The sequence below is a fragment of the Tasmannia lanceolata genome, unplaced genomic scaffold, assembly GCF_043159265.1.
Source record: "Tasmannia lanceolata isolate RefF3 unplaced genomic scaffold, GAP_Taslan_0.1 ptg000015l, whole genome shotgun sequence".
Classification (NCBI taxonomy): domain Eukaryota; kingdom Viridiplantae; phylum Streptophyta; class Magnoliopsida; order Canellales; family Winteraceae; genus Tasmannia; species Tasmannia lanceolata.
This window is the reverse complement of record NW_027518692.1, coordinates 1611208-1683296: the sequence shown is the minus strand read 5'-3', so window position 1 is coordinate 1683296 and position 72089 is coordinate 1611208. Positions and strand designations below refer to the sequence as shown.

Genomic DNA, 72089 nt, shown 5'->3' with positions numbered 1-72089 from the left:
ATCGCTCTGAGATGATTGCTCTTGCACTTTTCCTATTGAATTCGATGGCTTTACATCATCACTAGTGAAACCAGTGACAGGGGCCATTGACTAGAGATATGGAAGTTGTTTCCAATCCATGCCCCTTGTATAACATGTGACATTCACTTCCTTCATTCTTTCTTGAACCTTCTATCTAGGTCTTTCTCTTGGCATTAATGGTAGTGCTTACTGGACCATCTCTTTATCCTCGAAATGGGTTTACCAATTCTTCACACTCTTCAGAGGGTAATGTATTTCCAATAGGCATTTACTGAATTAAAGTTTCAGTGCCCATGCTTATCATTTCAATTTTCTCTTTTAGAGGCTGGGCTCGGCGCTCCTCCTCTTGTTTGAGCATAGGCTGCAACTCAAGAGGAGTTTCGTCGGCGTCTTTCTCATTCGAGAAGGGAGTATTATTCTCATTGTTTATTAAAGTAAGAAGCACACATTAGAATGTATAGAGAAAGCAAATTTCATTGAATTGAAAATGACTACATATGATAAGACTTATCCTGAACAGACTCAGGATTCACATTCTTGACTCAAAAATAAAAGTAAGAAAAGACTCAACTGGACTAGGAATTTAATCAAACTTTTAGAAGACTGCACTCGATAACTGGACTCGACATCATGACTGGACTTAATTAAAATAACAAAAAGACTAAGACTGCTGCAACTGTCTGGCTTTGGAGGCTCGGCGAGGGCTGGCTCATAACTAGACATGTTCCTTTTGTTAACCCTAGGTCTTCTAAGCATCGAGATCATCCGGCGACAGGGGATCAAGGAATCCTTCTAGCAACACTACGTTTAGATCTCCTCTGGCATCTGAATCACTGTCACTACTACTGAGCTCGATTATGTGATTTGGTTTGGATGGTCCTCCACGATCATGCTCATGAGTCAGAGACTCGAGTGGTTCCTTAGAGCTTTGACTGGCCGAGCTCCATATAACAAAGCTTTGCTCTTTATCAGCTTGGTGCTTGGAGTCCTGAGGTTGGAAATAATTTGTCTGCATTTGTTGCTTCATTTGATGAATCTCCTGTGTGAAGGTGTCTACTTGTTTAGAGCAATCAATCTTTCATAATCCATAGCCGTGGAATTTTGAGAACGCCCATGTGCCATGGAGAAGCTAGGGCTTTTAGCTTTAGAGGTAATATCAGCTGAGCCAAAATTGAGCCCTGCTAAAGCGATTCTCTTCTTTAAGCTCTTGCAATTGTTTGAGGATAAGAGCCAAGGTATCAGCAGTGGTATTGGACTGGTTATTTCTCGAGCTTTCGGCCATAGGAACTGACGCAGGAAGTGGTGCAAAATATTGATTAACAACGGAAGATTGTGGAGAACCAGGCCTCAATTGTAATAATGAATTGATTCGAACCCGAGAAATGATGGGCATGCCTATGACAGCTTCTGGAAAGGAAACAAGGAACATAAGATGTAAGCTTGACATTCAATGAGTGTTTCTTCTCAATGACTGAAAAATATGATAGAGTAAACATGTAATGAAGATGAATCCTTAAAGAACCAAAACATAACAAAATGACACAAGTGAGCAGGGGAATGCCCCTAGTTTAAGGATTATAAGAATGACTCTGAGGAGCTTAACAAAATACTTGAAAGAGGTTGCCCCTAAAGTAAGAAGCGACTAGGGATAGAAGTATGATTAGATCATTTCAAAAGGAGGGTTGGGATTAAATAATCATAGGATCGAGACACACTCTTCCCGTCAATTAATATAAAGAATGAAGATCTGATCGAATAAGAGAAAGACAATAGGCTCACGATCAAAGGTTTAGATGAGATTGAATAGGATTGCTTTCAACGGATAGATCAAGAATAGACTAATCCTATGATCTTGGGAAAGATGGGATTTATATTATAATCCCAAAGGGAAAGCTTTTAATTTTCTTATATTTTAACAAGTACTACCTGAAGGCATCAATCCTAATCCTAATCTAGCGGATTGGAGAGAGGATCTCGACTCATGACTTTGTTTGTGTTCCTAATAACCGATCGTAGCCATTGGAAGATGGACTACGGCCTAATCTAGACACAGATGGGTGGGATATCTTAAGCTAGGCTCACACACGTGATGTACGTGTGTTCGTATACTATATGCATGTGTGGGTTAATCTAGGGGTAAAGCCAAGAGTTCCCTTAGCGGGAATCCGTGTTCGATATATTGTACCAGTGTCCGGCGTATCAGTAAGTGAACCAACGAATCTGTTTACGCACCATAAAGGTACTAGGCTAAGGGTGTAATGCTTCTCTAGCACAGAGGCACCAGGTGATGAAATCCCAGTCAACCATGCTAGATAACACTCCGGATTCCTAAAAGGACATGTGTGCATGTGAGCTGCAGGGGTATAGATGCAAGTGATGTAAGTGTGTGCAATAAGTTTGCGCAATCTATGATGCCTTCAGGTTTTGTTAGATTAAATTTGAGTATGATGTGATGAGAAAATAAGGCAAGACAAACGAACTAATCTAGCAAACATATAAGATAGAGTTTTCATGAGCCAATTAAAATAGATTCAAATGAGTTATCCTTTGAAATTTTAATGAAGTTAGGTGGTCCCCAGCAGAGTCGCCAGTCTGTGGGAATCGATCTCGCGAGAGGGTCGCGAGGGCGCGAGACGCCATACTCTATCTTGGTTTCTCGTACCCACGCGATTAGCGTGTGCCTTTTTTATTATTAATTACCCAACTAAGCCAGCAACAACCAAGCCATTGGGTGCAAACAAATGTGCAACCCAGTACCCATAAGGGAAGGGGTAAGCCGCCGAGCCTAGCAATGTGTGATTTGATTCATCCTTTCCATGAACTTGGGATCACTAAAAGAATCCGAATTTCTCACAAAGGAGAATGACATAGTCGCCACCAAGATGTGGGATCTAGGATCCATAAATAACCATAAATCTATACTCGTTACCTGGTTACGAGAATGAAAGGTATGTGGAGTTACCACCACATGCACCATCCTCGCCGATAATTCGGTCTTCGATTCCAAAAGTTAACTCTCTTGAATTTCTTTTAAATGGCTCATTTATCTATTAAAGTGTGAACTACGTGACATGCATCCTAAAATCTAATTTTAATGTAATTCCTAAATGTGTATCTTGATTTTTCTTAATTTGTTTGAATTCAATCTAAGTGAAAGTTCTCATAAAATTCTAATTTCATGGAAAGTTCTAAGTGATTCAATTACTTTTAATTTAAGGATTAATATACAAAACTCCACCACTTATGTGTGGAGCCGACTCGGGCTTGGTATGCCACTCAAGTATCCAAGTTGCCTACGTATCCCAGCCTCACTGGAATCAGAGTCGATCGTAGTTCGGTGCACCTGAACTAAGCTACTTATGCCTAACTCATCTAGGACACCGATCTAGACTGGACTGACTGTTTTAACAGTTTAAGAAAAATTATTTAATTCAAGTTGAAGATTTTATTATCCTAGGACTTCATCTAAGATGTTATATGGTCCTATCTAAGTGCAAGTCGTCATTTAGACTAATGCAGGTTAACCTACATCTTAGGTAACTAGGTTTGTCCTTGGGAGAAATTGGGTGACTAGTGTAACTAGATCTATGGCACGGTTGCTATACATAGCAAACGGCCATGATGAGGCTGGACTCCTAACTCTAGGACTCTCTAAAACCTAGGACACAACGTGACTTAAGTGTTCCTAAGGGGCCCTAAAAGGTTCCTACGATAGGAGAGCGCAATCCAACGGCTCCTAAGACTTTGATTAAGTTAATTCAATTTGTTGATATTGGTGATTTTTAGATTGACTGATTTTTTATTTTCAAGAATTTTTTATTCCTAAATATCTAAGGGATACCGAAGGTTCTATGGTTTGCTAGTTTCGACCTCGAATCTCAACCATGGATGGGAATCGTGCTCTCAACCCTTGTATAATTTAGCACATAAGTTATAGTATCTTATTGTCTGACATGTTTCTCAGGATTTTCGTGGACAGTGGACCTCGGAGCCAATATCATACTATAATTTACACACTCTAATTATGCACGAATAATCGCAATTAGTATACGATTGTGGTTGCGATCTAGGCAGTTAGACTATCACGGTATAGCAAATTTACATGGGAGATCTATGAACCCTAAGGTTTCTATTTCAAACAAGTTGGGGATTAATTTCATGATGTAAAGTTAAGATTTGTTGGAGGTTTTTATTGACTTTTGGGTTGATTTGCTATTAAATTATGATTTATTAACATTAAGACCAGATTGCTAGGATTACACAGAAACCCTAAGAAATCGAACTCCAAATCAATAGAAACTTTTCCAGTAACAAGATCTAGATGATTGTTGCTTGCTGAAAAAATTTCATGAATTTTCATTAAGATTTGATATCAATCTTCGATTTTTTTAAAATTCAAATAAGTTCATAGGTTAACACAATAACTTATAGTATATCAATTTCAAATTAATCCAAAATTCACATAATAGAGATATAGATGATTATAGCTTACTGGAAATTTTCATGAATTGCCATTAAGATTTGATATCAATCTTCGATTTCTCAAAATTCAAATCAGTTCGTAGATTAACACAGTAACTTATAGCATAACAATTTCAAATTAATCCGAACTTTCACAGAATAAAGATATAGATGATTATAGCTTACCGAAAATTTTTCATGAATTATCATTAAGGTTTAATATCAATTTCTGATTTGTCAAAATTCAAATCAGATTATAGATTAACACAACTTATAGCATATCAATTTCAAATCGACTCAAACTCTTACAGTTTAAAGATAATCATGAGATTAGACGACTGTATGACTTTCATTGATTTTTATTACGATTTGAGGCCAATTGAAATTCACACAAAAATCGGATGAAACCAAAGAATTACTTAAAAATCAAAACTAATGGTATCCTAAAATCAAATAAAAAATTTCAGTAGATATATAATAGATTATAAAATTTTCTATCAAAATTTTAAAACTTAAAAATTAAATCTCCTAAATAAAATCGATTTTAAATAGAAAAGAGGAATTTGTTTCCTAAGAATTGAAACTCGTTTATTAAAATAAATTACAAAACCATATTAAAACTTTGCAAAACTAATTAAAAAAATTTCCATAACATTCCAATAACTTAGGTTTGTAAAGAAAATTTTTGAAAATTTACTAATTTAATACGAAAAAGAATTACAGCACGTAAACTGAAGAATCCATTAGAAAACAGTAAAGAAAATATTTTTTTCAAAATTTTATTCCATGAAAATTTCAATTTATAATTAAACATGAGTTCTGGAAAGTTTCATCAATTTTTAAAATTTTTTGATATTTATTAAAAATAACCCAAAATTAAAATAAATTAAAACCGGATTTAAAAAATCAAAAAATTCCAAAAGTTTTGTGGTGAACTGGAAATCTAAAAATCGGTTTGGAACCAATTTTCATGAAATTTGGACTTGATTTGACCCCTTTTCCATTTTATTCTTCAAGAAATAACCTTTTGCCGGGTTATCTTTCGAAAAATAAAACAGAAATCAAAGCTGTCAAACCGTGGTCTAAGATTTCAATTTCCAGTAGTTTTAAAATTTTTATTAACCTAAGAATTTATTTTTTGAAAAAGATTATGTTTTCAAACACTTGCTTTGAAAATTGAATTTAAACTCATATTGAAGAATAAAGAAAGAAAATTAATATTTATATGGAGGAAAACTAATTTTTTGTTGAAATTTTGGATTTTGAAAGCCTTAAATCTATACTATTACATACTGGAATTTCAAAAGAAAACTAATTGATTTGATATTTCAAAAATAAAACCCTAGCATGCTTGTTCTAATTCACAAAGAAGAGAGATCCTTACCGTTGATCGCGATCCTTATCTCTAAGGTTGGTGATCCGAGATATACACTTTGTCCAACCCTTTTATACGCTCAAAAAGATCCAAAGAACACTCCAATAATCCTTGATTATATGATGCCTTGGAGAAGAAGAAGAAGTTCAAGAACCCCTTTTGTGAATAACACTTGAGAGAGAGATGAACACACTTGAAGAGAGGAATGAATTCCAATGAGGAAGAGAGAGAGAGGGATGAATTTTCTAGAGCCAGGCAAAAGGTTGTGCTTGCTTTGTTTTTAGGGTTAGATTGGATTTGAAAGTTTCCAATGTGAGGGCTCATACCTTTAATTAGTTTCTAATTCTCACATATGGCTTGCTTTTTTCTTACCTTCTAAATTGTATTTACTTCTAATATTGATTTCTTGCAAGCCAAGCAATGCTAAATTACACAATGGAGATCATTTAAGATCAATCTAGAAGCCTTCACACACAGGAAACTAGCTTTTATGAATGATTTTCGTCCGACGTTTGAGCACATTTTTTACCTATTTAGAGGCTGATTTAGGAAAAGTCTAGAAAGTTGTAGATCTTTTCGAAACGGTCGAAACAAGTATAATAGTAAATTTTTTAGACGAAAAGTTAAAAAGATATGGCAGTTTTAGTAATTTGACCATACAAGCCCTTTCTAATTATAACTCTTCCTTTCTTTATTATTTTTTTAAAACAAATATGATGTCACCAACCACCTCATCTCATGTTGGATGTTTTTGCATGTGGCCTCCTCATGTGGGGCGCCCACTTATGTGGCCGACCCACATGGGTGGGTCCACATGGACCCCCTTGTGGGTTTTAGCCCAATAGGCCTTATGACATGTATTGTGGGTTTTTTTCAATGAAAATTCAATAAAATCCTTTAAATTCAAAAATTTTATTGATAAACCCAACTCATATGATATTTATAGTGCACCCTAACACGTGATCGAACTATTTTTTTTTGGGAAAACAACTTTTCGGACCAAAATGCCCCTATTTGACCATTACTCATCCAAATGTGACCAAAATACCCTCAAATTGGTTCACCCCTAAAGGAAAAAAATAAAAAAATGGAAAGTCTTTGTGGTCAAACTTCAAAAATAGAAAATTTTAAAGTTGGGTCCTTTCGGTGAGCAATATCAAACATGATCATTTGGTATCTTCTGAAAATACCCAAAATGCCCTCAACACTCATAATTTCCAAATTAAGCGAAACCCCTGAGAAATTCTAAATTTAGCAGGTTTTCCAAAATTCAGGAAATCATTCATAATTTCTCAGACACCTTTCGGGGATCAAAAGAATTACACAGGAAAAGACCAAATTACCCCGAGGTGTAAGAATTTGGCGAGACTAGGGAAAATCCTAAGAAATTCCAAAAATAGCAGATTTCCGAAGATTTATGAACGAACTCAAGATTTCTTAGACACAACTTATGGACCAAATATGACATGTTGGAAATGTCTAAAATACCCCCAAAGTGCAAGATTAAGAGAAAACCTTGAGAGATATAAATTTAGCAGGTTTTCCAAATCTTACGAAATTACTCCTAATTCATCAGCCGTATCCTCAAGATGGTTTTGGATATATGAGAAATGATTGAGATATCCATAAGATGATGAAAATGTGAAAGCCCCTTGAGTTGCTAAAAATAACAGCTTTTTAAAAACTTGTAAAATCACTCAAGATTTCTCAAATATAAGTCGGGGATCAGACGAGACACATCGGGAATGACCAAAATACCCCTGTAGTGTAAAAATGGGCAAAATGAGGGAAACTCTAAAAATTCTAAAAATAGCAGGTTTTTTCACGTGCTTGGAAACTTGAATTTTCATCTTCTAGATACCATTAGAACACCCTAGAAACCTTTAGGATCGCAAATCAACTTCAGAATTCCTTCAACGAGGTGAAATCTACCCTAAAATGCACAGATGCCTAATCCTAGGTGGAATACGGACTCGAAACTTGACAAACTACCGAATCTTTTACTTTTTTAAAGTGTAGCAAAATGGGGGTGTCTACAAATACGCACAAGTAGAACGATATTGAGATATTCATAAATGGGTAATAGCATCTCTGAGAGGGAAGCCACAACTTGAAGAATGATGGCATGGCATTTGCCCAAAGAATAACATTCCAAAAGGTACAATTCCTACAAGCAATGGCAGATTCGTGATCGGCCCCGGCATTGACTGGCTTGTGGCTAACAACTTGTTAGTCAAAGCGGCCAACTCCAATTCCTGCTCTGTCTTGAGAAACCTTTGAGCTGTATTGGTGACTTATCTTAACAACGACTTTGATGAGCACGAGCGACACAATAGTATTCCAGATGGAACCAATTATTAGATCACAATGATTTAACTAGAAAAATATATTAAAAGGAATAATTTCAATTATTATCAAAGAAATAATCATATTTGAGGTTACATAATAAAAAAAATAAAAACCATAAGAATTATATCGAACAACCTAAAGGCTGAAAATACAGATCGAAAGGGGGTGCCAACATATAAAATTCACAAGTTTCAGTAAAATAGATTGTAAAGTTTAAATCTCTTGGTGGATTCGAACCACCTTCCTCTTGGGAACATTGTGGTCAGACCTCATTTCCGAAGGACTTTACCATTTAAGCTAAAGATCCACCTCATGTCCGAATATGAGCAATCCAATCCATTCATATGTTGGGCCCTAATGTGAATAGGCTGTGCCCCAAAAATCATCTACGTATGATCCTAATGAACTACACCACATCAAAATCTCCATTGATAGGATGGCCAGGAACATCCTATGGAGAGCATTTTATTGATGCGGCCTATTTACACTGGGCCCTAACAACTGATGGTTTAGATAATTGAGCAAGGTGGATGCACTTTTTTTTAGGAAAAAAATTTTAGCTGGATCTACGTACGGACATCACATAATGTGTATTTATTAAAAAATTCATTTTTCCCTACCTTGTTTGAAAATCCAAACCGTTAATTTCTCGGGCCCCAATGTAAATAGGCATTTTCATAAAAACAATCCCCATGAAATGATCCCAACACTTCGATCTATAGAGGTTTATATATGGTGTGGTACGTCTACATATCGGAGAGTTCGGATCATACCACGGAGAAGATTTTATGAGCAGGGCCAATTTCTATTGAGGCCCAACAAATGAATGGTTTGGATGTTTTAATAATGTGGGCCCAAGTGATTTTGTTTTTAAAATACACATTATACTGTGTTTGTGCATTGTTGTAGGCCCACTTGGATCAAAGATCTAAACCATTCAATTGTTGGGCCTCAACAACTGATGGTTTAGGTCTTTGAACAAGGTGGGCCCACTCTAGCTTTAAAAAACATATTTTACCTACATACAGACACCACATAACATTTATTCATTAGAAAATTCACTGGGGTGCATCTTGTTCAACAATCCAAACCGTTCATTTGTTGGGCCCTATTGCATATAGGCATTTCCATAAAAATAAACCCCATAACTCTCCGAACAGTAGGAGAGAGATGAGCAATGCCTATTTATATTGCGGCCCAAAAAATAAACGGTTAAGATCTATTAATAAGGTGGGCCCAAGTGCGTATGTTAAACTATTTATATTGCGGCCCAAAAAATAAACGGTTAAGATCTATTAATAAGGTGGGCCCAAGTGCGTATGTTAAAAAAAATACACTGTATATTATTGCCTTTGTAAGTCAGTGTGTATTTAAAAAAAAAAAAAAAAACTAGGCCCATTGTTATGCTTTTAACAGTGCATTCAATGTGTAGAGAGAGAGAGAGAGAGATGCTGGAAAAAAAAGAGACGCTGCACAAAAAGCAAAGAGAGAGTGAGTTTATCAGCGTCTTATCAATAGCACTTGTTAGTCTTTGTTGAAATGACAGATATGCCCGCCGGGACACCATGGGAATTTATACGCAAGGGTGGAAGAAAAAAACCCATGGTTTTCCCTTTATATAGAGAGAGTGAGTTTATCAGCGCCCTATCAATAGCACTTGTTAGTTTTTGTTGAAATGACAGAAATTCCCCCGGGACACGATGGGAATTTATACAAAGGGTGGAAGAAAAACAACCCACGGTTTTCCCTTTATATATAAGTAGTTAGATTAGATTAGATTGGATTAGGTGTGGGAATATCACTCTTCCGGTTTCTATCAAGTTTTCTTTTTCTACTGTTATTTTCCTAACCAACTGAGTCAATCAGGAGAACGAGCTGAGTCCGACTCTTCACCGAAATCCAAATCCAAAAGCTTATAAAAGCTCTACTAATTCTCATTGATGTGACCAGCTGAGTGAATCAGGCGAACGAGTTGAGTCCGATTTGTCGTCGGACTCCAAGAACTTATAAAACCCTCGCTAATTCCAATTTTGTATCCGCTCATATAAAAACTAGCAAAAAACCCCGTGCGATGCACGGGCCGACAAAGAATTGTACAGACCACATAATAGGTTGATCTAAACCGTCCATGTGATGGAACACAACATAAAAAGGTTGTGTCCATAAAATAATTTCCATAGGCTGATCCTAGCCCGCCAATCTATAGAGGTTTTCATAATTGTTGTTCCTCTTAAGGTGCCCAGAATTCGTCAATATTTTTACAGGTGTCCTGCATTCGTAATATCAAACTTTCCCTAATTTGACCCGCACATAGTGAACAAGGAAAAATAGTTTTTTCGTCATCGTTAGGGGTGCAACTTGGGTCTCAACCCGACCCAACCCGACTGGGTTCAACCCGACCCAACCCGATTTGCAATTTCCTCAACCCGACCAAACCCGATTTTCAATTCAGGTTGGATTGGGTCAGGTTGACCCGATTTGATATAGTACCAGTTGTTGACCGCCTCAACTCAAGCCGGGTTGTTTTGGATTTTGATAACCAATAGTGAGTCACCAATAATCGGTTTTTAACTCACAATCGATTCTCAAAATCCAAACCAAACATGGACTAACAATTAACAAAGGGAAATGTTATCAGCACTACTATATTTTGATGATCACACTCCTCACTTTATTAAAGTACGGTATGGCCCGCACCATAGGATTATCCAAACCGTTCATTGTGAATTATGGAGACTATTTCAATATTGAAAAAGAAAAACACATATACAGAACTTCTTCAGATGGAACCCAAATTCGGGTTTCGGGTCGTGTCGGGTTGCCCGACAGCCTGACCCGACCTTATTTCCAATTCGGGTTGATTTTTCCCGACCCAACCCAACTCGATTTGCGAAAAAGCTTAACCTGACCGAACCCAAATTCGGGTTGAATCCGATCCGTGTGGGAACATCCAAGGAACAACGATGGTTTCAAATTATATATAGTACTAATGTCCTCACAACCATCTTTTATAATGGCACTACTCACCGTATTTTGATGATCGCACTCCTCACTTTATTAAAATGTACGGTATGGCCGGTACCATAGGATGATCCAAACCGTCCATTAGATGGGCCACTGCCTACATAGGTTGTGCCCCTAAAATAATTTTCATAGGTTGATCCGAACCCTCCGATCTATAGAGGGTTATAGGTTGATCCAAACCGTCCATGTGATGGAACACAACATCAATCGCTTGTGCCCGTAAAATCATATCCATAGGTTGATCCTAGCCCTTCAATCGATATAAGCTGATCCTAGCCCTCCAATCGATAGAGGTTTCCATAATTGTTGTTCCTCTTCAGGTGCCCGGAATCCGTCAATATTTTGCAAGTGTCCTTCATGAGTAATATAAAGTAGTTCTTTCGTCATTGTCATATGTCTTTACCTCTTCTTGGTAGTTTTTTCTGTAATTGTCATAGACAGGTACCCGTGTCTGTATTTTTTGGATGTAGATTACAATTTTACCCTCAAATAATTTCTCATAGAGATAGATATTAGATATCAGCAAAGGGGTTAACAGTAAAAGAGTAATGCTGACGTGTAAATCGCAGATAAAAAGAAAAGAAATTTCTTTTTCCTCCCGCTATATTGTAGTTTCTTTTTCCCCCAGCTATATTGTAGTAGACTAGTTGCAATCCAGTGCAATTGCACGGGGTAGCCCCAAAAAAAAAAGCTTTAGAACTTTCTTAATTTCTAAAAAAAGCTTTTAGAAAGCTTTAGAGAAATCATGCTTTTGATAAAATCCAATATGATCTTGATAAAATCCAGATTAGTTTTAATCAACCCTTGATTTTAGGGGATTTCTCCATTCCTTGATTTTAGGCTTTTTGTCAATTCCAATATTAGATGCGTTTTACATTCCGGATGCCACATCCCCTTATCACGTTGTTACATTCCTTTATTGTAGGCGTTTTGTCAATTCTAAGATAAGGAGCGTTTTAAAATCCGGGTGCCACATCCCCTTAACACGTTTTCCAATTTTGTTAATTAAAGTTACGTGTGTTAAGAGGAAAACGTGTGAAAACGTTAATTCAAGTTTCGTGGGTCCCACTGCATTCGTGTGAAAATGTTAGTTCAAGTTTCATGGGTCCCACTGCATTCATAATGTAAAAACGTAAAAAGCTAAATGCGGTACGCAGGGGGTGCTTTATATATACTAGTAAAGACCCGCCGTGCGATGCATGTCAAAACAAAGAACACTAAATGAGAGAAAACATGGAGATAAAGAAAATGGAAAAAAAAAAACTAAAGCTTGAAGCTAACACAAAATAAAGATCCAATTCACTTCTTGTCCCCCTCAAATTTCAAGGATTTGATTGGTCTCGGGAGACTGCAATTAGTCACTTGGACTTTGAGCCCTGCGGGTACAACAAACTAAAAAACATTGAACCCCTTTTTTTTTTTTAAAGAGTATTTTTTTAAAAGAAAAGAAAATAAAGAATAATCATTCATGGAAGATATAAATGGAAAAGTAAATTACTCATAAGATGCGCTAAAAACGTTTTAAAAAATGAATTCAATTTGTAAAAAAGAGGCTAGAATGATGGTAAAAGTGATGATTTAAAACAAATGATGATGTAATTGTATGAGAAGAAGAAAAACAGAAAATCCTCATTATCGATTGTGCGGTGATAAAGAGAAATTGAAAAATCTACTGATAGTTTATGAAAGAAACATTAAGTATTTAGATGAACTATAATTACCACATTCGAATGCTTCTATATCAAGCATAATTAAGAGTAGGAGTTGAGCAGATTTATGTTGAAAGAAAGGATCCAATAGGTCATAAAACATTAGAAAAAGATGGAAAAGGACCCGAAGAAGAATCATGTAATATGAAGAACTTAATAGAGAAGCAACATAGGTATATAGAAATTTTCTTATTCAATGAAGAACTTAATAGAGGAGCAACAAAGGTATATAGAAATTTCCTTATTCAATTAAGTCCTCTGTTTAAATAACAGTTTAGGTTAAGAGATTGGTCACAAAATGAGGGAGAATATAAATTAGTAACTGGAATGGTTGTAGTGAAATTCCAGAGTCACCATGTAAAATAAAGTTGCTACGGCTCGACTTTGAGTCATCAAAAACTGAGGATAGATTCATTGTTTCAGCCTTCTAAAAGATATCACCATTGATTGCCAAATGGACAAACAACCGTAACCATATTAAAAGACATGGTATATAAGTAGCTGAAACTGCAAATTGTTTTCTAGTATTGCCTACCAATTTTCATCTTGACCACTGAAAACTCTCTTCACCCATTTCTTAGCGTTACATCTCCATGGCTGCTAAGAGTGACCGCAAAGGGTCAAACAAAAAGTACTATGCAGTATGCACGCATGAAACAAACATGCTTCACAATCTACCATATGGAGAATGGGGTGGAATATTATTAAAGAACCTAAAAATTACAATCAAGAATCAATTGCCAAAGCAAAGAACACACTCTATAGTTTTATGAAGATTAAAACTCGTGTTCGTCAAAAGCTTCGAAATAAAAATGCCATTACATAGCAAATCAACACTTTCATCTACAAATATAAATATGAAACAATTATCAAAACACCCATCCATTGTAATAAAAAGGAAAAATACCCATCCATTGTAAAAAAAAGAACCCCAGCAAGGTAGTATGATTGAGGAATGTTATGTACTCCAACAGTCCATCCTAACACTAATGAGATGCAACTTCTTGCGTAGAAGTGAGCGGGATCAAACCTCCAACATGTAGATTGTCAGACACACAACGGGATCAAACCTCCAACATGTAGATTGTCACACACACAGACACACAACGGGATCAAACCTCCAACATGTAGATTGTCACACACACAGCTCTTCTAAGTTGCTCAATTACGACGACCTGTGGATGACAAATGAAAGAATTACCATTTCATTCTTTTAGGTAATTTAATTCCTCAATTTTTGAAACAATGATATGTACCAATCTCAAATAGTTTACATATGCAGGTGTATCTAGTGAATAAAAGGAAGAAGAGAGATTACCCTGATAAATAAAGTAGCATAAGATGCTAACACTGTAAGCTATATACCATGCTTGAGAGGAATAAATAAAACAAAGAAGAGACAGTTGTTAGCTGTTAGCCCATTCAGGAGAGGACCCAGATAAATACAATTGCAGTAAAGGACATAAGGGGCTACACCCATGTCTAAAAGAGTGTTAGCAAAGCGGCCATAAGGGGTTATACATTGTTGGGAATACCAAAAAATCATGAAAACCTTAACATTAAAGACGACGCAATTTCGGCAGCTATATCTGCTGAAACAAATTAAATTTAGAGATTTATGGTTGTGGCATTCATTTGATGGCAAAATCATGCAGGGAAAGAAAAATGGGACCTAAATATCCAAATTTAAGAGAAAACCCCTGCAAACATGACTCAGATGCCACACTAGACCATTCACATCATAAGAAAGAAAATATTTGACCCATAGTGAAAAATTACAGATTCCCACACTAGACCATACACAACACCTTCTGGGAAAATACTCACTAATTTTGTTCCCCCTTTTGCTCTCTTCAACAAAAGAGTATACCTACAAAAAATTGAAACCCGTCTCAAATAATTAAAAAGAAAACCTATAAATAAAAGGAAATTCATGAAGTTACCACATGGCCAAATTTCATGTATGTAGAGATGATTTGATTCATTTGCTTAAAAATCAGTTCAATAGCAAGAATCACTTGAAACTTAAGTGAAAGAATGAGTCTTAATAGGAAATACATGCAACTATAGAATCCTCTCTCATTTGATACAGAATAGGCAGAGCACTTGAAAGTTGGGAAAGGCCTCACTAAGAAATCCATGCAACTATAACAAACAATCACTTATGCATAAAAAAAGAAAGCATTACCAACCATAGAATCCTCATTCCTTTGATGGTATCATCTCTCCAGTCCTTTCTCCATCTCCCCAATGAATTTAGAAGCACCAAGAAATACACTAAGATTGCATGCTATTCTTTTATTCCTTTTCCCAAATATTAATGTCAACTTGAAGTTTTTTGTGATCGCTGTGAACATTATACACTGCAAATTTGAGCAACCAGAAATGGCCATGATGAGTCATCTCTTCCAAAATCTGATGAAGTTTGACAAAAATACTGAACCATAAGTGATTGGATGCATGGAGTGATTTGACTTACCTGCAAATTACTCTACCAAAAGCAGAGCCGTAGCAGCAAAGCCAAGACCAGGCTATCATGGTATGAGTCTATGAAATATTACCATGGAAAGCATCTTAAGTTGCAGTAAAAGCTTGGGAGGTAGTGTCCTAGTCTTACCAACCCATGTAAAAATTTTGGAACCACAAAGCACCAGAAATACACAAACTTCTTATCTCGTATTGAGACACCCAAAAAACCATTTTGTCCATTTCTACCAATGGAGGTCTGTAGAAACAGGGAAAAAAGTTTCTTAGACATTGAATTACCATCTCTACCAATGAACTAAAAGGAATGAATTAACGGAGGATAGATGTTTTCAAAACGTCATTAGAGTTGAGAATTACCGATAAATGAAGAGCAAAAAAAATAAAAATAAAAATATTTTTGTGCGAAGGAGAAAGTGCCAAAGCCTGATATAAAAAATGAAATGAAAAGAAAATATATAGCTTTATTACCTGATGCAAAATCCATGGGCAAAAAAGAGAGCAAGAGGTTGTTGCTTACATCTTACACTCATGTCACTGTGATCCTTCCCCGATCTCATCCTGCATTGGAGGAAATTCCGAAGTAGGTATAGGGCTTCTATTCTTTCCTGATACAACCAAGTCAAATATGGGGATTTTAAATTACTTAAAAAGCACCCCAAATATCTTCTGTAGAGGAAATTTGAGTGAGATTTGGGGATGCTACAGAATTCCTTCATTCCACTCAATATTCGATCATTAGAAAAACCCACCGTTCCATCTTCGTCTGCAAGAGAGTGCCCACGAATCGAACTGCTCCATAGCTACCTACAGAAAAAACACCAACTAAAAACCCTAAAATAAAAAACTCATAGCAGTCCATCTACAGAAAAAACCCCCAAAAAAAACTAAAAATAATACCCTTTACCAATCAGTTCGTGACTCGTTACTATCGTCGGCCAAGCGACCTTGCGATCCACTTCCAGCCAGATTAGTCAGAGATCGATACTGGCCAGCGCCTCATTCTGATACTGGCCATGCTGTAAATCAGAGACAAAAGGAGAAAGAATCCGTTTCTCTCGCCCTATAAGTAGGCGAGAATGAGGAGCGTTGCGCAAGACCTTTACCAATCAGTTCGTGACTCGTTACTATCGTCGGCCAAGCGACCTTGCGATCCACTTCCAGCCAGATTAGTCAGAGATCGATACTGGCCAGCGCCTCTTTCTGATACTGGCCATGCTGTAAATCAGAGACAAAAGGAGAAAGAATCCGTTTCTCTCGCCCTATTAAGTAGGCGAGAATGAGGAGCGTTGCGCAAGACCTTTACCAATCAGTTCGTGACTCGTTACTATCGTCGGCCAAGCGACCTTGCGATCCACTTCCAGCCAGATTAGTCAGAGATCGATACTGGCCATGCTGTAAATCAGAGACAGAAGGAGAAAGAATTCGTTTCTCTCGCCCTATTAAGTAGGCGAGAATGAGGAGCGTTGCGCAAGACCTTTGAAGCGTTTCTCTCCCTATGTTGTAAATCCCCTAAATGCGATTCTAGAGACCTTTGTAATATACGGGATGGAGAGGATGGTGTTGGAATTTTAGGGCATATGAGAAAGAAGATCACATGAGCAGAGAGAGATGTCGTGGGAATTTAAGGACATAGGAGGTATTTTTCACTCAGATGTTTGGAATTTTAGGGCATAAGAGGTATTTATGTGTTTGGGGGCGATGTGTAATTCTCATATAATTTTCAAAAAAATCAAAAAATTCACTTCTTTTCCTCCAAGCTTACAGTAGTAGATAGTACTAGTAAGAAACCCCGTGCATCGGCAACAAAGAACTTGAAAGTTGTAATTAATAATTTAAAAATACAGCAGATTAATCAAGATGGTGAAACCATAAAAAAAAATCAGGGTGGTGAAACTGAGTCTCTCATCTATCATTGAAATGCAGCAGATTAAGCTTCATGGAGAAGACAGACTACTTCTTACTGTTTCCATATCCATTAACATCCGTGAACTTCTTCCTCCTCCAGTCTTCTTCGATGATTTATAGTGAAAGCCGTATCTGAACTCCTTCAAAATAAAGATCGAACGGAGTGATGATCATAAGCATGTTGCTGCCATTGATAGGAGCTGGACAGTGAAGGCCAATGGGTATCAAACAACCAGTTATGATAATCTGTCTACTATCAAAGATAGTGTCCCATTCTATCAAAGATAGTGTCCCATTCTCTCATTTTTAATTGAATCAGATTCCCTGCCTTCGGTCAGATTTCTGGTGGAAGTGTGTCTGGGTTTCACATCCTCGCATAGAGATCCTTACTCTACTCTAGCGATGGTGTCCATATAGCTATCTGTGGTAATATAAATTTTCTTTTAAGGAGCACATTCACACAATTAATTGGGTGAAAACAAAGACATACGACATCAGAATTCAAACCAAGAGAGCTTCTCATAATAGTAGTGATGCAAGGCAATTCTGTGATGTCAAAGGATAATTATGGATTGATAAACCAAAATAAAAAATTCACACGTACAACAAAAGACTAGAAAAAATGAGAAACTTGAAGTGTTAAAAAAAAAGACACCCCCCTCTTACAGGGAGATGAGCAGCAACTTAGACAATGTCGATTACAAAAATTTTTTTTAACAAATTTGGCAAAGAGGAACAAACTTCAGATGGAGAAAAGAAAAAACACCGACCACCAAAATAATTCCCAGAAGAGAAATAACTTTAGTAAGGGAAGACCTAAAACCCAACCCACATCACACATCAGAAATTTCTTGGAAAAAGTAAACTACAAACGGAAGAACCCCCTCGACAGGTAATTCGGCCAAAAATCAATGACCAGGATGTTCATATAAATGAATAAAATAATTAAAATTTGGAGTATTTTACAATAGAGGCCCTACCAATTTCTCTTGAACCAGCAAATTTCAGAGATAAGAAAATGGGAAAACAAAGAATCACCATTTGCAGCTCACCTCTCTGCGGCCAAAACTCTCCTTTGCCTGTAGGTATTGACGAACAATTTGAGACATTAGTTCCAAGCAACTCAGAAAGAGCAAAATTGTAGCCATCCTAAAAGTTAGGAATATCATCAGTATACTTTGTATGGCTGAAAAAGCTTTCCAGGTTCGAAAACATAGTTTCAGTCCTGTAGCATGAATATTATCAGGTTAAGATTGAACAAATCAGCTTCGTGACCAAATCCATTAGCTACCTAGATTATCTATTGTAGGTAAAACATCAACATATTAAAGATAAAACAACTAAAAAACTAAGAGAAATTCAAAATGACAAAAGAACTAAAAGAGAAGTACTGATACACTGTCACAAACCCTAGAAATGCTTAAACAAATAGATAAAACAAAGAGAAGTGGAACAAAAAGAAAACCTTAAATATATCGAGACGAAAGAAGAAAGGAGGGCAGTGGAACAAAACCTTTCACCATCTATATCCCATTCATTTCACTTTTCAGTAGCTTTAGCTCCCAATTCTGAACACATCTGAAAAGAAGTGAAAGCCCATCGAACACACCATTAAAACCTAAATCTATGGTAAACAACATATAAAATTAAAAAACATGAAAAATTCAACATTTCCAATAGTTAGACACACAAGCATTTAAACCTAAAATCCAAAACCCAAACAAAAACCCACTATGCAAAATGGAAGTAACCCACAAAACACTGAGGCTAGCTAGAACTCACAGAACACTCATCAATTGCATTACCTTTGGTTGGATTGTAGCCCGCACTAAAAAAAGGCAATAACCTACAATCCAAAACTACAATAGTTGGATTGTAGCTCACAGAGCACTCATCAATTGCATTATCTTGGTTGTTCTAGGAAGGCTAGCTAGAACTCAACTTATCCAAATGACTTTACACCTGCTTTATTGAGATGCCTGACCCAAATGTCAGAGGAACTTAGTATTTCAGAGAAAATAATTGACTGAAAGCCTAGGACGCTACACAGCCAGAAGCCAGCAGGATATCATAGTATTTCTTAGAGGTTTGCCCTCTACCATCTCGATGAAGAAAGATAGTTTGCCCAAACATATTCAGATTTTCACCCATTGGTTTTTCATTAAAATGACAGATTTGACCTGTTGCTTACGTCAATCTTCATCAACCCAAAATCACGACTATCATCCATTAGAACACAACAAACAGGTATATCAACAAACATGTATATTACATGAACTTTGTTCAGAAGCACATAAGTTGGTTTCTTCACGGATACAGATTACTCTGCCAAAATTTTTATCTTAGTCTTTCTGATGAGCTGGAAGCAGATAACTGATTTCTCTGCCAAAAAGATGGATACAATATTTGAGATGATCGAGATATAAGAAGAATGGTTTGCAAGATATAAAGAAGGATGACTCCAAATGTGCAAGACATTTGGAACGCTTATATAAGAAGAATGGTTTGTAAGATATAGAGAAGGATCACTCCCAAGTCCAGGACATTTGAAATGCTTCTCTACAAAGGAGAAGGAAAAAATGAACATGAATTATTTAAATTATTCACAAACATTGGTAGGCTAAATTGCCCTCATTTTCAAATTCAGCCTCCATTAGGAATAAGAAATTCTCCAATTGCTATAAGAATCTACCTCATTGAGGCAAGAATAGGAAATGCATGTAACAAAAATGACATCTGACCATGTCAGATTATTAATAAGATGCAAATTCAAGTCAAGTTTCAACTTTCAACAATATGAGTTCAATCCAAGAACATCATCAACTGAATACATCTAAATACATCACGACTAACAAAAAAAGGAGGTTTAATGTGTTGAAAGCATTGCAAGTTGACCTATCAAATTTAATGCAACCTTTATAAAAATTCTCACTATTTTTTTACTACTTGCTATGTCTTCAGGAGATCTGATTTCTGAGAAAGTCTGAGCAATCACTGCACATATTCATGAAAGAAAGAAAATGTCACATTTGACCATACACACAAAAAAATTAAAAAAAAATGAAACAAACTTCACATTTGATTCAAGCAATAGGAAATTAGTAAAAAAATGTCCCATTTCATAAGCAACAACCAGAAATGAAAGATGCACAACATAAGGTGAAAAGAATTGAGTTCTAAGTAGAGAGAAACAGTGTGGCCGAGATTTTAATTATGTGGGAAGAGGTGCTGCAAAGTAGTCTATAGAAAATGAAAAAACAAAATTCAATGTAAAAAAGAAACATGCAAAATCCAACTACTCGGTATGTACTAATAATATGTACCAGTAGCAGATTGATTAAAGTCGAATTTAGAGTTTGAACATGTTGAGAGAAGAAGCATGGGAGTTGTTTGAGTATTTAGCAAGAGGCGGGGGGGTTTAGCTTAAGAGAGCCTGCAAGTTAAATTTCTCTTTTAGACCAAAGATCCTTGATTGGAAGGCCTTTTCTCTATTAACATAACATTCCTTTATATGTCAGTAGACCTATTGCCAAAAAAAGCTTGGAAAAATGGGTTATGTGGGTGAAAAAAAATAGTATTATGATGACGAATCAACTGAGATCATGTTTGATAGCTAATACAAATAGTGAAAGAAACTGGATAATAGAGAATTCAAATCCCAGTCAACCAACTGAAAACAACTGTGAAATAAAAATCAACTTGAGTATCTTTTGGTCATTTGATGGAAGCATATCCGGCAGAAGATGGGAAAAAACCATAGGAAGAAGGTGATTACCTTCAACAGGTAATCCTTGCACACTTTTAAGCAGAATATTGGAATTTATTTTCGTAAATGATGAGAGAATTAAAGAGCAAAATTAGCACATTGAAATTACATTTTCAGGATACAATGCCACGTCATTCAAGACATTCAATGCGAACATATGTAAAAAAGTGATAAAAGCAAATGCAATTTTTTAAGTATAAGACATCTTAAAATGATTCAGTAGCAGACATCTCTCTTTCTCTCTCTCTCTCTCTTGAATGATTCAGTAGCAGACATCTTAAAATGTTCAAAACCTGTACACAACCTATTTTTATGATTAAAACTTTATATGAACTGACTCATAAGGATATAATCCGAATTGCATAAAAGCTCAAGATCTGAATAATTTGAACAGCCTAAAAATTGAAAAATATCATAAAATTTAGAAAACATTTTCCTAACAAAGAGATGGCCATACATGAAGTCTAAATTTCATAGTTAATTGTCAAATTAAAAGAAACTAAATCCATTTGGTAGGTTTTGTGTGAAGAATAGTTGCCCCAATTAACACTTCATTTAGCAATTTCTTCCATCTCCACCTATAGAGCCGTTTCCAAATCTACAATGACAATGACACATTGATTTGTGGTCATAGAAAAGCTATATAAAGCAAAGTTCAGACTAACACATCTCCTAACTTCTTTGTATACTGAATTTTCTTAATTTTCAAGATCACTTGACTCAGAAAACACCCATATATTAACATTAATGAAGTGATTATTTGAAGATTATGAATAACAACTGTAATATGGGAAGTGGCAACTACAATGAAAGAAGTGTCCAATTTAAATTTGTATTCACATAAAAGAATGGATGTAGAAGGGAAAATGGGTTCCTTGAAATATATTCAATCGTGCAAAAGTGAAGAAGAAAAAATAGCCGCTTTGATAAAAAAAAATATAAACAGAAAGAAGCAAACAAAAGGCTTACATCTTAAGTACAAACTATATATATTTGCGTAATATCTTGCTGTTGGTGGCAGACCATCAAAAGTGATCTTGCCTGGACGGCTTTGGGGAGATGCTTCGGGGAAGTCTCGACCAATGACGAATACGACTCAACATCGGTAATATCTCATTCAAGCATTCCATCAAACACCTGGTGTGCATCAATAAAATCATACTCAGATATAAAAAAAGAAAAGAAAAGGAAATAGGTGAAAGCAATCGATGAAACCTCGAAGTAACACTAATGTATTTGTACAACACAAATACCAAAATCCAAGCAATAAAAGATCGATTCAAATCATCATAAAAGATTAAGCATTAAAACCTAAGGGGGTAAATCCAAAAAAAGGAATAATGTGAAGCATGATTTGGAAAGCCATTAAAAAATGTACAGAACAATGAAGAACCGAAAACCAGTTAATAAAATGTCAAACATAAAAACTTAAACAATGAGTAGTTACCAAATATTCATCAACGTCATACAATTTCTGTTAGGATAAAAAACTCTTATAACCTTCTGATAAAGTTTCTTTAGTTCTCCTGCAAATTATCTAAGTAAAACACCAACAGGAAAAAATCATATAAGAGAAAGGAGAAAAACCCAAATCAGATGCTTTAGAAATATAGAAGAAATCAGAGGATTTTCTCTGTTTCATCTTAAAATAACATCCATATCTAGTGCAGAATAGCTCTATGAGCTTAGGAATAAAGAACCCCCTTTTGAGATTAGGAAGAGTTGCTGCTGAAATTGCAGGCCGACTGTCCTTTTATACCACCCAGCTTCTTGTTGAAATTGTACAATTTCCGGCCCTCATTTCGTGAAGAACAGAGTATATATGTGAGGAATTTGCTGCAGAAAGGGGAAAAAATCAAAATCAACACATGAAAAATTAGAAAAACCTTTCATTAATGGCATAAGATGAGCCAAGTATTTGTCTCCTAGATCAATAGGCGCCTGAATTATTAAGAAAAAAAACCATTGGAAGTGATGTGAAAAGAACTCTAGGTTCGTTTGCTAGGGTTTGCTATGATAAACAGAGGAGATATATGTATTAGAGAGAGAGGAGCGGACACGTATTAGAAGGAGAGAGAGTAACAGGGAGGCATAAAAATATCTTCGGACGATCTAGAGAGAGGAGAGGACACATATTAGAAGGAGAGAGTAACATGAAACTTGATTTAAAACCTTATGGATATGAATACTCGAAGGGCAGGACGGTAAAAGCAGATGAGAGAGAACGAAGGAGAAAATTCGAGAGATAAAAAAAAAGGGCACTGATAAATAATTTTGGGAGTCGATTTATCACTCCCCAAAAAAATTCCCTTTTTCCATCTTCCTATATCGACTATTGTTGTAGATTCCAATATTGTAGTAGATAGATATCAGAGCGTTGATTTTCATCTCCTCTACAGCTAACAGGAGGCGCTAACAGGAGGCAGTAAAAACCCTAGGTTTTCTCTGCGAACAAAATGGGGGATTTCAATGATCCTTTCATGCGTAACAGGGACGCAGCTGTTCAGGCGCGTACAAAAGCCCAAAATCGATCAAACGTTCTTCAATTGAAGTTGGTAATATCTCTATTCCTTCGTCAGAATCCGATCTCTCTTTTTTTTTTTCATTCTCGATCTCTTTCGATCTAGTTTTATCTTATTTCTGCCTGTTTGGAATGATTGAGGATCGATTAAGTTGTTATTTGATTCTATTAGTTCTGATTTTCTGTTTCACATATTATATCTCGATCCTTTTTTAGCCTTTTCATCTCTTTTTTTCCTGTTCGTTCGAAATGATGATGATAGATTAGGTATTTTCAATCGTTTTAGATCTGGCCTTGTTCTTCTTCATTGCTGATTTATCTGCAGTGGTTTTGTAATTCTAGATTTTCTTTTTTTCTCCTTTCGTGTTGTATGACGCAGATAAGAGTAGATCAGGTATTTAGATTATGTTTCTTATCCACGGAGGTTCTACACCAGCAATTTGATTAATCCGAGTCTGAGTAGTTTCATTTGTAGACGAAAACAGACGTGTTATTTAGTTCTATTTTTTTTTCTTCATCTCCTTTTATGTTTGTAATTTTGGCAGCATGACTTGATCTGTTCCATTGTTCATTGTTCTTATTTTCTTTGATCTGTAGATTTTTTTCCCACAATAAAGTGGATGAGATGGTCATTATATCTGCTTTTCTTTCTTTCTTTTTTCCCTTTGATGGGGTGTGAAAACACCAGCCTCTCACAGGCCGTCACCTGTCCCAGAGTAGGTGAGCTGCAGCATCTCACAGGCCGCCACCTCTCCCAGAGTAGGTGAGCTGCAGCCTCTCACAGGCCGCCACCTGTCTCAGAGTAGGTGAGCTGCAGCCTCTCACAGGCCGGCACCTGTCCTGGACACCTGTCCAGGACACCTCACCAGATTTTCCCTATAAATAGAGGATCAAAGCTCAGACCAATGGGTAATGAAAAATCCCTTCTCTCCCTAAAAACTCTTAGACATCTCCCCTTCACTCCTGCTCATACTGACTTGAGTGTCGAAGGGCCTGTCCGGAGTAAAACCCGGTCTGGTCTTCTGACCTCGCTTGCCTTGTGCAGGACTCAGCCCTCATAGCAGGACTCGTTCTCGACCACCTCTCTCCTCGTTCACTCCGGTCCCTCAGGACTCAGCTCCCCTAGTCATCCAGCTCAGCTCTCACGCCACTGCTGTACCTGTTATCGATTTTAGGTCTAACAGATTGGCGCCATCCGTGGGACCCCAGAACTAAAAGCTGTCCTTACGCATCCCACTCACAAAAATGGCAGGACGCAAGAGTACGCGGATGCCTACTGCGCGGGCGCGGACTACCCAAACCGCGCTACCCCGCAGGACCCGGAGCGAGCGAATTGCATCACTAGTAGTAGCAGGTTCAAGCTCTATTTCAGCAGATGACAGCCCTCGTTAGGCAGTACCAGCAACTACTTCAAGTGCCCCCTCAACCTCCCCCAGAGGCTCCGCGATCTGTCCAAGGAAGGCCAGACGTCCACAGGGGAGAGTCATCACACCATGGTGAGGGCCGAACTCATCATTCCACCAGACAAGTCCCTCACCCCACGACGAGGCATGCCCAAACAGAGCCTCATCACCGTGAAAGGTCGCGTTCCCCCTCCGCACAGAGGCGCCGAGCTCATCAAGATCGTGCGCCACCAGCGAAACGCCGACCTCGTCGTATGAGTCGGGAGAGCCAATCCGGCTCCGCGGCGAGCCAGTCTGTGGAAAGGATCAGGTCCTTGGACCACAGGACGGATCCGCTGCTACAGAGAATGCAGGAGATGGATCATCGGATAGAGGAACTGGCGAAGGACCAGAGCCGGCCCATCTCCAGGGCGTTCTCAAGCAGGACGCCGTTCACTGATGATGTTCTGGGTGCCCCAGCACCCAGTGGGTTTAAAATGCCCGCCGTCCCTCAGTATGACGGCACTACAGACCCCGTGGACCACTTGGAGACGTTCAGAACAATTATGCTCCTCCACGGAGCTTCCGATGGCTTTCTTTGCAGAGCGTTTCCAACGACGCTAACTGGCGCGGCAAGAGACTGGTATTCCAGGATCAAACCGAACTCCATCAACAATTTTGATGATTTTGGAGAGGATCTTGTCCGCCACTTCATGAGCAGCCGCAGGCCAAGGAAAACAACAGCTTCCCTGATGGCCTTGCGATAGGACGACAACGAGCCTCTGAAGGTGTTCGTCCGCCGATTCAACAGGGAGGCACTTCAAGTGCCAAATCTAGATCCCTCAGCAGCAATGAATGCGCTCCTCGCAGGCGCCAGGTCTAATGATTTCCGTCGAGCGGTGGCTCGACAAAATCCGCACTCACTAGCGGATCTTATGGCCGGGGCAGAAGAGTACATAACGGTGGAAGAAACACTGGCAGCTCTTAACTCAAATCGGAGGATAACCTCTGAAGAGAAGAATCTCCCTAAGCAGCGCAGGGAGGATAAACCTCCCAGGAGAGAGAAGTCTCCGCCTCCTCAGAGAAGAGAAGAAAACTTCACGCCTCTCAACACCTCCAGAAAGCACATACTGGCGGCGATCAGCGAAGAAGAGTTCGTGAAGTGGCCTGCTAGAATGATCTCCAAGGGAAACAGGAGAGATCCTTCAAAGTACTGTCGGTTCTACAAGGACCACGGCCACGACACAGATGATTGTTGGCAACTCAAGCAGGAAATTGAGCAACTCATCAGCCGGGGCTATTTGAAAAAGTATATCCGAACTGACAGCCGCAACCAAGAGCGCAGAGGAAAGAGCCCCCAGGGCCGCAGCCCTCGAAGATCACAGCAGCCCCCTGCTCGGGACAAAACCCCTCAGCTGGCCAATGCGCAGCCCGAGGCACCCCAATCTCAGCCAAGGGGGGTCATCGGTACAATTATGGGTGGGCCTGCGGCTGGGGGCACCTCCTCTACCGCTCGCAAAGCATATGCACGGCGAGTTAACGCCGTGCACACAACCAGCAAAAAGACGAGAACGGAGAATGAGATCTCCTTCTCAGATGCAGATCTGGATAATCTTATCCTGCCCCACGACGATGCACTGGTTTTAACCATGCTCGTTGCCAACTGGGAGGTGAAGAAAATCCTCGTAGACAATGGGAGTTCGGCGGAAATTCTATACTACCACGCCTTTGAGAAAATGATGATAGGCGACGACCGTCTGAAGCCGGCGAACTCAGATTTATTTGGCTTTTCCGGAGAGGTCGTGAGAGTGGTGGGGCAGATCGAGCTCCCTGTTCTTGTCGGAGATCCACCTTGTCAAGCTTTCGCCATGGTCAACTTTCTGGTAGTAAGGGCCACTTCGGTCTATAATGCTATCTTGGGACGGCCTGGCCAGAACCTCATCCGTGCAGTAGCCTCGGCCTACCACCAAAAAATGAAGTTCATAACCCCCAATGGTGTGGGGGAAGTTCGAGGAGATCAGCGTCAATCCAGAGAGTGCTACGCAATGGCACTCAAAGGCAAAAATGCAGTGGAATCACTGCCAATTGAACTGCTCGATGTAAGGGACGAGCTCAGAGGGACTCAACCTGCTGAAGACCTCCTCTCCATCCCACTGTGCCCAGAGGACAGTGAGAAAGTCGCTCTGATCGGTTCCTCCCTCAGCAGCAGCATTCAGCACCAGCTCACCAATTTTCTCCAGGACAATGCAGATGTCTTTGCATGGGTTCCTGCCGATATGCCCGGCATTGATCCAGAGATCAGCACACACAGGCTCGGTGTTGATTCAACCTGTAAACCGGTGAAGCAGAAGAGACGACATTTCGCCTTCGAAAGGCGGCAGGCAATAAAAGAAGAAGTGGAGAGGCTTCTGAAGGCTGACTTCATTCGCGAGATTCAATACCCGGACTGGTTGGCAAACGTAGTCCTAGTTAAGAAGACTAATGGGAAATGGAGGACCTGCGTCGACTTCACCGATCTGAATAAGGCTTGTCCTAAGGACAGCTATCCACTCCCGAAGATCGACCAACTCATTGACGCCACAGCGGGTTATGAACTGTTGAGCTTCATGGACGCCTTCTCCGGATATAATCAGATCAGGATGTACGAGTCGGATATACCAAAGACCTCCTTCGTCACAGATCAAGGGACTTACTGCTACCGAGTTATGCCCTTCGGCCTCAAAAATGCCGGAGCTACTTATCAAAGGCTTGTGAACAGACTTTTTCCGAACCAGATCGGCCGTAACATGGAAGTCTATGTAGACGATATGCTGGTCAAAAGTCGGAGTGCGCAGGATCATGCGTCTGATCTCAGAGAAACATTCCAGGTCCTGAAGAAGCACAACATGAAACTTAACCCCACCAAATGCACCTTTGGTGTCAGCTCGGGGAAGTTCTTAGGATTCATGGTGAGCCAGCGAGGGATAGAAGCAAACCCAGAAAAGATCAGAGCCGTGATGGAGCTTACTGCTCCAAAAACCATCAGGGAAGTCCAGCGGCTCACGGGAATGATAGCGGCGTTGGGTCGCTTTATCTCCAAATCAGCGGAAAGGTGCCTGCCCTTTTTCAGCGCGGTCAAGGGACTCAAGACTGCGCCCTGGACGGAAGAATGCCAGATCGCATTCGAAGAGCTGAAAAGGTATTTGTCCTCTCCGCCATTATTAACAAAGCCGGAGCCGGGCGAGGAGCTATTTTTGTATCTCTCCATCAGCTCCACGGCTCTGGCACCTGTCCTCGTCCGTGAAGAGCACCGCCACCAAAAACCTATTTACTATGTCAGCAAGGTTCTTCACGACGCAGAAACAAGGTACCAGCGGGTCGAGAAATTGGCTTACGCGCTGGTAATGGCCGCCAGGAAGTTAAGGTCGTACTTCCAAGCTCACACTGTAAAGGTCTTGACTGATCAGCCACTTCGACAAGTTCTCCATCGACCAGATATCTCCGGGCGACTTGTGAAATGGGCTGTAGAGCTAAGCGAGTTCGATATTCAGTACGCACCCAGGCCAGCTATCAAGGCCCAAGTACTGGCAGATTTTGTAGCCGAGTGCCCTATCCCCCAGCAGGTCGCCGACCCTGAAGCATTGCAGCTCCCAGTTGTAGAGAAAGTAGTCCCTGAAGAGCGTATGACAAAGGAAATTCGGACGGAAATCAGGCCACCCTCAGCCGGACAGGACTCCATAACCAGCACACCGACTTGGGAAGTATATGTCGACGGATCTTCAAATAAAAACGGCTGTGGAGCTGGCCTCATCCTCACTGGGCCTGATGAGTTCACTGCGGATTACGCCCTGAGATTCGGGTTCCGTGCATCAAACAATGAGGCCGAATATGAAGCCCTCCTTGCCGGAATGAGCCTAGCGATTCAGACCGGCGCCCAAAAATTGAAAGCATACTGCGACTCGCAGCTGGTAGCAAACCAGATCCAAGGGGTCTACGAAGCCCGAGACGAGCGTATGATTAAATACCTCGCCAAGGTTCGCCAACTTTCCAGCCGGTTTGCAAGTTTCGAGGTCATCAGAGTACCAAGAACAGAAAATGCCAAAGCTGACGTGCTGTCAAAACTGGCTGCCTCTGGATATACCACTCTCGGAAGCATACACATGGAGTTTCTACAAAGGTCCAGCATCGACAGTAAAGCCATGGAAGTCATGCAGGTGGAAGATGAGCCGTGCTGGATGGATGAGATCGTGGGTTATCTGCGCGATGCTAGACTCCCGGAGGATAAGAAGGAAGCTCGTAAGGTGATACAGAGAGCTGCCCGATTCTCCCTCAGTGATGACAATCTATACAAAAGGTCATATACTCTCCCATATCTGAAGTGTCTGAGGCCGAGCGACGCCACGTATGCACTACAAGAGACTCATGAAGGAATTTGCGGAGAACATCTGGGGGGCAAAGCTCTGGCGATAAAGGTGCTGCTCAGAGGACTGTATTGGCCTACTATCAGGCAGGATGCCCTGGATCTGGTTAAAAGGTGTGAGAGGTGTCAGAAGTTCTCTCCTACCATCCACCAGCCCGCCGTAGCAATGGCTCCAATTATTAGTCCGCTCCCCTTCGCAGTATGGGGGATGGACATCCTGGGCCCTTTCCCACCGGCCTCTGGAAAGCGCATGTTCGTGGTAGTGGCGATCGACTATTTCACTAAGTGGGTGGAGGCAGAACCTCTGGCCCAGATCACTGAGCAGAATGTGCAGAACTTCTTCTGGAAGGCAGTAGTCTGTAGATTTGGGATTCCCCGTGTCTTGATCACAGACAACGGCAAACAGTTCGATTGCCGGAACTTTCGAAAGTTCTGCTCGGACCTAAAGATTGAACAGAGATTCACTTCGGTTGCTCACCCCCAGATCAATGGGCAAACGGAAGTAACAAATAGAATCCTGCTTCAGGGGATAAAGAAGAGGCTAGATGAAAAAGCTGGCCGATGGGCAGATGAGCTCTATCACGTTCTGTGGGCTTACCGCACTACTCCTCGCACGATGACTGGTGAATCGCCGTTCAACCTCTCCTTTGGTACTGAGGCTGTGATACCAGTCGATATAGGCGCTCCGTCTCCCAGAATCACCAGCTTCAACGAGCAGCTTAACGGCGACGGGCTCCGTGCCGATCTCGACCTACTAGAAGAAATCCGGGAAGAATCTCGAATCCGGGTCGCCGCTTATAAGCAGAGGGTATCAAATTATCACAACTCCAAGATTCGCCCCAGAGAATTCAGGACAGGAGATTTGGTCCTGAGAAAGGCAGCCGTCTCCCAACCGACGAAAGTCGGGAAACTCTCCCCGACTTGGGAAGGGCCATATCGAGTGAAAGAAGTTATCCGGCCAGGAAGCTACAAGCTGGAGACACTGGAGGAGCACTTATTACCTCACGCATGGAACTCCAAAAATCTCAGGAGATATTATCAATAGACAAAATGTCCGGCGTAAAAAGATGACTTTGTAAATTTGTAAATTTGTTGTTATAAATAAATAATCTTTTTTGCAGACTTTGTTTCACTCTTACTCTCTGGAAACCCAGTTCATAAAACTCGGGTACTCATCGGAAACCCAGTTCACAAAACTCGGGTACTCATCGGAAACCCAGTTCACAAAACTTGGGTACTCATTGGAAACCCAGTTCACAAAACTTGGGTACTCATTGGAAACCCAGTTCACAAAACTCGGGTACTCATTGGAAACCCAGTTCTTAAACTTGGGTACTCATTAGAAACCCAGTTCACAAAACTTGGGTACTCACTGGAAACCCAGTTCACAAAACTTGGGTACTCACTGGAAACCCAGTTCTTAAACTTGGGTACTTGTTGGAAACCCAGTTCCTAAACTTGGGTACTTGCTGGAAGACCGGCTCGTCACAATTCGACTATCAACAGCCTCAATCCCAGGTTATCAAAATTAAAAAGACAAGTCGAGCAAATCACTCAGTTGAGAAATATCAGAGACAGAAGGACAAATATGATTTCATTGATCAGAATATGTGGGGCCTCGAGGGCCATTACAAAATTCATTTTAAAGAGGCTGCTAAGAGCTGTAGGGTCTCAAGGACCATTACAAAATGAGGTCAAAATAAACAAAAAAAATACTAAGCATCTGGAAGAGAGGTGATGTCAGCAGGAGCATCAGTAGGAGCATCTGGCTCCTCATCAGTAATCTTTGGCCTGGCAGGGAGAGTCATATTCTGCATCACTAAGTTTGGATTGCAGGCCTGGAGCTCCTAGAGGCAGTCGTAGTATCCAAGACTATAAGCCTCGCTCGACAGGCTGAAAAGTTCAGCCTCCTTCGCCTCTGTGGCCTCCTTCACTGCCGTCTCCTGCCTCTCTTTGGCTCTTCCTCTTTGGGCCTCCATGGCTTCGGCAGCCTTGACCAGTTTCTTCTTCTCTGAGGCCTGATCCTCCATCAACAACTTCTTCTCCTCCTGTACTCGCCCGATGCTCGTTTGAAGCTCCTGGACCTCAGTGACCAACTTTCCGTTCACCTCTTCAGATGCGGTGATGGCTTCGGAGAACTTCTTACTCTTCTCCTTGAGGTCATTGTAGTAGAGCAAGATCTGCAGAAAGAAACAGGCATCAGTATGGTCAAAGGAAGAAATGGGCAGAAAGTTAGCAAACTGATCACCTCTTCCTTACCTGGTAAGCTGAGGATAACACAGCCTCCTCTCCTGTAGCTGGCGGCTCGTGAAGGACCTGTTGCTTGTCCTTCCGCAGCAGACACTTGCTCATGATCTCTGCTGCTACTCGGCTCTCGCCTAGGGCAGTGTCATCCTTCAGAACGGCCCAATTGGGTCGAAAGACGTTCTCACTAAGCCCCGTAGGAGGACGAGCTCCAGAACCGGTTCCAGTAGAAGCACCACCGGACTTAGAAGAGCCACCGCCCTGGGCAAAGGGGCCTATTAGTTTCACCGTAGTCTTGGCCCTCTGAGATGGGGGTGGAGGAGTGCCCTGTGATGGGGCCGGACTCGCCAGTACAGTCGCCTTTCTCTTCTGGCGCTCCTGTTGTGCCTGTGCAGCACCCTCCTGTGCCCGTGGCTGGGCTCCCTGTCTTATCTTCTCAACGGTCGATTGTTTCTTCATTTCTGCAAGACAAGCGAGCAGTCAGAAGCAAGCATATAAAAGTAAACATATTCTAAAGACAAGTCTAGCTACATACGTTCTGGAGTCGCGGCACTCACGCCCAGTCCAACTAGCACCTCCTCTCCTGAACTCTGCACAGCGGATAAGGCCTGATTGCTCAATCTCCTTCCGCATCAAGGCGAAAGTCTCTCTGTCCTCACTCTCGAGGAGCGGCTTTCGACTTAATTTGAAAGTATCCGGAGTGTCCCACACTAGAGGGACAGGCCAGGGCTCACTGGCCTCCTTATCCTCGACGTAGAAGAACCTATTCTTCCATGAATGTATTGACAAGGGGATGCCGGTAATGATTTTTAGTTCAGCGCTTGCTGATGTAGATCCAGCCCCCTTACTTATGCCTCTTCAGATGTGCACAAGCACGGAATAGCGACAAGCTCACGCTCCTCTCTAACCGGCCGTGGACGAGATACAAGAACCCAGTCAGTAGTCTCCATGAGTTCGGAGCTACTTGAGCTGGGGCCAGTCCGTAGTATCGAAGCACCGCTGCGAAGAATGGGTGCAAAGGAAATCAGAGTCCCGCCCTCATCGACTCCTCATAGATACAGAGATCTCGACTCTCGTTACAGGCTCTGTCTCCCTCTATAGCTGCCTTCAGTTCAAATCTTGGAGGCACACAGTACTTATCCCTAATGTCCCCTAGCATGGACCTGGTGAGGTAGTTCTCCTCGACCAGAGCTCGCAGGTTGTATTTTGGGTTGGCATCCATCCGCGCTCTAGCGACCACCTCCACCGCCCGGCCAGGAAGGAATGTTGTAGACGCCTCAGCAACGTTACTTTCAACACTCCCTTCTGCTCGGGGGAGACTACCAGTGGGGAGTGGAGTGGCGTTCAAGTCTAAAAACACCTCGTCCCTTTCCCCTCCGTCGTCGCTATCTACAAGATCTATCCTAGCGGACGTCCTAGCCATTACAGGCTCCTGCGGCGGCCTAAATTCTGAACTACTGCTAGTGGAGGACTCCGTACCGGACTCGGAACTCGAATTACTATCAGACATGCAGTAAAGAGAAGGGCTGAGAGGAATACCGGTGAGTGGAGCTCGTCAAGTCCTTGCGTAACTCCCACTGCGAACTACGAACTGCGAACTGCGAACTGCGAACTGAGAAGTCGAAGCTCCCAGAGCAAGAAAAAAAAAAGAAAAGATGAAAAGTAAAAAGTAAAAAAAATGAAAGGGGGTAAACCTCCTTTTATAGCTTTTCAGAGGCGGTGGGGCATTAAATGCGACGCACGCATCTCGAGGACACCCGAATGGCGCCACGTGTCCCATATTTATTACGGGCACATTCTCCCACTCGAAAATACGATCAAGCACGCGCGTGTTCCTACGCGCATGAAAGTTCACATCTCCACTCCGCACTCCATGCTCCGCACTCCATGCTCCGTACTCCATGCTCCGCACTCCATGCTCCGCACTCCGTACTGGATCTTTAAAGCCGAACTGGATATAACGCGTTTCAACAAAACGACAAAAATCAGTCTGGTCCGAACCGGACTGGCCGCAAGACGACAAAAATCAGTCCGGCAAAAGCCGAACTGGATATAACGCGTTTCAACAAAACGACAAAAATCAGTCCGGTCCGAACCGGACTGGCCGCAAGACGACAAAAATCAGTCCGGCAAAAGCCGAACTGGATATAACGCGTTTCAACAAAACGACAAAAATCAGTCCGGTCCAAACCGGACTGGCCGCAAGACGACAAAAATCAGTCCGGCAAAAGCCGAACTGAATATAACGCGTTTCAACAAAACGACAAAAATCAGTCCGGTCCGAACCAGACTGGCCGCAAGATGACAAAAATCAGCCCGGCAAAAGCCGAACTGGATATAACGCGTTTCACAACAAAACGACAAAACGCAGTCCGGTCCGAACCGGACTCAACTTCCAGCCGGACTCCGGACTTGATCTCCGGACTCAACTTCCAGCCGGACTCCGGACTGGATCTCCGGACTCAACTTCCAGCCGGACTCCGGACTGGATCTCCGGACTCAACTTCCAGCCGGACTTCGGACTGGATCTCCGGACTCAACTTCCAGCCGGACTCCGGACTGGATCTCCGAACTCAACTTCCAGCCGGACTCCGGACTGGATCTCCGAACTCAACTTCCAGCCAGACTCCGAATTGGATCTCTGAACTTACTTTTCTGACTCACTCCCAGACAATGCCTACCCATTAAGAGAATCGATTGATCACACTTTCCCAAGTCTCTCAATGACTTGGAAAACTGGGGGGCAACTGATGGGGTGTGAAAACACTAGCCTCTCACAGGCCGCCACCTGTCCCAGAGTAGGTGAGCTGCAGCCTCTCACAGGCCGCCACCTGACCCAGAGTAGGTGAGCTGCAGCCTCTCACAGGCCGCCACCTGTCTCAGAGTAGGTGAGCTGCAGCCTCTCACAGGCCGCCACCTGTCCTGGACACCTGTCCAGGACATCTCACCAGATTTTCCCTATAAATAGAGGATCAAAGCTCAGACCAATGGGTAATGAAAAATCCCTTCTCTCCCTAAAAACTCTTAGACATCTCCCCTTCACTCCTGCTCATACTGACTTGAGTGTCGAAGGGCCTGTCCGGAGTAAAACCCGGTCTGGTCTTCTGACCTCGCTTGCCTTGTGCAGGACTCAGCCCTCATAGCAGGACTCGTTCTCGACCACCTCTCTCCTCGTTCACTCTGGTCCCTCAGGACTCAGCTCCCCTAGTCATCCAGCTCAGCTCTCACGCCACTGCTGTACCTGTTACCGATTTTAGGTCTAACACCCTTGAATTATGGTAGTGTCTGCCTATGTGAAACTAAAATCGGTATATCAAGGTAATCAATCCAGAGTTTACTGTTAGTGGTGTTGCTTTTAAAGCCCTAATTCATTAGAATTTTGACGGGTTAGTATTTTGAATAGTCCTTTTAATCACACTATCTCAACCATAACGCTGTGAATTTATGATAAGTTGTTCCTTATCTTCTTGTATTACCTATGTTTATTTTTCCATTTTTCCCCTGTGACTAAGGATCAATTTGGTATTTGGATTAGTTTTCTTCTAATGTTGCGTTTCTTATACAGATTGGTCAGAGTCATCCCACTGGTCTTACCTCCAACCTTTTGAAGCTTTTCGAGCCCCGACCTCCATTGGAATATAAACCTCCTCCAGAGAAAGGGAAATGCCCATCGTATACGGGTATATTGAACTTTAAGGCTTATTTTGTATTGTGATATTAAGTTATTCGGTCAACTTCTAAATTACTTCCTCTGTTTGTGTAAGGCATGGCGCCAATTTGTGAGTAATTTTGCCGAGCCAGGAGATCCTGAGTATGCTCCGCCTGTCCAAGAGGCTGAAACTCCAGTAAAATTCTTACTCAATCTTCTAGTTTCCTCTCTTAAATGGTTAAATTCAAAAAACTGTCTATTTTTTTTTTTTTTGAAATGTTTCAAACAACTGTCTATTAAAAGCTGCTATGATGCAAATTCACTATTAAGAGGGTATTATAATCTCCTTAATGGTGTACTGTATCCCAACTCCTACTCGTTTGTAATCATTATTAAAAATGATGATTTTACATGTGAATCATCATATTGTGTGGGTTGCTTCTTTTTCCATTTCTAATCACTTTTTATTAACCAGATTTAGAGATGGTGTGAGCTAGTTTACCTAGATGTTGTTTGTGTAATCTTCTTTCTTTTGCCTCAAAATAGTGATACAGGTGAATCGAATCTCTCCTCTGCTTGGAGAGGGTGCTTAATTTTAATCCTGCTCCCAGACTGACAAAACCTCACCTGAAACCATTCAAAAAAAAAAAGGAATCGAAAATCCCCTCTGCTTGTCAGGTTTTGCTGGACAAGCGGTGGGGAGGGGACGGGGGGGGGGGGATTGTTGCTGATAAAACGATACCACAATTTTTTTATTGGAAAGATAACACAATTTTAATGGACAAGTGGCAGGGTTTAACTGATAAAAGCCTCTTCCAACAGCTAAGCCAACGTTCAAATCTTAAAGGAAAACCCAATAACACAAGTGTTTTATTTGAAAAGATAAATCTATTAGATTAATTTATTGGAAATTACAAGATTATACAATCGGGCAACATCTGCCCATAATACAACTCGTCCCTACGCACGCCCGATTTTGCTTATTTATATGCAACCGTGTTTGCACTTGTATGAATATGACAGCCCCCTTTCACCATTCTCTTCATCTTTTCTTTTATCTCTTTTACATATTTACGAAGCCTCCATGGGCCTCCCACTTCCCCTTTCATCCAAGAAATAACTTTAGATAAGTCACCTTCAATTGGAATTCTGCCCTTTAATTCTGTCCTAAACATTCACATGCCTTTTAGAAGTGCTGTAGCTTCCGCCTTCATCGAATCTGAGAGTCTCCAGTTGCCCCTTTCATCCGTAGGACCAAATTAACTAGTGCTAGTTTACTTTCATTGCAACTGATTTTACTGAACTGATCTTGTTGTTGAAGGTTCTAGCATTTCTCTCCCCACTATACAAGCCAAAGGCATCATATTCCAGATTATCTACCCCAAGTTGCCTAGGTGCCAACTCTCCAATCACTCAACTGATCTCGGCATCGGCCAACTTATAGTAAACCAGTTAAACACTTCAGCCCATACTGCACTTTCTCATTTGCAGTGTAATAGTAAATGATCTGTAGGTTCTTCCTCCGATTTGTACATGATGCATCTGCTTGTCAAGTGACATTTTCTTCTTTTGATCCTATCCAACGTGTTGATCTTCCTCCTAACTACTATCCATGGAAAGTCCTTCACCTTGGTTGGCGTACCAAATGCTCCTGCGAGGAAAGGAAGTATTCTCCTTGAGTATTAGTGGTTCGGAAAATGATTTGCCCATTAACGATCCAGTGCCCATACTCTTTGATCTTTATACATGTGTGAAACAAAGAACTATTCTTGAATACATAGCAGATTAATCAAGCTATTAATTTCAGACTCCTTTAGGTTCCTTTACATTACCCACCCAAAACTCCCACCCATCCTCTGATAACATTCTGAAATTTTGACTTCGTTATTTCTAACTATCCTAAAGAGACCCAGGAATGCCTAGCTTAAAGAGACCCTTCCTATCCAAACCTCTACCCAAAACCTCAGTCTCCTCCATCCACTAGTCTAAAGAACTAAACCTAATCCCTGATTTGAACTCATCAACTGTTGGACAAATAGACTTCCAATCACCTGAGCCTCTTTCCCTTCTTAGTTTTTTGACCTCCCATCCTCTCCAACCCCCTCCCCACATTTACGTCAATGACTTTCCTCCATATCGCTACTCTCCTCTCCGAACCTCCAAAGCCACTTTCCAAGAAGTGCCTTATTCTTTACTACCAAGATTTTTTATTCCCATCTGATGTAGGAAGATCGAATAAAGGACTAATACTTTGTTGTGATACCAAACTGGTGTAATACATGTCTATGGAAGGGGATATGTAGTTCTGATACCAATTTGACGCAAGTTCACTACGGAATGAAATAGTACTTTACTCTAATATCAATCTAATGTAGCTATGATACCAATTTGTTGAAGAGTAAGAGTTGGATACAAAGAAAGGTTGCAGGTTTGTAAAAGAAATGAAAGATGAGGAAGAAAGAAAACCAACCTAGCATCACACTAGGAATCACCTAGGCATCACACCATAGGACCTAAGGCATCATGCTTTAGGAGAGAAGAGGTATCACATCTGGAATAACTCCACGACACCAGAGGGGTTCTAATAAGGCATCACACCTTAGGGGGAAAGAAGCATCGCATATGTTTGCAAACAATATTCTTTGATGAATGCTAGCCTCAAGCCGCTATTTAGCCGCGTGAGGACACTCGGGTTTCTATTGGTTGCTAAAAGGTGTTAGCTAGCAATTTCGAAGTGCATTTTCTTTCCTCTAATTAGTCATGCTTTAATTACAGCTTAAAAAGTTATCAAATGCATTGAAATCGGCTCCACATTGTGGTTTACGGAAACAATAACTCTTGTTTCTAATTAGAGTCCGTTTCACCTCCTCCCCTATTTTCACTTCACACTTTTACCGGTTGTGCTTTACAATTCCTAATTAGAATCTGTTTCACCTCCACCCATATTTTCAGGTCTCCAATTTACTGGTTGTGCTTTACAACTTCTAATGAACCTCTAATCTCTCTCTAAATGAACCGTTCCTTTGTTGGCCCCAACATAAATAGGCCTTGGCCATCAATTCATCTCCATAGGATGATCCAAACCCTCCAATTAGATGATATAGGAGAGTTAGGATCATGGAGATGATGATATAACACATATTTTTAAGAACATTCAGTGGGCCTCTCTGTTCGAAGATCTGAATCGTTCATTTGATTTGTTGAGCTTTAACATAAATAGGTTGTGCTCCAAAAATCTTCTCTAAGATCCTAACCGTCCGATCTAACACAACGACACCATATATGAATCCCCATGGATAGAAGAGTTAGTATCATCCTAGAGAGATCTAATTTATGTTGGGTTGCAACAAATGAATGGCGTGGATCTTTGAACAAAGTGAGCCCAAGTGATTTTTTTTTTAAAATACACTTTTTATGGTGCCTACCATAAAAAATCTAAACCATTCATTGTTGAGCCTTCATGTTTGAGAGGGAGGGTGAGTTAGATCTTTCCATGTAGGATATGATCGAGAGGGAATGAAAGGGACAATCCGCATAGCTGCATTTGAGCGAGAGGGTGAGGTTTTTCTATGACCTTTATGAGGTGGTTGTGACATCAACGGCTAGGGCAAAGGAAGGTTTGTGATGCAATCCTAGAGTCGGTTGCCACGTTATCTATGGACATGGCATAGCATGCATGGTTTGTTGTGCTTCGTGCAACCACGAACAATGTCTTGATTCCCTACTTTCATGTTGAAGCATTTTATCGAGTTCAAGGAGCTCATTTCTAGCCTCCTTGAGAACACACTCTGATTCTTTTTGGCAAATTATTATGCTACACTGCTTGTGTTTCTTACAACTCACTGATGACATATGAAGATACTGTCAATGACTCAATATAACACCTGCAACTACATGAGCTGTTTCCTCAAGATTAGGTAAATGAAAAATGTTAAAGAATCAACTACAATACTACTTCAACTGCCGGATCAAAAGCTGAAAGATGTGACTTCAGAAATGATACGAAGAGGGCCTAAAATTTTCATTATGGGAGAGAAGGAGATTGGCCAAAGGACTATCCAAATCAATTTCTAAATTAAACTATCCCACTTCCTCTGCAATGGGTCATATATCAATAGATGGCCGACTATTACTATCGAGTTGAGTGCAAAAACGAGGCATCTGATCTGCTTCCGTATTCTTCGGTCGGCGTATACAACTCAACAACTTCCGTAGTGGCACTGGTGTGTGTGTGTGTGTGTGAGAGAGAGAGAGAGAGAGAGAGAGAGAGAGAGAGAGAGAGAGAGAGAGAGAGAGAGACTAATTAGAAGCCATTTTTTAGGTTGATTATGAATCGTAAAGCACCACCGGTAGAAGGGTGGCGTGAAAATAGGGGTGGAGTCTGTTTCCGTAAGCCACGATGTGAAGCCGATTTTAATGCATTTGATAACTCTTTAAGCCATGATTAAAGCATGACTAATTAGAAGAAAGAAAGCGCTCTTCCAAAATTGCCAGCTAGAGCCTTTTACCAACCAATAGAGACTCGAGTGTCCTCAAGTGGCTAAATAGCCGCTTGAGGCTAGCATTCCTCATATTCTTTATTCAATTCATTTTCATCATTGCATGAAAGAAAAGTGCCCTGAAACTACAAACATACAAAAAAAGAAATGAACCTAGAAAGTTCCAAAACCCTAAACAAAAGTTAAACACTTTAAGGCTAAAATACCCTCTAATGAAAGACTTGCTCCCCACTTTAAATTTTCATAATACCTATTTAAAATACCCTTAAACTTTAGTGACTTCAGTGATTTTCCTTTAATAAAGACTCTAGTACCCCCTATGACTTAAAAAGACTCAAATACCAGTGTAAATAAAAGTCTTTTAACTCTCTTTATTGGACCCATCTTCCTAGTTAAGTCCTCGATTCTCGTGAAGGATGGTCCCCATCAGTCTAATTAATGAGAAATCTCAAGATGGATACATCTGTGAGCCTATCTGTTATAGTGAAATAACTGTTATATTCATGCAGTTAAATTTCATCATGTTTTTTTTTGGTGAAATAGATTTTTAAATGGTGAGATCTCGGGCTTCTTGGATGGACAGGGACTACTCTGATTCCTCATGTTATTGTTTGTGGAAGTATCTATATCTTTTTGTATGCGTATTTTTTAGCTGAGTCACTTTGGTTGAACAGTTGCAACGACGGGCTAGAATTCATAGACTTCGACTAGAGAAGGGTGCATTGAAAGCCTTCGAAGAGCTAGAAAAATGTAACTATATTGCTCCAAAATAATTTTTAAGGTTGTGACTCGTGTTTCGGAGAGGTTTTCATTGGGTTTGTTGTTTATCATTTCTACCTTCTATGCAGATGATCCAACTAAAGATCCAAATATATCAGGAGATCCGTACAAGACATTGTTTGTGGCAAGACTTGTGAGTCGCTTGATGCCATTCTTTCCAAGATCCCTGTTATTCAGGTATAGCTTTGAATGATTTAAGTGAATACTGAATCTGTTATGCCATGTCCAGAATTACGAGACGACTGAGCACAGAATCAAAAGGGAGTTTGAAGCTTATGGGCCAATCAAGCGGGTAGGTATTTTAGAGCACCCCCAAGAGGGGGGGGGGGGCTCAGGTTATTGCTCATGGCTTGGGTAAGAGTTTCAATGAACATATTCATGGTCTCCCCCATTTTGCAACTTCTCTAAACTTTTGCCTCAATTTTCGAAGTTCATGAACAGTGTTTTGAAAATCGTACGATTTACAATTCAAATCTTACGATTCAAAATAAATCTTATGGATTACGATTTGAATCCCTCGAGTGAATCTTAATTTAAATGAATCTTACTATTTTCAAATGAATCTTATGATTCGATCGTAAATCCGTACGCTTCATGCGATTTATCCTAATTTAGTTTTGCATAAAAGAAAATATCGAAAGACCGCTTTTTTCTTTTACATTAAAAAAAGCCTTCAAAAACCCTATCATTAAAATTAAGAAGACAAGGAGGATGAGAAGTTCGAATCCATTGAATTTGTTTGAACAAGTCAAGCCCAATGCAGGTGCTTGAAGGTATTATTTACATCGAGGAGGAAGATGACTATAATATGGATAACATCGATGATTTTATAATTTATTTATAATTTATAATTGATATTTGTCATTTGATGTTTGAGACTTTGAGAATTAATATGAGCATCTCTTTTATTATTTTTAAGATTATTATCTAATATTCTAATATGCATGGGCTTGGATGGGAAATAAATGATTAATCTGTGACAAGTTTGTTAGCAAATTCAACTCAACTCAACTAAGCCTTTGTCCAACTAGTTAGGAAGTTTGTCAGCAAACAATTTATATAATAATGTTGAATAACTAATCATGGATGTTTCTATTTAAATTGATGGATTTGCACCTAAAAGGTGAGCATGGATAGTCATTCATAGTGCCCCACTTTGAAAGCCTACTGTCTGAAGTTTGAAAAGGAGTATGTTGAACAACTCCCTGTTTTTAAATTTCACCGGTGCTGGGTAAACACCAGTAGGGAGTAATACAGGTATCTTTGCCACTGATGGCAATGCGGGTTTGTTGTATCTAAATCTGTTTTTTTCCTCTAATAAGTTTCTGTTTGATTTTATGGCCAAATAGAATATCTTTTAGGGATTCAGTGAGACACTTTACTTCCTAGTAATACAGGTATCTTTTAGGGATTCAGTAAGACACTCTGCTTCCTAGTTAATAGTATTTAGTTTTCTATTTAAAACAAATATCCCCTGGTAAGGGGGCTGGTGGTTAATATGCTTCACAACTGGTACATTGGTAGCACACCTTGGCTTCTTTTTTTATCCTGCAACTCAGCCACGGTGCTGGTGCTGGGTAGAGACACGTTGATGGTGCTGGGTAGAGACAAGTTTTGGGTACTAGCAGGCTTTTTTCCCACTATTTGAATTCTGGGTATGCTGCATTTACGTTGCTACTGAAATAATTATTTTTGAGTTCAAAGGCCAATTGAAAATCTCTCCAGAGTTCAGAAGATATCCTGGTACTTTCTATATTATTTATAGTGCTTAGTTTGGAAATTTTAAATTTCCCTGGTAAGGGGGTACTAAATCTGTCTCGCGACTGGTAAATCGGCCACATACATCAGTTTTCTGCCAACACATTCCAAAGGTGGTGATGCATCATGCGTGGCGAAGCTGTACACCTTAACAGGTGAAGCTGTACACCTTAACAGGTGAGCACGGCTAGTGAGGCATAGTGCCTGTCTGCCGTGCCATATAGGATTTAGTGTTTTGCAAAATGTTTTCTGCAGTCTGATAGAATTATGTCCCAAGTCATTAAAACTACTTGGTTTTATTTATAATTGTTATCTATATTCTGGCTTAGTCATGCTTGCTGTTTGTAACTATAGTTTATTTTTCTTCTCTTGTGCATTTTGCAGGTTCGTTTGATCACTGATAGAGAGACAAATAAACCTAGAGGATATGCATTTGTTGAATACATGCATACACGTGACATGAAGAGTATGCTTCTTTTTGAAACTAATGATAAATAGATGCACATGTCTACTTGTATAATTTTCAGTATAGCTCTGTCATCATTAAGTGAGCTCTTGACCTAATTCTGATTGGCCCATACTCTACACCTTGTAGCTGCATACAAACAAGCGGATGGGAGAAAGCTGGATAACAAAAGAGTGCTTGTTGACGTTGAGCGTGGTAGAACTGTTCCAAATTGGCGGCCTCGTCGACTGGGTGGTGGGCTAGGATCAACTAGGATTGGAGGTGAAGATCTTAATCAGAAGTATTATGGCAGGTAAATCTCCTTATTTCAGCTCATTGTGTTTGCAGTGTTGAGTGATTTTGGATACTTGCCCGGGTGACTTCCAAAATTCACAAAAATGTAACTATCCATGCTTTTGTTGACCCTTGTATTTATGTCCATCCCATAGTGATGCAGATATTAGGATTTATTTTTATATTATTTAGTTTCTAGTATTTTATTTCCATGTTATTAGTTTCTAGGATTTTATTTTTCATGTTATTTAGAATTAGGAAGTTTAGTCTTTTAGGAAATTCTTATTTTAGAAGGTTTCTATTTCTTAGGTTGCTTATTTGCCTATATATAGGTCTCTTTAGAGCTTTATTGCTAACTTTGATTGATATTGAATAAAGATTATTCTCCCTCTAATTCTGATTTTCTTCTTCCCTCTTCTGATTTCTTCTCCTCTCCCTAAATTCGTCTATTCTTCTCTTCTTCTTCTACTTCTCCCTAAATTCGTCTCTTCTTCAGGTTATTTTCGTCTCTTCTTCCCCTATTCTTCTAATTCTATCCCCTTTCTTCTATTTCTCTCTTCTTTTCTTCACGGTGCTGTATCAATTTGGTATCAGAGCGAAAGATCCAAGCCTCCGAAGCGAATCAACATCGATTCTTAATCTCAGCCCTAGTGGTATTTTTCTTCTTTAAAACTCAGCCCCTCATCATCCAATTCTCAGCGTCCAAATTCTCAAATTCTCAACTTTTCTAGTTCACCCAACCACCTTCTTTATCTCAGCCATCTTTCTCAGCCATCCCTACTCCTTAAAATTGCCTGTTTTCCATCCAAAACTTGCTGGGAATTGTTTCCAAACCGTTACCCGAGAGCCTTTTACACTGTAGGTTTCATACAAACCATCTCCTAACAGTCCCTAATCTGCCCTAAGCAGAACTTTCCAACAGTTTTCCGCTCAACACCCTTTTTTCGCACAAACCTAGCAACATCAAAACCCTCTTTCTCACGATCCTACCTTTCAGCCCAGAAAACTGCCCATCTCCCTTTCTCAGCCAACCTTTCTCTGTAACTTAAGTTTTCTTGACCGGTAACTGCCAGTTAGAAGCTTTGAGAAAAGGGGAAATACTTCATTCCAGGGCAATATTTCCAAGTCTCCTCACAGGTGTGGTAACTTGTTATAGAAGTCAGCCTAAAAAAAAAAAAAAGAGGCAAGTTTACATTACGGGCATGTCATCCAGCAAAAAAAGAAAAAAAAGGGGAAAGTCAGTCACGTGTCCATATCTCCTCAAATAGAGTAGCCGATTGCAATAAAGGTTAGTCAAAGGGATTTTTTTCCGGGCAATTAATTCTTTCCTATCCAATAGCAAGAGGGAAACGTATATTTAAAGAAATAATGCCCTCTGCCACTTGCCAATTACCCATTTCAAGAGACTTGCCACTTGCCCATTCATCTTTTTCAGTAATTTGCCAGTTGCCCGGTAAGTTACCACACACCCTCGTACTTCTTTTGTCTTAACTGTTGGTCATTAAAAAGAAAAAGAAAAAGAAAGAACAGCAGCCCCCCGTATCCCTTCAGACAACCCACTCCAATTAGTGCAAACCAAATTAACCTCCCCCTCTTTTCCATTAGCACCCCCATCATATTAGTTAAGATAATTTAACATCCTTGTTTTCCTTGGACCACCCCCACTCTTTACTCACCACATAATTCACACCCCCTTTCTTTTATCTTTAAGCAAATTAGACCCCCTCATTTTTACCATTAGGCACCCCCCCCCCAAAAAAAAAAAAAAACTGAAACTGAAACTGAATTTTCTTTTCTTTTTCTCTTATTCTCTCTCTACACTTTATCTCTCCTCTCTCCATCACATTTTATCTCTCCTCACCCGAGCTATTTCCACTCAAAATTGGCCATCGACCTCAAAACGAAATTTGTTCGTGACAACTTTTAGAGCGCATTCAGCCTATTTTCAGCAGCAGACCGTCGTCTTCCGCACAGTTTCAGGACCCATCTCAGCCGTTGATTACACACATTTTTCTGATCATCAGCTTTCACTAATCCGATTTCAGATCCGAGACAAGCATTGTGTTTCTTTCGACATGCCATATAGTTCAAACGGTTGATTTCAGTTTTGACGTCGATCCCAATGGCTCCACCATATGCTCCATATTTTGATAGATATGATCATCGATATTCTTCTGCACCACAGGTTCCATATTTCTGTGGTTATGATGATTGCACCTATCCCTATGGAGATGTTGAGAATGCGTGTTTAGACTGGATCCAGGCACTTAATGCATACCATAGGTACTATGGTTATGATCATCAAATAACAATTCGCAAAGTCACAGATACTGTGTGCCGCGAAGCCAAGTCGAAATGGAATTTCTTCGTTAACGAGCGTCGTGAGTTTTGTAAGCCTCCATTTCATCGATGGGAGGATGTTCGTTATGCGTTTACATACCACTATCAAAATCAACAGAGATTGAAACGTGAACGAGCAGCTTATGACCAAAGATTGATACGTGAAAAAGCAGCTCGACGAGAAGAAGCAGCTCGCTGTGAACGACAAGTCGCAGCACGTCGTGCACAAGACGTTGAAATTGCAGCTGAAAACCGATATTTCGAGCGTCGCATGCACGAGTCATATTTGCAGAGCCGCTTCACTACTTTATCCATCCCACCTAACGTTGCTGCTATTCTTACAGAGCACGATGCTAGTATTGATGAGATCATCGACGTTGAGCCTTTGATTCCATCAGATTCAGATTCAGGCTCTGAGATGGACGATCCAGAGTTAGAGACTCAGTTGATTGCCGATATCGACATCGTTGCACATGATGCTTATGAGATTTTTGCCGCATCAATTGCCGAGCATCTAGAGAGAGATTTTGCCACTTCTACAGTCGAGACAGATATTTTGGCAGAGTCGCATGGGGTTGATCCATTGGCAGAGTCGACCGAGCACCACCATGAGTCAGAGGCGAGTGCCTTGCTTGACGAGCCATTACTTGAGACAGATGATAGAGAATATATTACGGATGATTGCACTATTTTTGAGCCAGTTGAGCAGATTGTCAAGATTTGTGCTGAGACAGAGGTACTTGTTATGCAGATTGATCAGGAGGATTACCCGTTTGATATCACTATACCGGATACGATTCTAGCAGATGATTTTGTTGTTGATTCCATTGTGCCCGATGTGATACCAGTAGATGATGACCTTGTTGAGGCTAGTTATGGATTGGTACTGCCCATTGCTGTTATGCCGATCCCACCGATCCAGGAGGAGTACGTTGCGATCTTCCCAGCTAGTTTACTTCTCCAGCGCAGATTCTGTTCGCATGAGTCTACATGGGCTCTTTCTTTCCTCTTCTTCCGTCGACCTTGCAGATGCTTCTCTAAATTGTCTCGAGCGTTAGACATGATGATTGCTCCCGCCGGCTTACCTGTTCTATTACTTCAGTGGATTGTATACATCTTTGACCCAGGTGGACTAGAACTCGAGGGCGAGTTCTTTTTTAAGCAGGGGAGAATGATGCAGATATTATGATTTATTTTTATATTATTTAGTTTCTAGTATTTTATTTCCATGTTATTAGTTTCTAGGATTTTATTTTCCATGTTATTTAGAATTAGGAAGTTTAGTCTTTTAGGGAATTCTTATTTTAGAAGGTTTCTATTTCTTAGGTTGCTTATTTGCCTATATATAGGCCTCTTTAGAGCTTTATTGTTAACTTTGATTGATATTGAATAAAGATTATTCTCCCTCTAATTCTGATTTTCTTCTTCCCTCTTCTGATTTCTTCTCCTCTTCCTAAATTCGTCTATTCTTCTTTTCTTCTTCTACTTCTCCCTAAATTCGTCTCTTCTTCAGGTTATTTTTGTCTCTTCGTCCCCTATTCTTCTAATTCTATCCCCTTTCGTCTATTTCTCTCTTCTTTTCTTCACGGTGCTGTATCACATAGTTGCCGGAAACTCTTTGGGCAGGTGGGAAACCCGTTTCCCCTAAAATGTGTTTCTCACGGTTGGGAAACTCGTTTCCCCTAAAATGAGGGAAACACGTTTCAGAAACGTTTCCAAAATATGATACAAAATTGGATAAATATTTCTGAAACACATGAGAAACATATGGAAAACTTATGTAAATAATGTGTAAACGCGTGATAAACGTATGCAACACTCGTAGAAAACGCATATGAAATGTATAGGAAACATGTGTGGAACTTACGAAAATCATTTTGGAAAAAACACATCATTTCCTAAGATGTTTTTCGTACCATTTTCTATTGTTTCACGTTTCTCGTTTCCCCTATATTTTTTTCATGTGTTTTTCGTTTCACGTTTCGTTTCCCGTTTCTGTTTCCCACCCTGGTAACGATGGTGCATCCACTACATTGGTATGGTCAGCACGTGTTTAATTGACCTTTGAATATATGGCAATGTTGATTTCACAAAAGTGCCGCTCATGTTTTATTTGTCTGTTGGTTTTTGTGGGCCGACATCTTTTGCTTGCAGTTTTCGGTAGCAATTTTAGGACTGGGTTGACAGACCAATCCTATCATGATTGGTTAGGATTTTTTTAGGGTGATCCCTACTTGCCTGTGGCTGCTAGATTATATTCTGATTAAAAATATTCACCGTGTATATTGGAATATCATTCTACGTTCTTGTTCAGGCATTTTTATGCTCCGTACTTTGAACATCTGTCTTACTACTTACTAATCATAGTTTAAACTGGATAGTCGATCTACCCACTTGCCTTATAGCTGTTTCGGACTCTCAAAAGGCTAATTTTACACTTTCAGCTGCATCTTTTTGAGTGGCTTGCCTCAAATATTGTCCTAGATTATTATAACAACATAAACCCAGCTATTTACATTTTGAAATTTCTCTATGGTTTATCATAAGCAGTAACTTATCCGAACCTACAATATCTTATGTAGATTCAGCTGATACTTGATCTACCATTATACTCTAGGACAACCTGAAATGTTTATTTTATGAAATTAGCACCAAAATTTACAAGCAGCAATTTATTTAACATGTTTAGTTCATTAACCTTGTTTCGTTCCTTCATGTTTTTACATTTGCATTTTGTCTCTCTTTTTTTTTTCTGTTCATGATTTTTAACCCATTTTAGGAATCTGTTTCTTGCTGTCATTGTTCTCCTTGTTATCCTTTACATATAGTTTATAGTAATTCTCTATTTCTCTTCTTCGACTGCTCAGAGAACCACAACAGATAGCACCAGGAGGAGGACCTCGGTCAGAGGAGCCAAGGCCACAGGAGGATCGTCACATAGACCGGTAAGATTCACGCTTCTATTTTATTTCATTTCCGTTCAGCTTAGATCTACTTTGCTAAAATAGTTAGCAGGAAACTATCGAATGAGAAAATGAAATCTTTTGCCGTCATAGGTAGGCCAAGACGATCAAATGTTTCATTAAAAAATGAGGATTTTCTATTCTGTAAATAGATTATCATCAACTGTCAACTATATCAAGTCTGGATTATTTTTATTTATTATCACTGTAAACATACTTTCCTGATGTCGAAAACAATATCTCAGGGAGAGGGAGAAATCCCGGGATAGAGGAAAGGAGAGAGATAAGGAGCGGGGAAGTCACGCGAGCGGTCTAGTGACAGGGTACGTGATCTTGATCGTGATCTGAGAGATGATAGGCACCACCACAAGGACCGTGATAGAAATAGTGTAAGCCCAATGGTTCCCACCTTGGCATTCCCATCTTATTTTGATGATTCCAATACACAAGTAATTTATGATCACTAATGTGTTTGATTGTCTAAGTTGTAGATCACATTGGTGCTAAGACAACATTGCTTGGATTGAGGCCAAGAAGCTCTCATTGGACCACATCATGAAGGCCAAAGACAACGAAGTCGACAAATGAAGACTTGAAGAATCCATTGAAGATCAAGTTATATTAGATTGTATTAAGATCCAATCTTAGTTTTAGATTTGAAAGGCATAATTAAGTAAATAAACACACACCCTAAAAATATAAGTGATTGTATTTGTGGAGTTCCAACACCTTGGAACCCTCATAGCAATCCCATCTTGGTGTTAAGTTGGAAGCCCAAAAACAGAAATGAAAATCTGCTCAGACATAGGCTTCTCGGAACTCCGAGAGTTTTTCTCGGAACTCCGAGAATTATTCTCGGAACTCCGAGAAATAGTCCAGTGACATTTTTTTCATCTTCTGTTTGAATTCCCGGAACTCCGAGATTTTTTCTCGGAACTCCGAGAACACTACAACGGTCGGAAAAATGGCCGTTGGGAATTTTGCTGGAATTACCACAATGCCATTGAACGGTCATATTTTGGTTTTCCTATATATATGGGCATTCCAAACATTACTATGATCAATCCTAATACTCTAAAAACCTACTTGAACATCCTTAGAGTGAATCAAACTTGTTTATGCCTCTCATCATCTAAGATTAGGATTCAGATCTATAGGCTATATTTGTACATCTTCTGCAAAGTTGTAAACCATTGTGAGGGATTTTTGTTCTTTCTTTCTTATTCAAGAAATTGTATTCGGGCGAGTGTTCGGAGAAGCGTAGCCCACTCTCCGTGGTGAGGATTGCCACCAAGGTTAAAGGTGATCGGAATTTGTAATCGGCACCGATCTTCGCCGAAGTTAAGAAGATCTCTTAGTGAAGCCATCAACGGGTCTTTGTTGGTGGAGTGGAGTAGGCCTCGCGTTTTGAGGACCGAACCACTTTAAATCTCGGGTGCACTCTCTCTTGAACTCTAGCTCTTTATTTTGCATTGCACCTCTAGATTTAACTTGTGTGCTTGAATTTCATTTTGATCTCTTAATTTCCAATTTAGGTTTGAGTTTTCAAAAGATTAAAACTTGTTAGAAACCTAATTAATTCTCACTCCTCATAATTGCCGTACTCGGGACCACCCTTGGAATTTCACTTGGTATCAGAGCAAAGGCTCTTAAAAGATTTTCTTTTCTCTAAATCTTTGGAAAAAAAAAATTTAAAAATTTCAACAAGGGAAAGATCATAAGATCTTTGGCAACTTTCTAATTGTGAAATGGCGGATAGAAATGGAACCGGACTTCCTGAGGGCCATTCCACAACTAGACCTCCCTTCTTTAATGGGTCCAACTATGGACATTGGAAGACAAGGATGTGCATCTATCTTGTTTCGATAGATGTGGAACTTTGGCATATTGTTGAAAATGGATACATTTTGCCTTCCACACCATTTGAAGAATGGAATACGGTAGAAAAAAGGCATGCAAATTTAAATTACAAAGCTATAAATTCTTTGTTTTGCGCCTTATCTACGGAGGAGTTTAATCGAGTTGCTCTTTTTGATTCCGCCAAGATTATTTGGGATACACTTGCCGTTACCCATGAGGGAACATCACAAGTTAAAGATTTCAAAATAAACTTGTTAAAGAGCAAATATGAAATGTTCAGAATGGATCAAAACAAAAGCATTTCCGAAATGTATACTCGTTTTTCTAAAATTTCTAACGAATTAGCTAATCTTGGTAAATCTTATCCTACTGATGAGCTTGTGAGTAAGTTGCTTAGGTCTCTTCGTCCATATTGGGATCCAAAGGTAACCGCCATACAAGAATCAAAGAATCTCAAGACGCTAACCATGGAGGAGCTTGTAGGATCTCTCATCACCCATGAGATGCTCCTTACTAACCGACAAGAGGAGAAGAAGCCGAAAGAAAAAGAGAGTCGTTCTCTAGCTCTAAAAGTCTTCAAAGCAAACTCATCATCCTCTAGCGAGGCGGATAGCGATGAAGAAGAAGCTTTAAGAAAGTTTAAAAGCTTATGGAGAAAGAAACATAAGAAGGATAAAACGAAGAAGAAAGTGAAGTAGAGGGAGTTATAAGGTGCTACAATTGCAAGAAGACCGGACACAAAAGACCTGATTGTCCTCTTCTCAAGTCAACTTCCTCAAAATACAAGGGAAAGAAGGAATGGAAGAAACATAAGGCTCTTGCCGCCGGATGGGATGTTACTAGCACCTCCGGAAAGAGTTCAAGTGAAGGGGAAGAAAAGAAAGATGATCTTTGCTTCATGGCACTCACCCATGAAGATGAGGTAAACTCTAACCCCTCATGTTATTCATCTAGTAGTGATAATGAAAAAATATCTTATGATGAATTGTGCAATACCTTGCATTGTCAAATTTCTAAAAATAAAGTTGAAAAGAAATCTATTTTAAAATTAGAAAATGAACTTAATTTTTTGAAAAATGAATCTTCTTCCAAATCTCAAGCACAATTTGAAAATTTCAAACTTGAGATTGAAACCCTTAAGGGTCTTTTGGATAAGAAATCTTGCCAATTAGCACAAGTTCAAAATATGGCAAGCTCTTCCAAATCTTATGAAGATGAATTTAATGATTCTTTAAATCAAATAACACATCTTCATAATGAAAATGAAAGATTAAGATTATGTCTCCATGGTTTCCTAAATGGTGATAAAATTATTGACATAATCTTGACGAAGACTAGTCAAAGACCTAAACATGCATATGATAGGACTAGCGTATCTAACCCTCATGTTAGATGCCATTATTGTGGAATAAATGGTCATTACCAATTCCAATGCGCATCTAAGATTTGGGATAGTGTTGGAACCAAGAAATCTTGGGTTCCCAAAGCCCCCATATGATCATCTTCATATGTGCTTAGATTATGGGCTAATGTTTTAAAATTGAATATCTTTTTCAAAGTTAACTAAACATCTCCTCTTATGTTGAATAAAAAATTCTAAATAGGGGGAGTTCTAGGTTTGTCTTTTTCCTTGAAAAAGAGGGAGCTTTAAATTGAATATTTCATCCCTTTGTTTCTCTTTTACCCCAATCTTTTTGATTGATGCCAAAGGGGGAGAGAATTCTAATATAAGGAAAATATGTGCTTTTTATTTGAAAATCTCTTGTGCTTGTCATCATCAAAAAGGGGGAGATTGTAAGCCCAATGGTTCCCACCTTGGCATTCCCATCTTATTTTGATGATTCCAATACACAAGTAATTTATGATCACTAATGTGTTTGATTGTCTAAGTTGTAGATCACATTGGTGCTAAGACAACATTGCTTGGATTGAGGCCAAGAAGCTCTCATTGGACCACATCATGAAGGCCAAAGACAACGAAGTCCAAGACAAATGAAGACTTGAATAATCCATTGAAGATCAAGTTATATTAGATTGTATTAAGATCCAATCTTAGTTTTAGATTTGAAAGGCATAATTAAGTAAATAAACACACACCCTAAAAATATAAGTGATTGTATTTGTGGAGTTCCAACACCTTGGAACCCTCATAGCAAACCCATCTTGGTGTTAAGTTGGAAGCCCAAAAACAGAAATGAAAATCTGCTCAGACATAGGCTTCTCGGAACTCCGAGAATTCTCGGAACTCCGAGAAATGGTCCAGTGACATTTTTTTCATCTTCTGTTTGAATTCCCAAAACTCCGAGATTTTTTCTCGGAACTCCGAGAACACTACAACGGTCGGACAAATGGCCGTTGGGAATTTTGCTGGAATTACCACAATGCCATTGAACGGTCATATTTTGGTTTTCCTATATATATGGGCATTCCAAACATTACTATGATCAATCCTAATACTCTAAAAACCTACTTGAACATCCTTAGAGTGAATCAAACTTGTTTATGCCTCTCATCATCTAAGATTAGGATTCGGATCTATAGGCTATATTTGTACATCTTCTGCAAAGTTGTAAACCCTTGTGAGAGATTTTTGTTCCTTCTTTCTTATTCAAGAAATTGTATTCGGGCGAGTGTTCGGAGAAGCGTAGCCCACTCTCCGTGGTGAGGATTGCCACCAAGGTTAAAGGTGATCAGAATTTGTAATCGGCACCGATCTTCGCCGAAGTTAAGAAGATCTCTTAGTGAAGCCATCAACGGGTCTTTCTTGGTGGAGTGGAGTAGGCCTCGCGTTTTGAGGACCGAACCACTTTAAATCTCGGGTGCACTCTCTCTTGAACTCTAGCTCTTTATTTTGCATTGCACCTCTAGATTTAACTTGTGTGCTTGAATTTCATTTTGATCTCTTAATTTCCAATTTAGGTTTGAGTTTTCAAAAGATTAAAACTTGTTAGAAACCTAATTAATTCTCACTCCTCATAGTTGCCGTACTCGGGACCACCCTTGGAATTTCAAATAGACAGAGACAGGGAGAGAGATCGGGGGCGTGACCGAACCCGTGACCGTGGTGACCGCGATCGGGACCGTGGTCGTGACTATGACCGAGATCGGGAAAAGGACCATGACCGTGGCCATGATCATCCTCGCGAGAGGGAGAGGGAGAGGGACTATGAACATGGCCACCTTGACTATGATCATGGCCGTGCCCGTGAGAAGGATACTAACCGTATCGAGCTAAAGTATGAACGAGAGCACCCAGGTGAAAGAGAAAGAGAACTTGATCACAATGAGCCCGAACAGGATCCCGAATGGGCTGAGCCTGGGCGTGTCTATGGGGACCACCACGAGCCTGACCATTACGACCACTATGAACGTCCGAAAGATCAAGACCCATACAGTCGTCTCGAGCCCAAGAGGGAACTTGAGGCTGATGATGATGATGATGATCATGAGCACTATGTCAAATTGAGGCGACTCGAGCTTGATGACGATCACGAGCGTTATGTCAAATTGGAGCCCGACGGTTATGATGAGCGTTATGTCAAATTGGAGCCCGATGATTATTACTATGAACGATATGATCATGCAGACTCTGAACCACGTGAAAAGGAGAGGTCTCGTGACAAGGAACGAGAATATCAGCGCTCGGAGAGGTCATGGTTGCATGACTACGGTCATTAGCAGTGTAGGTCTATGGCATTTTGATCTGGCCTGATTTGCTTGGTAATATGTTTGACTGGGATTTCTTATTTCGGTGCTTGAAACCAGATCATTTTTCATTTCTATGCTTCTCTGATGCTTTAAATTCTGATGAATGGTTTCAGGGGAATCGAGGGGATGCTTTTGTTATTCTTAAAAGTTCTTGATGCTTTTGTTAGTCTTAAAAGTTCTTGATGCTATTTGTTAATTTTAAAAGTTCTTTTCGTTTGTAAGGATCGATGTTTTCTTGTGTTAAAAAGTATGTTCTGTATGCTACTATTAGATTTGTCACCGTTCTGGAAATTTTTATGATGCTTGTAGTTAAGAGTTTCCTTGCATATCTATGCGAGCCACTGATTGTTTTTGCTCATTCTCTCTGGAAAATTTCTCCTGTAGACCGTACTTTTGCCTATGACTGATACTTGGCCTATGACTGGTAAGAACTTTCTTCTTTATTTTCGTGTTTCTTTATTTTTTTCCCCTAATATCCTTTTTTAGCGGGATTTGTTAGGGACCATAGCAGAAGGCATTATGTGGAACGTCTATTGCATGAGGGAGCAGCCACGTTTGATGAATTAAATGATTTGAGACAATATGAGGCTATGTGGCTGCTCTCGCATGCAACGGATGCTCCACGAAATGCCTTCTGAGATGGACCCTAGCAAATCCCTTCTTTAGCTGGAACCAATACAGTAATTATTATATGTATACATACACATAATATTTCCTAGTCTCAGGCTTCAATCATTCTTACATCTTGTTGGGTTTTGTGTTGTCCTTTATGTAACTGAAATCCAATACTCTAGACCTTGTTCAGTTGCAGTTGAGGCAATCAAGGTTTTAAATTTCGGTTTCGGTACCTATTTAGGACCCCACCGAAATCCGAAATTTTGGCGAAATTCGAAATTTGGTATTAAGCTTTGAAATTTCCGACTGCAATTCTGGAATTTCGGCCGAATTTTTATAACATTTTTTTTTTAAAATGCCATTTTCTCAGAAATTTCAAACCGAAATTTCTGAAATTTGGTATTTTGCAAAATATCAAATTTCAGGAAATTTCGGTCGAAATTTAAAACCATGGAGGCAATTGCCTCGTAAACATGTGAAAATAGGATGGTTTTTTTTGGGTCAAAATTGCGTTGACATTCCCAATCTGCCGACTTGGTGCTCCCTCTTCTTGGTCTCGGCGGAAAATGGGTAGAACTCTCTGTCTCTCGCCAGGGAACACAATCGAATGGTGCCTTCTTGGCTAGTTTGTTTCAACCGAAAACACTAAATCACACTAAATCACTGGGAAAGTAAAATGATATCATTTTTCCTTTCCCTAGTTTGTTTGGTTGGAAGGAGAGATTTTCCCATCCACACTCTAGGTCTCTTGGTTAGATCGTTAGTCTCTCCTCTATCACGTTCACTTGCAGCAATTTGTCTGGAAGTAGGTATTTCCACTCCCTCTTTTGGTATTAAAAACCCCTACTTCCACCACCACCTAGTACTAACAAATGAAAGAGTTGAAAATAAGAAATTAGGGTATAAACAAAGGGGGCATTACGAGCCCTAAAAGGAATATCACAGGTAGAACGAGGACAAGGTAACTGTGAGCACCAATTGTTCGACTGAAATCTTCAACCATTCCTTTCAGAGGCATCATTTAGTAACAGAGGCATCATTTAGTAACAGAGCAAGCGGTGAAGAGACAACAGAAAGTAGAAAATAAGGAAGAAGGCCCATAAATTCGCCCCAAGATAATGTAAATAACCTCACGAGGATCCCAAAATTGATAGTCTCAATCGTATGACTAATTTTGCGACGTAAGTTTGATCAATCTTTACAAGTTTAGGTACTGAAGTCGTAAATTTAAGCTCTCGATCTTGACCATTTACCTTGTTAAAGTTTAACAATAAAAGACACATATTTTGCATGAATATGTTCATGCATACCGTGTGTGTTATGTGAATATAATTATGGTCTATATGGGTAGTTATAATCTAATTATTATCTAGTTGTGGGAATGTGTTTTTAGAGTTATGGGTGTTAGTTATGGTGTATGTGTTTAGAGTAGTGGGTGTTAGTTGTTGATGGTGTGCGTTGTAAGTGGGGAAGTTGATGGGTGGTATGTAACTACTTTGTGTTAGTATTTAAGTAGTTGTAATACAATGAAATGGGAAAAAGATGAATTTTAAACAGCAAAGGCAACTTTGTTTCGTAGGATCATGGTTCCTCTCGAATTGAGCCATTAGGAGGTCCGGTTGCCTCGAATCGAACCATTAGGAGGTCCGGTTGCCTCGAATCAACCATTCCCCCCTCTATTTCTCTTTATTTTGTTTATTTCCCTTACGGCCGATTAGGCACGTAACAAATTGGTATCAGAGCGGTAGATCCTACGCCATGGCTGTGCCGTCAGAGCTTTTGGAATCCCTACGCGATGATTTTCGGCAAATCAAAGTAAAGTTTTTTAAAATGATGGAGGACCACTGGCGAATCACGGAAGGCTTGGAAAAAATAAGCAAAGAGATCAAAGAAATACGTAAAGACCGAGAAAAGTTAAATCTTGAGAAAGTTGATTCTCACGTAGAGAAAATTGTGAAAATCAATGGCGACGAGGATGAAAAATTATATACCCTTCCAACTTTCAGAGCAACAAATTTTGAAAGAAGGGTTCGAAAGATCGTGGTCATTACTTTTGAAGAAAACGGAGGTCTAAAGTTGACTGTGTTTCTCAATCGAAGTGTGTCCAACAAGATTTGGGACCCCGGCGGAATACAATCTTTTCTACAGTAATTCGACCTTGAGGACAAGGTCGATTCTAAGGGGCAAGGAATGTTTTGTGCATATAATTATGGTGTATATGGGTAGTTATAATCTAATTATTATCTAGTTGTGGGAATGTGTTTTTAGAGTTATGGGTGTTAGTTATGGTGTATGTGTTTAGGGTAGTGGGTGTTAGTTGTAAGTGGGGAATTGGATGGGTGATGTGTAACTACTTTGTGTTAGTATTTAAATAGTTATAATATAATGAAATGGGAAGAAGATGAATTTTAAAACAGCAAAGGCAACTTTGTTTCGGAGGGTCATGGTTCCTCTCGAATCGAGCCATTAAGAGGTCTGGTTTCCTTGAATCAACCATTCCCCCCTCTATTTCTCTTTATTTTGTTTATTTCCGTTACGGCCGATTAGGCACGTAAGAGTGTGTTGTTTTCTTATATAGAGCTTTTATTTGGAAAAAAAAGAAAAGAAAAAAAGAGTTTTTATATGGTATCCGTACATACATGCAAGTACATCAAAAAGCCTCATCTGAGCCACACATAATTGGATGATCTAGGCCGTTCATTACTTGGGCCCCAACTTATAGGACATCCTACATCTTCGACTTGTAGATATTTAAAAAGGATGGCATGATATAAAAACCTTTACAGATCAGAGGGTTAGGATCATCCTATGGAAAAGATTTTGGTGCATGGCCTATTTAAGTTGGGGCCCAACAAATTAAAATGTGTTAGCGCACAAGGAGTGTTGTTTTATCGTATAACCATGAGTTTCCTTGTTTGGTGCAAGTCAACTAATTCATCATTTCAACTATGTGTCTTTCTAAAGCTACATGCTGACTTAATTTTCTTGTTTTCTACTTATTAACAACATGGATCACACAAAACATGCGATTCAACTTTTTTGTTTTCATGGACATATCTTGGCTTCTAAGAACAGCAACAGCATTTGATAAAAAAGGGAGAAAATAGATAATTCCACCATCTTCATCATTACATGAGACGACTAACGGGCCGGGGGGGGGGGGCGTGTTGAGTTATGAACAAGCCAAGAACCAGGAAAGGGGGAAGTTGAGAAGAAACCAAGAGCTAGGAAGCATCTATGAAGCTTCTCCCATCACTCACACTTGGCCTATGAAGTACCCATACCAAAAAGGACATCCGTACCCCTACCGTACTGGTACACGCGGGCAAGATCGGCTTTGTCATTGGGGGCCATCGTCTGTTCATATGTGTTAGACGTAATCCCAACGCATCACCATGGATCAGTTTCCCTGAAGTTTCCGTTAAAAAATGTGTTATTTATCAATTTATAAATTTTTTGGGTGTATTTTTCACATTTGTCTCTGTTTCTTTTGGCGTAAAATGGCCATAGAACAAATTTTACACCAATTTTAAGTGGAAAAATGGCCATAAATTTTTTTTTATGTTCATTTTACGTTAAAAGAAACGGAGCCTTATTTGATTATCTAGACACCATTTCTGTGTGCAACAAAGCATTGACGCTCCTATAAATTGATGTGTGTCCCATCAATCGCACAACCTGGAGAAGAAGCAGGCGAAATTAAAATTGATGTAGAACATATCATATATATAAGAAAATTTGACACAGGGGGGACAAATAATTCACATAATATCATAGGGGTCAAGGGTTTGTTGAAAATTACATAGGGGGGTCAAAACCCAGATAACGAGGTCAGGCATGACGGAAATGCCCCTCTGCCATAAAAACAAAAGCTGACAACTGATTTGACTTTAAAAATCTGCTTTTCCCTCTTCCCTCTTCCCTCTTCCCTCTTCTCCCTTCGTTCTTCCCTGTTTTGCTTTCCTCCTCTCCTCCGGCAACGTCATTTTCGCCGGCGATCTCGACGGTGAGCGCTAAGGTGAAGCATATACACGGTTAGGGTTCAAAAAATGTAAGTTATTTCCTCTCTCTCCCTCTCCTAACTGCCATGCCATGTTTTTTTTTTTTTTTTTTTGACCTATATAACCATGAACTTTTTGATGGGTAATTTTTGATTTGTAACCATTTTTCTGCTATTTTGTGCTTGGATTGTGATAGGATTTCAATGGTTGAAATATAGATTATTTGAACTGTGATGAGTGTCGGATTGAATCAATTGAACTGACTAAAGTTTCCAACACTTCTGCTTGTTTAGTGTTTGATGAAAGTTGTGACCTAGCAATATCTTATCTTACACAAAACTTAGACAATAAAACATATCACCATGTTTCCTTCTTGTTTCTTTTCATGATTTGTCTTCGGTGTGAACAGAATTTTGCCCAAGAGTTATTAATCTTACCTTAGAAAGTAGTTATTATCACTAAAAATAAATCTTACTTTGGAAACATTCTTTAACAGGGGAACATTCAACTATACTATGAGGGAAACCACTAATTAGGCCACATTAGGTATCAAAACAAAACAACCATTCAAGAAAAAAAGGTATCAAAACAGGTTCATATGTCTTCTACTTCTTCATCTCAAGTGCAAACATCGTCCGAATGACATCAATCTCTAATTAGCTGCATTTATGCTTTTGAACTTTCCATGAATAAAAGCTTTCTTAAGATCCATTTATTTTGAGCATCAAATTCTTACAACTAACCAATAAAGATTAACATTAATAATTGATGCTTTAACAATAGGGGTTGAGTGTATATTTAGAAAAGAAAAAAAACTATTTGTGGCAAACACACTGTTCTTACAGTTGGGGTACATGTTTCCAGATGGCATTCTTATACAATCACTTATCTTTGTCCGTTGTCTTCACCCCGTTGTTATCTTTCATATTATTTTCTTTACTATCTGAAAGAAATAATTTCCAAAGATCTTATTTAAGACAATTCTGCTAGTGTGATATGATAATGGACAAGGGGTGGTTGTGCTCCATAAGATATTGCTATTATTAGTAACTCAAAACTCATGCTATCCCATTTAGCTTTGGTGTTAAATGTGAAAGTGCCTGCCAAAACAAGACAGACATGAGTTTGATGAGTGTAGGGATTGAATTTTTCAAAGATTGGTTTCAGTAGGATTGGGACTAAGCTCAATGAGGCTTGTTCCATTGACCTTTGCTACATTTAGTTTCAGCTGAACACTATATATGATTTGATTTATAATTTGCTTGTGAAACAGTGAATGTCCTCAATAGTTAGGTCGATGTCACGATTATAGTGATGAATCATGGAGAAGTGGAACTCTCATGCTCTTCCCTCCTTTAATTAGTAGCGTAAATTTTTTGGGATGAGAAATGGTTTTGGACGAGCTAGTTATTAATTGAAATATTTATTGAAAAATTGATTTGATTCCAACGTTGGTATGGACGGTACCAAACGCTAGAATTGGAATCACGATTGATTCCAATACTTACACAAACACTAGAATTGGAATTGGAATGAAATGTGATACCGAAACCGATTCTTGATTTTGGCAATTCAAACGCACCCAAAAAACTCCCCCAAACATACACACACAGAAAAAAAACCCAACAAAACCCTCACTTTCCTCGGACCGATCGTAGCCATTGGAAGATGGACTACTGCTTAATCTAGACACAGATGGGTAGGTTATCCTAATCTAGGCTCACATACGTGGTGCACGCGTGTTCGAACTATATGCATGTGTGGGGTAATCTAGAGGTAAGGCCAAGAGTTCCCTTAGTGCGAATTCGTGCTCAATATACTGTACCAGAGTCCGGAGTATCAGTACGTAAACAAGAGATCCGTTTACGCACCATAAAGGTACTAGGCTAAAAGTGGAATGCTTCTCTAGCACAGAGGCACCAGGTGATGAAATCCGAGTCAACCATGCTAGATAACACTCCGGGTTCCTAAAAGGACGTATGTGCATGTGAGATGCATGGGTTTAGATCCAAGTGATGTAAGTGTGTGCGATATGTTTGTGCAATCTATGATGCCTTCAGGTTTTGTTAGATTAAGTTTGAGTATGATGTGTTGAGAAAATAAAACAAGACAAACTAACTAATCTAGCAAACATATAAGATAGAGTTTTCATGAGCCAATTAAAATAGATTCAAATGAGTTATCCTTTGAAATTTTAATGAACTTAGGTGGTCCCCAACAGAGTCCCCAAACTGTGGGACCCGATCCCGCTAGAGGGTCGTGAGCGCGCGAGGCGCTACACTCTCTCTTGGTCTCTCGTACCTACGCGGTTGGCGTGTGCTTTTTATTATTGATTTTAATTACCTAACCAAGCAGACAACAACTAAGCCATAGGGTACAAACAAACGTGCAACCCAATACCCATAAGGGTAGGGGTAAGCCGCCGAGCATAGCAAGGTGTGATTTAATTCATCTTTTTCGTGAACTTGGGATCACTAAGGTAATCCGAATTCCACGCAAAAGAGAGTGACAGAGTCCCCACCTAGATGAGGGATTTATGACCCATAATTGACCATAAATCTAGACTCGTTACCGGGTTACGAGAATGGAAGGTATGGGGAGTTACCACCACATGCACCATTCGTGCTCGATAATCGGTCTTCAATTCCAAAGTTAACTCTTTTGAATTTCTTTTAAATGGCTCACTTAACTCTATATTAATATGCGAATTACGTGACATGCATCATAAAATCTAATTTTAATGTGTAAGCCTAATGGTTCTCACCTTGGCAATCTTCTATGTTTTGATGATTCCAAACACAAGTTGAATTGTGTTGTATTTCTAACGTGTTTGGTGTTTAAAGTGCATGTATTGAAGATTCAAGCATTTCAAACACTTAGATCAAGGAAAATGGCATGGATCGAGGCTTGTACATCCTTGAACACCATTTGAAGCCAAAGGATGATGAAGGCTTAGATCATTCAAGGAGAGATCTTGAAGAGCCAAATAAATGGAGGTGATCCTTGCAAGAATTCAAGACTTGAAGATGTGCTTCAAAAGAAGAAGATTTGAAGGCTTAAGTCTTGTGTTAGATTGTAAATCTAATCCCTATTAGGTACCCCACCTAGAGGCATAATGGAGTCACCAAACAACTGACCCTAATTGAAATAACACTCCCATCTATGTGTAATTTGGAAGCCCTTGAAGCCCAAAAATTATCAGCATAAAAAATCTTGAATATCTGCTGATTTAGGCTTCTCGGAACTCCGAGAATATTCTCGGAGCTCCGAGATTTGGTCCAGTAGCAAACTTCCAAATTCTGTTTGTATTCCCGGAACTCCGAGAGAAATTCTCGGAACTCCGAGACCACTATGTCGGGAACAAAATTATGACCATTTGGGATTTTGCCAGAATTACGACTATGCCGCTGTAACGGTCATATTTGGGTTTTCCCATATATATATATATATATATATATATATATATATATATATATATATATATGTTCTCTATGCCTTAGAACACATCTCTCTCATTCCTAAACATGTTCTAAACACATTAGAGAGTGGTAATCACCCTTGTGCCTCAATTTGGGATATCTAGAGGGATTAGACCTAGGCTTGAATTTGTACATCATTTCAAAGAGTGAATTTTTGTGAGCTTGAGAGCTATCTACCCTTGAAGAGGGAAGTTGTATTTTCTATTTTCTTTGATTGTATCTGGCGAGTGTGAAGGGACGCGGAGTCATCCCAAGGGCAAGTGTTCGGAGAAGCGTAACCCTCTCTCTGTGGTGAGGATTGCCACCGAGGTTAAAGCGATTATAATCGGCACCGGTCTTCGCCGAAGTTAAGAAGATCAAATAGTGAAGCCATCAACGGATTTGGTTGGTGGAGTGGAGTAGGCCTCGTATTTGAGGACCAAACCACTTTAAATCTCGGGTGCACTCTTTCTTATCTCTTGCTCTATTTCTTGCATTGCACTTTAGATTTGACTCACTTGCTTAAATTGTTTTATTCTTTGATCTCTTAATCCTTCATTGGAGAGTTTAAATAATTGGGTTAAACTTTCAAAAGGTAAATTTTATTTGTATCAACCTAATCTCCTTTTAGGTTGCCGTTTGGGCTCACCCTTGGAATTTCACTTGGTATCAGAGCTAGGGCTCTTGTCAAAAGCCTTAACCGGCAAGAGTTAAAAGATCATTATTTGGCAAATCCCATGGATTTTAAAATTGGTCATGACATCTCTATCCCTCCATCCTTTGATGGAACCAACTATGGGAAATGGAAAACCCGTATGAGGTTCTTTTTAGGATCCTTGGATTTAGAGATCTTAAATCTTGTAGAAAATGGTATTTCTAAAAAATGGAAAATAGGATCCAAATTGCAAACATTAAATAGTAGAGCTTTGATTACAATTTGTTGCTCGTTGTCTCCCCATGTTTTTGAGAAAATTTCATCATGTAAAGATGTACATGAGATTTGGATTAAACTTGAAGAAATCTTTAAAAATCATACTTGTCATCTTTCATTAGAAGATTCTAATGTTTCTCATTTACATGATTGTGTTGTGAATCCTTGTTTAAACACTTTTGATATTAAAAAGGATTTCAACTCCTCAATTTCCAAACTACAAAAAGAGATTGATTCCTTGCACTTGGAAATTGATAATTTCTCGCTCAAGAATGATTCTTTGAATCAAATAAACAATGATTTGATTAATGTAAACAAATACTTGATTCAAAGATGTAAATCATTTGCAAAAGAAAATGAGATATTGGTTTTTGAAAACCAAAATTTGCAAGAAGAGAAGAAAAATGATGAAAATCTTAAATCTTCTTTAAAAGAAGATATAAAGGAAAAGAAAACTCTTTGAGTGTTTGGTTTTAGTTTGTTGTGGCAAAATTTTAATACAAAAATGATAAAAAAAAAAACTCTTTGAGTGTTTGGTTTTGTACTTGTATGGAGCTGGTTTATGCGGTACCATATAAGTCTAAGATGATCCGCAATGTGTTGCTACCTAATGAAGTTAGGGGTCAGGCATATCTGCGGGGGTTCATATGGAGCTGGTTTATGCGGATCCATATGAATCTGGATTTGCATGAAGCTGGTTTATGCAGCACCGCATTTATGTTGGAAATTTGCATGGAGCTGGTTTATGCAGCACCCCACTTTTGAAAAGAAAATCTTTGGATGTTTGGTTTTGTAATATCTGTGAAGGATTCATACGAATCTGCTTTTTGCAGAACCGTACAAATCTGGATTTATATGGAGCTGGTTTATGCGGCGCCATATAAAAAAAATTCTTTGAGTGTTTGGGTTTTATATTTGTTTTGAGAAGATCTTGATATAAAAATCTTGGAGTGTTAGGTTTGCAATTGTTCCTGTGGTTAGTTTCTACCTTCGTGAATAGTTTGTTCCGAACACTTTGAGTATTTGTGATTTCCAAAATGAAAGAGGCTATCTCATCTACATGTTATAATTACCATTTTTAAGGGTTGATGAAAGGCCACTTCCCTATTTGCTTATGAACTTTGAGTCTTGTAGTGTCCTTTTGTTGTTTTACTTTTGTGGATATCATCTTTGAACCAAAAACCAAAAAAATCGCTTTGTTTTGATTTCGGGTAAGCCAAAATGTGTTGTCAGTTCAGCTTTGGCATTTGCACGTCACACACGCTCTACCAAAGAGGGGCATCTGTAGACACCCCATTTTGACTGAATCCTAAACCGTTGTTTTTGTTAAAAAAATCCTTTAAATAGGTGAATTTGATGTCCCAAAATCAGTCCTAGCATAGGTCAGGATCCCATTTAGGTCCCTCTAAAATTTCAGAAAAATCCGTCGCAGTTTGCATAGCAAACGAGAAAGGTAGGTAATGTTGTATAAATTTAGTGTCGCAAAAGGGGTGTGTATTATCCTGACCAGGAGGTGACCTGGTGGGAATAAAGCATGGGTAGTTTACTGCAGGAGGGTGTCCCTGGGTAACTAGAAAGGCACGAATTTATCCTTTATTTTTCGTTGAAATTTTTTTTTTTTTTTTTTGCAGACCACCTTATTTAGCTCAAACCAAGTTGAAATACACATATGGGGGGTTGTCTTAGCAACTTATGGGGATGAAAATTATAAGGAAAACATCTATAAATAGAGGTGTCCTCCTTCATTTCAGCTCATTTTCCATTTTCGTTAGAAATCCTAGAGAAAGAAGCTCTAAGATTCTTAGAGAGAGAAAGTAGATCTCGTTCTCAATCTCTCATTTTTTCCGATTATTTTTCTTTTCTTCTCCGGCTATATTCTGTCATATCTCCGATCAGCTGGTTCCTTTTCTGTTCTTCTTGAAAATCCTCATCTTTCTCATCCATTTTTTCATTTTAGAACCCTATAATCCCAAATTTCAAAACTCTAACCCATTTTTGTTCTTCCTCTCCGGCAAACAATACTGGAATCCGACCAAATCTTTGGCCATCTCATGAAAGCCGATCTTTTAGATTTGTTGGATCTCCGATCATCGTACGGCATAAATTTCTCAGATCCGTGAAAGAAGGAGAAAAGTGATCCAAATTCCTTCAACTAAGAAGTTCAATCATTTTCAAAAGAGCTCCAATAGCAACTCAATTTTGAAATTAATCATCGATTCAGCTCACATAAAAAGTTTATAACCTGATAAAGAGAGAAAGAGTTAGATCTGTACAAAAACCTTGTGTTGTTTGCATTCGTTACACGTTTTGAGGCTCTGGTGGCTTTGTATCTTCAGCAATTTAATCAAATCAAGTTAGGAAGAGCAAAAGGTAAGAAGAATTGACCTTGTTTTGCAAATAATCTTAATTTATTTATTTTTTCTTATTCTTTTACTTAATTGATAGATTAGACTATTTTCATGAATTTTGACATCTTTTTACTCTGTTTTGGTTTTAGTTGAATTACTTTCTATGAGATTTTGTAGGATCTATGTAATATGATGGATTCCTTTTAAGATCTTCACTTGGAAATCCAATTATTCTTAATTAGCTTAACGTTTTGCTCTATTAAGGTACTTGACATCCTCTTATTCTGTTAAAAATGCTTGATTATATCTTTTTCCTTTTCAGTTTATACACGTGAGGAAGAATTGGTCTGTAGAGTTATTTACATGTGTTGAGTATTGAATGATCAAAGTGTAGTGAACTGTTATTAAAAAAAAATTCTGTTTACTCTTCTTGGAATAGTGACAGTGGTTACTTAGACGTTAAAATGCTTACACTTATAATCTCTTTATAGATGTAAAAGAAGATGATAGGGGTGGACATTTGCCCTTTCAATTATAGCTTACACTAGAAGCTGATATCACATGCATGTTCTTTGGTATTATGTTTATACAAATGAGAAGAGTTGACTTAAAACTATTAGGAATACTATGTTTGTAAAGTCACTGATGAGATTTCTGTTTAATAAACTTGAGTGTCATGTGGATTTATCTTTGTACTGTAAGGGGATACAAAATTCTGATATTCATTTTTTTTGGTTATACTCTGATAATGATTTTGAGGCATATTTAGAAGTTATCTATAGGGGTATTAATCTATATAAGTAAAAGGAAAGCAAGTAAAAACCTGGTAGTTTTAAAAAGTGACTCGTAATGACATAAGTCTGATAAGGATTATAAAGGTCTCTAGGTTAGTAATAATTCTATTGTCTTATGTGAGTAGCTATGAGTGTGTCTGAATGTGTGTGTGTGTGTGTGTGTGTGTGTGTGTGTGTGTGTGTGTGTGTGTGTGTCTTTGTTTTAGACCTTACACAAATTAGCTAAGATTTAGCCACTGTTTTTGCACAAGTTCAAGCCATAATTCAGCCCTGTTTTGCATTAAATTCAGTCCATAGTTCAACCTTGTTTTACACCAATTCAGCCCTGTTTTGAATAAGTTCAAGTCATAATTCAGCCCCTGTTTTTTCCACAGTTCAGCCCCAGTTTTTGCATTGTATTAAGTCCTGAGTAGAATTCCTTTACAGAGGAAAAACCTTGCTGTGTGTTGATTCCTTGGCTGAGAATTTAATATTTGTATGCAACCCTTCTCTTTATTTCTTTTGGGATTAGTGTCAGCACAACCATGCTTTGCCATGTACATGATTCGTGCTTATATTACTATTTCGGAAAAAAAATTGATTGCTAAAATGGTTTCATGTTTTCTGTATTGAATCTGTTTGTAAGTATAATGGTAGGTTTAGGCCCTCACTAGAGTATAGTATTGCAAGAATAAATAGTTTCATTCCATTACCTTTTTCATTTTTTACCAATTTAGCAGATATCTTTAGTTAGCACTTCCATTACCTGGAGCATGTAGCATTTTGTATTCCTTTTTCTATCTCTTTTGTGTAATGATAGAATTATTACTACATGGCATATTCTAAAAAAGCATTATAATCGTGACTTGTATATTTGAGAAGTGTCTAGTTATAATTTCATGATCATCAGCTTTGTGTCCTATGGCATGAGTGATTTTGTTGTAATTGAGAGTTTGACCTGGCAGGTTGAAATTCAGAGGATTTGGTTGATTTACTTGTATTTTATTCAGCCTTTCTAACTGTGTTTAGATGTTACAAAGAGAAAGATAGGGTTGAGTCCATTTTGAATTTTGCCCCAACCAAATATTCATTTTTGGTTCTTAGCTAAGATAAGATTTTAAAGTGAGATGAGCTTTGAAATGTGTTTAACAATGAGGAACCTGTCAACAATACATTTGACTTTAAAGATGGGATGATTCCTTACTTTGCTTTTGCTGAAATTGTCTTGGTAACTTCTTGAAATGTGTCCAGGTAAACTCCCTACTTTGGAATTTCTTGAAATATGTCGTGATTTTAGTGAAGTGTCATTTAGTTTCTTATTGTGCAATTATTACTGTGGGTTGAGGGCATATTCTTGGCTTTGAATAATTTTACATGATTGATGGTTCGTGTTACTAGTCAAGATAGTCACTCTATTTTCTATTGCTTTCATGATAATAGTATGTTGATTTTTTTATGCTAGTGTTGTTCATATACAGTAATGGAATGAAAGCTAACTTGTCATTTCTACTATAATGGGGAATTTTTTTATGTTGTTATTTTAGTTCTGTTATGAATGATACATCTTTTTGTGACTAGGTTAGTTAGGCCTGTTGATAAAAAAGGCAAACATTCGTCTTACTCACCCATTTAACTTCACCCATTTAAAAATAGGAGCCCTTACTATTTTAGTGTTGACAATTTTCACCTCATTTTGATATGAACAACCCTTTTCACTTTGATAATTGAATGAGATTGCCATCAATTAATGCATGCCTGTGTTATCATTTTGATCTCATGCATCATATAAAACTGAATTGATACATGTCTCTGCTTATTGGGCTACTATTGGTTTATACATATATAGAAGTATTAGTATTTCAGTAATTTTTGTTTTCGTGCATGTGACATGCATTTGTGGGCCTCAAAAGGAATATGTCAAAATAATTATGATGCATGGTTTGGGATTTATAAGTAGTGATGGTCTGTTAGGTGGTTTCTTTTTGATAAATTGGATTAGATAATGGATGAGCTATGAAGGAATACATCTCCAGCCCTCCCAAATATGTTTGTTTTGAGTTGGTATTAAATGCAATGATAACCAGACATGAGTGATTTCTGTTCGACTCTTTGGTCCTTTGACTTGAACCTAACATGTACTCAAGTCCAATTTGCAAATGATTTGAGTCATTCCCTTGTTTTATCCTTTCAAAATGATGCAAAATTAAATCACTTTTGGTGTATCTGTTAAAAATTGACTATGACATTGATACAGATAAGTCGAGTAATAACATGGATTTAATTGTCTTCTTTATTTCACTTGTTATTCTTTGAATGGTGACTCATAATGAATAGTTTTTTTTTTATCGGTCATGCTATGAACTATTACTTGTGGTTCTCATATTTTTTATGAGAAAATGATTTTCTTTTCCTTCAAGTATTTTGTGAAATCGAAATAACACTGATGGAGGTTTGTAGTGAATCAAAATTTGTTCTATATGATTATCAAGATAGGATTATTACCTTTGGTTTTGAAAACTGATATTATCAAGTTTTAAATGGTTTTGCAAAAGAAGTGTGAGCATCAAATATGAATAATAGAATCAAAGTTAGGCTTATCTTTTGTTTTGTTTTAAGAGAATCGAGCAGTTCTATGTAAGATAAAAATTATTCCGTGCCCTTTGCTAATATCGTTGTTTATGTACTTCACAGACATTATGATAGGAATTTAGTTCTTAATATCAATTATGTTGGCAATAAAAAAACTTTGATAATTAATATTGCTGGATTTTAATAATGGCACTGTTATTCTATCTTACTTTTGTTATTCATTGACCATAATTTTTTTTTATGCGAATAAGATCATTTTATCTGAATCATTAAATGATTATATAAATGTGTAATAATATAAAAGGGATATTATTGAGATGATGTAGTATAGATTTTAGTCAAAAATGTTAGCAACTTATTTTTCCCAGTGTAATTGATTTTTTAGAACTTTTATTGAGAAGTTAAAATTGTTATGTCAAAGCCGTTATTATTGCTAGAGCAATGAAAGAGTCATCTAGTGCCCTCATTTAGGAAACCATTGTGGTCTCATTAGGGAGTTATATTAGGAGACACGCTATGTCTTGTTAAGGCAGTTCCCTTAGAAACAAGCCTTGTTGTTTAAAGCCTGCCCTCTTTGGGAATCTGCTTTAGTTTGTTAGAGAGTTTACCCATAGGAGGCATATTTTGCCTCACTTATAGAAACCCCTATTTCGGTAGCATTATCAGAGAGTCTTAGACTCATTCCTCCTTTAGTGGTATTATTAGAGAGTCTTTGACTCATTCGTCCTCTTGGTAGCGTTATTAGATAGCCTTGGACTTATTTGTTCATCTCCTTGGTATTTTTAGTTAGGAGTTTCTCCTTTAAGAGTTGTTACCTCTTCTTTATTAGAGAATGGCATAGTCTTTCTAGAGCTTCGCTTGTTTAGAACTTTAGATTGTTTCCGGTGTCTTTGACACTAGCTTATTCGGTTTAGGGGTTTCCCCTGTTAGCCTTAGGGTTTGGCCCTAGGGTATTGCTTTGCATTTTCCCTTGGGTCTTTGACCAAAAGGATGAAAACATTCTAGAAATCTAAAAAAACATTTGAACACTTTAAAATTCAAAACAAAAACATCAGAAATTAAAAAAAATTCAAAAGGTTTTTAAAAACTTAAAGTTTTAAGAGTATAGTTAGTAAAGTCGTCTTTCGAACTACGTTGGCTTGATCCTCTCCCACGACGTACGTAGTGCAGCTTGGGATCTATATCCCAAGTCCAGCCAAACTTTTGTAAATAGCATTTTAAACCTTTTTGGATAAATAAAACCTTGATTTCAAAAAAAGATCTTCCTCTAGAGTTAGGACTTTGTCCTAGATAGAAAGTTTTAGAGTTAGGGTTTTGTCCTTGATTTGTTGTGTGCTTATGTGCGCTTATTTTAGAGTTAGGGTTTTGTCCTAGAGTTATAGGTACGCCTCCGTCCGGTCAGTTGGCGATTCACATCGCCGACTGATGACTAGGTCTAAGATGCGTTAGTAATCCCATAGTTTTTCTTAGGACACACAGCCTAGTTACACATAGGGTATAGGAATCACCTGCATTAGCTTAAGGTTATCCTGCATTTAGTTAGGGCATATAGGGTGTCCTAAAATCCGCAATTCACTGGAATTTAAGTAATCGGTCAAGAAGCTTTAATAACTAGTCCGGTATTTTAGATCGAGTCTAGGATAGAGGTCTAGGTGTCTTAGGCATCATAGTTTAGAATAGGTGCGAAGAACTACGTTGCTCTGATTCTTGCGGAGGCGGGGATACGTAGGCTTCTTTGGATGAATATCAGACTATCCGAGGACTCGGGCTTAATCATTAGAGTCTTAGGATTTGTCATGTCGTGTGTTTTGCTATGTTTTCTTACTTTCTTGTACATACCCTATATCTTTAGTCGTATTATGCATGTGTTTGCACATTAGAACTTAGACACACATTAGGCATGTCACTCATAACCTAGCTGTGCTTAGGCGACACATCTTTTATTTTATTTTTTGTGTGTTTATTATTTCATCCCCGAGACATGCATGATTAGGTAGACGTTCACTCGGGGATATATGTTCTCATTTCACATGATTTTGCCTAAAGTTCTTTGAAATTAATAAAAATGGCATAAGAGACCAAGTATTCGCACTCGGACGAATTGGGAGTGCTCTTCGGACCTTCTCCATTCGTAATCAGGCACGGACCCATATATATTTCTGGTTATCCATTGCACAGAGGATTTGATTTTGGGGTTCCATGGCCTATCCATGGATGGCGACTCTGAATTATTTTTTAGGTATGTCCTGGTTTGGGGATTTATCCTTGGAACAAGAGGTATTTACTTTGTATCGCCACTCGTGCTATGCTATGAGGGTGACACCGTTTCGAGAGTTCCTTTGTAGAGCTCTCTTTCATGTGGATGATCCAGAGGCCCCTGGGGGCTCGTCCCCCACCTCTCTCTCGGATCGGGGTCCACAGGTACATAAATGGGGTAACTAGTACCTAAGGGGGGCTTCTCAAGGGCAATAGAGGGGAGCTGTGCATGGTATTAGAGAAGGGATTATGGGCCCTCAAATGGGATAGAAGAAGTTCCCTTGGAGGGCCCATCAAATCCAGAAGATGGTCATCAAGTTCAAAGTCATGGATTTTCAGGTACACAAATGGGGTTACTAGTACCTAAAGGGGGTTTCTCAACGGCAATAGAGGGGAGCTGTGTATGGTATTAGAGAAGGAATTATGGGCCCTCAAATGGGGCAGAAGAAGTACCCTTGGAGGGCCCATCAAATCCAGAAGATGGTCCTCAAGTTCAAACTCAGGGGTTTTCAGCTACATAAATTGGGTAACTAGTACCTAAGGGGGGCTTCTCAAGGGCAATAGAGGGGAGCTGTGCATGGTATTAGAGAAGGAATTATGGGCCCTCAAATGGGTAGAATATGTCACCATGGAGGGCCCATCAAATCCAGAAGATGGTCCTCAAATTCACACAAAGGGGTTTTCAGCTACTTAGGTGGGGTTACTAGTACCTAAAGAGGGTTTCGAAGGGCAATATAGGGGAGCTCTACAAGGTATTCAAGAAGGTATTATGGGCCCTTAAATGGGGTAGAAGAAGTCTCCATAGAGGGCACACCAACTTCAAATCATGGTCATGAAGTTCATGCTCAGGGGTTTCCAGCTACTTATATTGGGTAACTAGTACCCAAAGGGGATTGATGAAGTCCCTTATAGTAGGGATTATCAGCCCACAATCAGGGTGTACGAGTAGGGATTTTCTTCCACCCTACTTTAAGGGACTTTCTTCCACCCTAATAAAATGGATTTTCTTCGTTCACTTTTCACGTAGTAGGTTCTTGGCTATCAGATATTCTTTTATTTCTTCCATTTTAGATACCCAACATATCACACACACAGAGAGAGAGAGAGAGAGAGAGAGAGAGAGAGAGAGAGAGAGAGAGAGAGAGCATCTCTACAAAGAATTGTCCCCTTATCACTGAT

The 72089-nt window shown here is 39.2% G+C and overlaps 1 protein-coding gene and 1 pseudogene across 51 annotated transcripts; one reads left to right on the top strand and one right to left on the bottom strand.

The window, feature by feature from the left end:
* Nucleotides 1–13676: 13676 nt before the first annotated feature.
* Nucleotides 13677–24210, bottom strand: LOC143892512 (uncharacterized). 50 transcript variants are annotated; one of them, XM_077397182.1, is made up of 13 exons: nucleotides 23156–24210; nucleotides 22545–22933; nucleotides 22067–22234; nucleotides 20264–20325; nucleotides 18845–18909; nucleotides 18509–18556; nucleotides 18384–18410; nucleotides 16176–16230; nucleotides 15895–15984; nucleotides 15419–15664; nucleotides 15132–15302; nucleotides 14767–14809; nucleotides 13677–14114 (listed from the first exon to the last, which is right to left on the bottom strand). In XM_077397182.1, exons 5-10 carry the CDS (start codon nucleotides 18852–18854, stop codon nucleotides 15553–15555), a joined length of 342 nt encoding a protein of 113 aa, XP_077253297.1. In that variant the 5' UTR covers nucleotides 18855–18909; nucleotides 20264–20325; nucleotides 22067–22234; nucleotides 22545–22933; nucleotides 23156–24210; the 3' UTR covers nucleotides 13677–14114; nucleotides 14767–14809; nucleotides 15132–15302; nucleotides 15419–15552. The 50 variants fall into 50 exon arrangements, 23 of the variants coding, with proteins under 23 accessions (XP_077253297.1, XP_077253298.1, XP_077253313.1 ...); XM_077397183.1 differs by having other exon boundaries at nucleotides 23270–24210; XR_013255518.1 differs by adding an exon at nucleotides 16324–17752 and having other exon boundaries at nucleotides 13702–14114; nucleotides 15895–16031; nucleotides 18797–18909; nucleotides 22545–24195.
* On the top strand, nucleotides 22610–54160 carry LOC143892515 (uncharacterized; annotated as a pseudogene). The gene is made up of 12 exons (XR_013255527.1): nucleotides 22610–23652; nucleotides 35209–35327; nucleotides 35413–35488; nucleotides 40466–40541; nucleotides 40640–40704; nucleotides 40801–40863; nucleotides 42714–42795; nucleotides 42925–43087; nucleotides 48276–48353; nucleotides 48617–48758; nucleotides 50932–50934; nucleotides 53248–54160. The product of XR_013255527.1 is annotated as an uncharacterized LOC143892515 (transcript).
* Nucleotides 54161–72089: the final 17929 nt, after the last annotated feature.

Coding starts and splice junctions, on each gene's coding strand:
- LOC143892512 (XM_077397182.1), bottom strand. Junction 15,985..16,175: donor TTGCAGACGAAGATGGAACG/GTGGGTTTTTCT, acceptor CCTCCAATGCAG/GATGAGATCGGGGAAGGATC. Junction 15,665..15,894: donor GCCCATGGATTTTGCATCAG/GTAATAAAGCTA, acceptor CTGTTTCTACAG/ACCTCCATTGGTAGAAATGG.